The 72,089-nt window shown below is 38.2% G+C and overlaps 1 pseudogene; it reads left to right on the forward strand.

The window, feature by feature from the left end:
- Positions 1-42,451: 42,451 nt before the first annotated feature.
- On the forward strand, positions 42,452-44,466 carry LOC101422906 (ATP-dependent RNA helicase DDX18 pseudogene; annotated as a pseudogene).
- The last annotated feature ends 27,623 nt before the right edge of the window (positions 44,467-72,089 follow it).

Below are 72,089 nucleotides of genomic sequence, written 5' to 3' on the forward strand. Positions count from 1 at the left end.
CTAGGCACATTTATCTTATTTAATCTTAAAAACAAACTCAACTGTTTCTCCAGTGTTCAGAAAGATAAATAAATGAGCACAGATTGATTAAATGACATGACCATGATCTCCTTATTAATGAAGAAAATGAAGAAAAAATGCTTGATTATATTCATATCCCATAAAACTAAACCCCATGTCCTTTTTTGACCTTTAGCTTTGATATAGTAACTTTTTTGCTTTTGCTACAAATATTACATTACCATTATAGTCTATAAAATACATTAATTGTATTGTTCCATTTATCACCATATTCTTAACTTGTAGTGGAAGAACACTGTTATATTTATATTATTAACCACAATACTTATCTACCACCAAAATCACTATGTTAAACAGTCCCTAGATTATTCTCTAGCTGTCTTTCAATTAATATTAATCTCCCTAGATTATCACTTTCAGCCAAAATCACACTTATAAATCAGCAATGTTTTTTATATTCATTATACTTCTCAACATTCAGTCTCCTATCCTATACGCTATGGCTCAACTCCATAAATTTACTCATTCTATTTAATTTATATTGGTGAGACCATATAACATTCATCCTTTTGTGTCTGGCCTATTTTACTCAACACATCTTTAAGGTTCATCCATGTTGTCATGTCCTTCCTCAGTTCATTTCTTCTTACAGCTGAATAGTATTCCACTGTTTGTATATACCATATTTTGTGAACTATTCATCAGTTGATAGGCACTTAGGTTGTTTCCATCTTTTAATAGTTGTGAATAATAATAATGCCACTGTGAACATCAGTGTGCAAATATCTGTTCTTGTTCTTGCTTTCAGTTCTTGTGAATATATTCCTGGTGGCTGGATTGTTAGGTTTTATATTTGGCCTCCCAAGGAACTGCCAAACCATCTTCCAAAGAGGCACCATTTCATACTCCCACTAAGAGTGAAGAAGTGTTTCTGTTTCTCCACATCCTTTCCAGCACTGGTAGTTTTTCTTTTTCTTTTCTTTTTTTTTTTTTTTTTAAATAATGGTCATTCTGTAGGTCACAAAATGTTATCTCATTGTAGTTTTGATCAGCATTTCTCTAATAACCAGTGATGTTGAACATCTTTTCATGAGCTTTTTGACCATTTGCATTTCCTCTCTAGAAAAATGTCTATTCAAGTCTTTTTCCCAGTTTTTAATTGGGTTGCTTGTCTTTTTCTTGCTGAGTTGTGTGATCTCTTTATATAACATGGAAATAAACCCTTGTCAGATATGTGGTTTCTCAAGATTTTCTCCCATTAAGTAGACTGCCTTTTCACCATCTTAAAATTGTTTGAAACACAAAAGTGTTTTAAGTTTGAGGAAGTCCCATTTATCTATTCTTTTCATTGCTCATGATTTGAAGGTAAGGTGCGGCGGCTTGCTCGGTCGGTAGAGGTGGGGTCTGGCTGCGGACGAGGGGTCGGTCCAGCTCTGGACGAGGGGTCGGTCCCGCTTGGGATGAGGGGTTGGTCCGGCAGCAGACGAGGGATCGGTCTCACAGGGGTTGCGCGGTTCGGCTGACTGGGTCGCCCGGCGAAGCCGGCGATGAAGGGGTCGCCCGGAGAAGCAGGCAACGAACTGGGGACAAGGGAGGCCAGGCCCTTGTCGGGAGCTCTCAGGACTGGAGGGCGCACGGCAGAAGAACTACCGCGGAGACAAGGTAAACACACAAGTCCCCTTTATTGAGGGAGAGGCAACAGTTTTATAGGGGCTGGGGAAGGCTGATTGGTCGAAGCCACGCCCTGTTCTGATTGGTTGCCGGTGAAAGGTCAGTGGGAGGTACTGGACGGGGGAGGGGTGGTGGTTAGGGATTGGCTGTCGCTGTTGCTGGGGGAAGTGGCAGGGTTTAGTGATTGGTGGCTGCTGTTGCTGGGGTGGAGGGCAGACTTGAGTTTCCCACCCACGCCTGGCTGTTGCTGCTGTCGGAGGGAGGGAAAAGGGCAGACTGGATTTTTCCGTCCACGCCTGGCTGTTGCTGCTGTCGGGGGAGGGGAAAAGGGCAGACTGGAATTTTCCGCCCTGCGCCTGCGCAGGGAGAAAGAAGAAGAAGGGTGCCGCCCCACAGGCATCGTGTGGCACCATCCGGGAGGAGGGGCGGCCGCGGAAGCATGGCTGCCGAGAAGGGGAGACCCGAGGGCACTCTGCGCCCATGCCGAGCTCCCTTCAGGGGTGGCGGTGAGTCCGACCAGCCACCCTATTATGGGGGCAGCAGCTTGGCCTGTCGCGGCCGCTCCCCCGCCAGGCCAGCAAACCACACTTCAACCTGAGGGGTGATCGCAGTAAGGTCCAAGAAACTGTAAGATCTTGAATATGTTTCCTAAGTTTTCTTCTGGGAGTTTTATCATCCTAGTTTTTATATTTAGGTCCTTGATCCATTTTGAGTTAATTTTTGTATAAGGTGTAAAATAGGGGTACTCTTTCTTTCTTTTAGATATGGATATCAAGTTTTCCCAGCATCATATTTTGAATAGGCTTTTGGTGGGTTTGAGAGTCTTGTCAAAATCATTTCACCATAGATGTCAGGTTCAACTTCCAAACTCTCAATTTGATTCCATTGGTCAATCTGTCTTAATGCCAGTGCCATGCTGTTTTTACCACTGTAGCTAATTGATAAGCTCTAAAGTTGAGAAGTATGAGTCTTCCAATTTTGTGGTTCTTTTTAAAGATATTTTTGGCTCTTCTTTACCTTTCCAGATAAATTTGATAATTGTATTTTCCAATTCTATAAAGAAGGTTGTTGGAATTTTTATGGCTTTGTGTTAATTCGGTAGATCAGTTTGGGTAGAGTTCACATCTTAATGATACTTAGTCTTCCAAAGCATGAACTAGAATGTCTTTTCATTTATTTTGGTCTTCTTTAGTTTGTTTTAGCAATGTTTTATAGTTTTCTGAATACAGGTCCTTGATGTCATTGGTTAATTTTATTCCTAAATATTTTGTTCTTTTATTTGATGTTGTAAATGGTAATTTTTCCTGACCTCCTCCTGAGGTTGTTCATTACTAGTGTATAGAAATACTATTGATTTTTGTGTATTACTCTTGTATCCTACCATTTACTGAACTCATCTATTAGTTCTAGTAGTTCTGCTGTGAATTTTTCAGGATTTTCTAAGTATAGGATCATATCATCAGTGAATAGCAAATGTTTTAATTCCTCCTTTCCTATTTGGGTATCTTTTATTTCTTTATCTTGCCTAATTTTTCTAGCTAGACCTTCTAGCTCAATATTGAATTACAGTGGGTGTCTTTGTCTTGTTCTCAGTCTCAGCAGGAAAGCTTTCAGTCTTTCACTGTTGAGTATATTGTTAGCTTTGGGTTTTTCATATATGGCCTGTATTATATTGAGAAGGTTTCCTTCTATTCCTATATTTTAGAATGTTTTTATTAAGAAAGGATGTTGTATTTTGTCAAATGCCTTTTCTGCATCAATCGAGGTGATCATATGATTTTTCTTCTTTAATTTATTAATGTGGTATATTGTACTGATTTTCTTATGTTGAACCAACCTTGAATACCTGGTATAAAACCCACTTGATTGTGGTATATAATGTTTTTAATGTGCTTGTGGATTTGGTTATCAGGTATTTTTTGAGGATTTTTGCATCTATATTCATTAGGGAAATTTGTAGTTTTCTTTTTTTTGTAATATCTTTATTTGGTTTTAGTATTAGGGTGATGCTGGATTCATAGAATGAGACTGTTAGGATTACTTCCTGTTCAATATTTTTGGAAGACTTTGAGCAAGATTGTTATTAGATCTTTTTTAAGTGATTTGTAGAATTTATTTGTGAAGCCATCTGGTCCTGGAATTTTCATTTTGGGGAGGTTTTTGATGAATGTTTCAATTTCTTGTGATTGGTTTGTTGAGGTATTCTTTTTCTTCTAAGGTCAGTGTAGGTTGTTGGTGCCTTTCTAGAAATTTCTCCATTCCATCAATATTTGTTGGTATACAGTTCTTCATAGTATCCTCTTAAGAACTTTTATTTCTGCTGGGTCAGTGGTAATGTCCCCCTTCTCATTTTTTATTTAATGGCAACTTCTCTCTTTTTCCTGTGGTCTAGTTAAGGGTTTGTCAATTTTGTTGATTTTTCTCAAAGAGCCAACTTGTAGTTTTGTTGATTCTCTCCATTGTTGTTTTTTATTCTCCATTTCATTTATTTCTGCTCTAATCTTTATTATTCCTTTCTTTCTGCCTGCTTTGGGATTGGAAGCTGTTCTTTTTCTAGTTCTTCCAGGTGTGAAGTTAGATCTTTGATTTTAGTTTTTCTTTTTTAATGTAAGTAGTGGGCATTATAAATTTCACTCTCATCACTGCCTTTGCTGTATCCCATAAGGTTAGATATGTTGTGTTCTCATTTTCACTCATCTTGACACATTAACTAATTTCTCTTGCAAGTACTTCTTTGACTCACTGATTATTTAAATGTGTGTTATTTAATCTCCATATATTTGTGAATTTTCCCTTTTTTCTGCCTGTTAATTAATTTCCAATTTTATTCAATTATGTTAAGAGAAAGTGCTTTGTATAATTTCCATCTTTTTAAATTTATTGAAATATGACTTATGACTTATATATGGACTATCCCGGAGAAAGATCCATGAGCACGTGAGAAGAATGTATATCATGATATTTGAGGATATAATGTTCTATAAATGCCTGTTAGTTTTAGTTCATTTATCATATTTTTCAGGCTCTCTGTTTCCTAATCCATCCTCTGTCCATATGTTGTATCCAGTGCTGAGAGTGGTGTGTTAACATTTCCAACTATTATTGTAGACATATCTATTTCTCCCTTCAAATTTGCCAGTGTGAGCCTCATATATTTGGGGGTACCTGAGTTAGGTGTATATGTATTTATTATTGTTATTTCTTCTTGGTGACTTGCCCTTTTTATTAATATATTGTGACCTTCTTCATCTCTTATGACAGTTTTGCATTTAAAATCTATTTCATCAGATATTTTTTTAAACATTGGTTTTTTAAAAAATTTATTTCTCTCCCCTTCCCTCTCCCTGCCCCAGTTGTCTGTTCTCTGTGTCCATTTGCTGTGTGTTCTTCTGTGTTCACTTCTATTCTTGTCAGCAGCACTGGGAATTTGTGTCTCTTTTTGTTGCGTCATCTTGCTGTGTCTGCTCTCTATGTGTGTGGTGCCACTCCTGGGCAGGCTGAACTTTCTTTCATGCTGGGCAGCTCTCCTTATGGAGTGCACTCCTTGCATGTGGGGCTTCCCTATGCGCGGGACACCCCTCCATGGCACAGCACTCCTTGTGCACATCAGCACTGCACATGGGCCAACTCACCACATGGGTCAGGAGGCCCTGGGTTTGAACTGTGGACCTCTCATGTGGTAGGCAGATACTCTGTTGAGCCAAGTCTGCTTCCCTCATCAGATATTAATATCACTACTCCAGGTCCTTTTTGATTATTGCTTGTGTGGAATATCTTTTTCCAACCTTTCACTTTCAGCCTTATTGTAATCTTCATTTTTACACTCTTCTCCAAACCACCCACTCTTGTCTTTTCCTTTCAGGCTGTAACATACCCTTTAGTTTCTCTTGTAGAACTCATTTCTTGGTGACAAACTCTCTAGTTTTGCCAGATAAAGAATTCTTGGCTGGCAGTTTTTCTCTTTCAGTACCTTAAATATATTGTACTACTCCCTTTTTACCACCATGGTTTCTGATGAGAGATTGGCACTTATTCTTATTGAGGCTCCCTTGTCAGTAATATATTGTTTTTCTTTTCCTGTTCTTAGAATAATTTATCTCTGACATTTGACATTCTGAATAGTAGATGCCTTATAGTAGGTCTATTTGCATTTATTCTGTTTGGGTTACATTTTCCTTCTTGAATGTCCTTGAATGTTGATATTGTCCTTCTTGGACATTATAACTCCTAGTTTGTGTGTTTCATGCTGTCATTCAATTCCCTGAGACCCTGTTCAATTTTTTCCATTCTTTTCTCTTCTTCTGCCTTTTCAAGTTCAAATGCTCTGTCTTCCAATTCACTAATTCTATCCTTAATGAATTCAAGTCGGTTATTATGTGCCTCTAATATATTTTTAATCTTATCCATTGTGTCCTTCATTCCCATAAACTCTGTTACTTTTCTGTGTAGGCTTTCAAATTGTTCTTTATGTTCACCCAGTGATGTCTTAATATCCTTTATCTCTTTGGTCATATTTTTCTTCAACTCCTTAAATTAATTAAGATTTATGTGGACATCATTGATTGGTTGTCTTAAATCCTGTGTCTCATCTGGATTTTTGGTTTGTTCCTTTGGGTGAGCCATAGATTTCTTGTTCTTTTTTTTTTTTTCCTTGCTTTTTAAAAAAATTTCTCTTCCTCCCCCCCCGCTGCCCCAGTTGTTTGTTCTCTGTGTCCATTTGCTGTGTGTTCTTCTTTGTCTGCTTCTGTTGTTGACAGTGGCATGGGAATCTGTGTTTCTTTTTGTTGCATCATCTTGTTGCATTAGCTCTCTGTGTGTGACACCATTCCTGGGCAGACTGAACTTTCTTTCACGCTGGGTGGCTCTCCTTATGGGGCACACTCCTTGTGTGTGGGGCTCCCCTACACGGGGACACCCCTGCGTGGCACAGCACTCCTTGCACACATCAGCACTGTGCATGGACCAGCTCCACACGGGTCAAGGAGGCCCGGGGTTTGAACCTCAGACCTCCCATGTGGTAGACGGATGCCCTATCCACTGGGCCAAGTCTGCTTCCCACTTCCTGTTCTTAATACGGCTTTTTTTTAAGGCTTCTGATTGTGTCCCTGGCTTCATTCTATTGATCAATTTCTCAATTTCTCTCTCTTGCCAAGTGGTTTTATTTCATGGTTTTTTGATTTTTGGTTTTATTTTATTCTAAATCCTTAATATTGCCCTGTTTAAGTTATCCAAGCAGGGGCAGGGAGCTGCTAACTAGGCATAGACCAGACCTACAGGTCTGGGAAAGAAATGGGAGATAAACCTTGTCTTCCTTTACTGGCTGGGCAGCAGATGGTGCTCTTTGGCAAACCATTCCATGGAGATGAATCCTTCAGTTTCCACTGCCTAGATCTTCTGAGCCAGTGATTCAAAACTGGTATATGTTAAACTCACTGAAGAGAAACCACTCAGCTTTCCACCACACCTTCCCTCTTCCCAGGGAGGAATATGTCCTTTCCCCTCTCTGTTGGTTTTAACAAGGCCAAACCATGGGAGTGGGTGGTGTGTGATGTTCCTTGCCATGGGACCAGAAACTCATGGTTTTCCTTTTGGCGTCTTTGTCTCTCTGTCCCCAGTCCCTCCTGGATGAAGTGTTTGGCAGGACCCAAAGCCACTCTCAGATGACTTCTACACTTTCTCCCCTATTTTGTAAGATATCTGTATCCTGCTTGAGCTACTCTGATGCCATCTTCTCAGAACTTCCACATTTTCTTTTTCCTGTATTTCCTGAAATACTTTCAGATTCATGTTATTTATTCTTATAAGTATGATATAATTTAGTGGGTAAAGTAATCTGAGAAGTTTTCTTTGTGGGAAAACTTTAAATTAGAATTCATTTGGGGGGGATTATTCAAATTTTTTATTTTGGTAAGTTTTGTTTTACAAGGAAATTGTGTCCATGTCATATAAATTTAGAGATTTATTGACATAAAATATTTGATAATAACACCTTCTTTTTAATGTCTTTAATATCTCTAATGATGTAATCTTTTTATTTTTATTTATAATTTCTATGGCTTATCTCTTTTATTTAAGTCTTATAAGGATTTTATCATTTTATCAGCATTTTAAATGCCAATTTTTCGCTTTGTGGATTATATATATTTATGTTTGTTTTCTATGCCATTTCTTTCTGCTTTTATCATTTTTATTCTTTCTTTCACCTTGTTTTAGGGTTAATTTTCTTTCTTTTCCAACTTTTGAAGTTGGATACTCAGATGACTATTTTCAGTATTTTCTTTTCCTTCTTAAATTATGCAGTTTAAAATTTCCTTGAAGCATGACTACAACTGCATTACACAAGTTTGACATGTGCTTTTATTACCATTTGTTTCATTTAAAACATTTCATGAGAGGTTGTATTTTTTCTAATTAGCCTTTCTTTAATAATTGATCCCTAGCTTATTTTCAGTATGGTTATAGAACACACTCTACCCGTTCTGAAATTTGTTGAGACTTGCTTTACAGTCCAGCATATGATCCATTTTGGTAAATGTTCAAAATGTGCACTTAAAATGCATGTATAATCTGAAGTTCCTGGATAGTGTTCCCTATACGTAAATTTGGGTATTTTACTCATGTTATTCAAATCTCTATCTTTATAAATTTGTGTCTACTGTTTCATCAGTTACTGGGAGGCATGTTAAAATATCACACTACCATTTTATATTTTCCTATTGCTTTTCTCAGTTGTTCAACGAGTATTTTTTTAAATTTATTACGTGCATGCAAACTTAAACTTACTGTATTTTCCTGAGAGATTTAACCCTTTTTCATATGAAAGAGCTCTTGTTATCTCTAGTAATCTTCTTATAAGTATGCATACTGTGTCTCATAGCGTTACATCTGTACTAATGTTCTTTAGGTAGTGTTTATGTGTTGTACCTTTTTCACTTAGTTTCAAACTGTATATTTGAAGGTGTCTCTTGAAAACAGGATAGCTTATATTTGACATAGTGTATCCCTTAATTCAAGTATTTATTTAGTTTATATTTTATGTAATTACAGATATATTTGGTTTTAAATCTCCCATATTATTATGTACTTGCTTTCCATTTGTTTTGCTCCTTTTTCTTTTTTGCCCTTTTAGATTTATTACATATATATAGGTGTTTTCTTTTCCTCAATTATTAATGCAATAGTTACACATTTATCTTGGCTCATCCTATAGTGGTTAATTTGAAGAATAAAATTTATCTTTGACTTGTTAAAGTCTAAAACATGTTAATATTTCTACATCTTCCCATCAATAGAAGGTTAGATTACTTGAGCTTTAGTTACCCACTGCACACTCATGCACTATTGTTTTGTCATATATTTAAATTTTATCACTCTTTATCTACTCAGAAGAGCTTTTTATCATTGCAAAAGTACATTCATTAGTTTATTAGAATTTCTTTATCTGTTACAAAATTATCAGTATATTTTTAGAATAATTTATTAAAGTTTATCATTGATACATGAACATACATAAGCAATAAGTATAAAGTAAAAATTGCAAACTTTCCAAACAAATGTACATCATTATACAAGGTGCCCATACATCACCCCACCACCAATATCTTGCATTACTTTGAAACATTTGTTACAAACTATGAAATAACATCATCAAAATATTATTACTAACTATAGCCCATATCTTACATTTAGTGTGTTCTCCCTCCATGCTTTATTAATACCCTGTACAAGTATTATGCATTTGTATAGTTGAAGAGAGAATATTCTCATATTCATCCTGTTAACTACAGTCTATCTTTCGCCACTGGATTGCCTGTGATATACAGTCCCATGTTTTGTATAATCCATTCTAAGTGTACATACACTCAGTGGCTCTCATTGTCATATCAAAGTTGTGCTGTCATCACCTTAGTCAATTTTTAGAATGTTTTCATTACTCTATTTTTTAGAATGTTTTTATTACTCTAAAAGGAAATATACAGTACATTTGTATAATCCCCATAGTTATCTCTTAGAATTGATACAATATCTTCCTTGTCATTGCTGCAAAAATATTACAGTATTACTGTTAACTATCATCCATAAATTACATTAGTTGAAATTTTCCCATGTATCACCATATTCTTAACACTTTTAAAAGAACATATTTATAGTTACACTATGAACCACAATCGTCACCCACCACGAAAATCAGTTATACACACCCTTGATTATTCTCTAGTTTCCTTTCAGTTGACATTTATGTCTACAGACTACCCATTTCAGCCACAACCTCATTTGTAAATAGGCAGTGTTAGTTACACTCACTATTATGTCACCATCAACTCTATTCATTTCCAAACTTTTACAAAAAAACTTACTGAAAATTCTATGTACATTTAGCATCAGCTCCTATTCTCAACCCCCATTCTACTTCCTAGTAACCTATACTTTACAGTTTGCCTCTATGAGTTTACTTATTGTATTTATTTCATATTAGTAGGACCATACAATATTTGTCCTTTTGTGTCTGGCTTATTTCACTCAACATACTATCCTGAAGGCTCACCCATGTTGTCATGTGCATCTTGGTTTCATTTCTTCTTATAATTGAATAATATTCCATTTTATGTATATGCCACATATTATTTAGCCATTCATCACTTGATGGACACATTTTCTGTCTTGTATTTCACTAATTCTGTCCTCCAGCAATTCAAATCTGCTGTTATGTACATCCAATGTATTTTTAATCTCATCCACTGTGTCTTTCATTCCCATAAGCTCTGTTACTTTTCTTTGAAGTCTTTCAAATCGTTCTTTATGCTCACCCAGTGTTTTCTTTACATCTTTTATCTCTTCAATCATATTTTCTATCAACTCCTTGAATTGATTTAGGAGATTTGTTTGATTATTACTAATTTGTTATCTTAAATCCTGAAACTTATAAGGATTTTTAGTTTTTTCCTTTGTTTTTATCAGGAAAGGGTACTGTATTTTGTTGAATGTTTTTTCTGCATCTATAGAAATGATCATGTGATTTTTTCTTTCGATTTATTTTTGTGATGTATTATGTTCATTGATTTTCTTTTATTGAACCATCCTTGCATAAAAGGGATGAAACCCACTTTATAATGGTGTATAATTTGTTTGATGTGTTGTTGAATATGGTTTGCAAATATTTTGTTGAGGATTTTAGCATCTAGGTTCATTAGAGAGATTGGTCTATAGTTTTGATTTCTCATGGCATCTTTGTTTGGCTTTGGAATTAGGGTGATTTTGGCATCATATGATGAGTTAAGCACTGGTCTCTCTACTACTTTTTTTGAAAGAGTTTAGGCAGGACTTGTGTTAGTTCTTTCCAGAATGTTTAGTAGAATTAACATGTGAAGCCATCTGGTCCTGGGCTCTGCTTAGTTGGGAGTTTTTGATGACTAATTCTGTCTTGTTACTTGTGATTGATCTGTTGAATTCATCAGTTTCTTCTTTCAGCAGTGTAGGTTGCTTGTGTGTTTCTAGGAGTTTGTCCATTTCCTCTAAATTATCCATCTTGTTGGTATACAGTTTTTCAAAGTATTCTCTTATGATACTCTTTATTTTGGAGGGGTTAGTGGTGATATCCCCTTCCTCATCTTTTATTTTATGTGTTTGCATCTTCTCTCTTTCTTCTTTGTTAGTCTAGCTAAGGGTTTGTCAATTTTATTAATCTTCTTGAAGAACAAGCTTTTGGTTTTGCTTATTTTTTCCTAGTGCTTTCTTATTTTCAATTTCATTTAGCTCTGCTATAATATTTGTTATTCCCTTCTATCTCCTTCCTTTGGGGTTAGTTTGTTGTTCTTTTTCTAATTCCTCCAAGTGTCCAGTTCTTTGATTATAGCACTTTCTTCTTTTTTAATATAGGGATTTAAGGCTATGAATTTCCCTGTCAGTACGCTTTTTCTGCACCCCATAGGTTTTGATAAATTGTGTTGTCATTTTCATTTATTTCAAGGTAGTTACTGATTTCTTTTGCGATTTCCTACTTGGCCCACTGTTTGTCTAAGAGTATGTTGTTTAACTTCCATATCTTTGTGCCTAATCTAGTTGTCTGCCCCTTACTGATTTCAGCTTCATCCCACTGTGGTCAGAGAAATTACTTTGTATAATTTCATTCTTTCTGAATTCATTGAGAATTGTTCTGTGGCCTAACATGTGTTCTGTCCTGGAGAATGATTCCTGTGCAGTAAAGAAGAATGTATATCCTTCTGTGTTTGAGTGTAATGTTCTGTATATTGTGACGGTTTGCTCAGTTGGTAGAGGTGGGGTCTGGCTGCGGACGAGGGGTCGGTCCAGCTCAGGACGAGGGGTCGGTCCAGCTCAGGACGAGGGGTCGGTCCCACCTAGGACGAGGGATCGGTCCCGCTTGGGACGAGGGGTCGGTCCGGCAGCAGACGAGGGGTCGGTCTCACAGGGGTTGCGCGGTTCGGCTGACGGGGTCGCCCGGCGAAGCCGGCGACGAAGGGGTCGCCCGGAGAAGCAAGTGACGAACTGGGGACAAGGGAGGCCAGGCCCTTGTCGGGGGCTCTCAGGACTGGAGGGCGCACGGCAGAAGAACTACCGCGGAGACAAGGTAAACACGCAAGTCCACTTTATTGAGGGAGAGGCAACAGTTTTATAGGGGCTGGGGAAGGCTGATTGGTCGAAGCCACGCCCTGTTCTGATTGGTTGCCGGAGAAAGGTCAGTGGGCGGTACTGGATGGGGGAGGGGTGGTGATTAGGGATTGGCTGTTGCTGTTGCTGGGGGAAGTGGCAGGGTTTAGTGATTGGTGGCTGCTGTTGCTGGGGTAGAGGGCAGACTTGAGTTTCCCGCCCACGCCTGGCTGTTGCTGCTGTCGGGGGGAGGGAAAAGGGCAGACTGGATTTTTCCGCCCACGCCTGGCTGTTGCTGCTGTCGGGGGAGGGGAAAAGGGCAGACTGGAATTTTCCGCCCTGCGCCTGCGCAGGGAGAAAGAAGAAGAAGGGTGCCGCCCCACAAGGCATCGTGTGGCGCCATCCGGGAGGAGGGGCGGCCGCAGAAGCATGGCTGCCAAGAAGGGGAGACCCGAGGGCACTCTGCGCCCATGCCGAGCTTCCTTCAGGGGTGGCGGTGGGCCCGACCAACCACCCTATTACAGGGGCAGCGGTTTGGAATAGGCCTACCGCGGCCGCCGCCCCTCGCCAGGCCAGCAAACCACACTTCAGCCTGAGGGGTGACCGCAGTATATGACTATTAGGTCCAAATCCTCTAATGTATTATTCAAGGTCTTTGTTACTTTATTGATTCTCTGTTGAGATGTTCTGTCTAATGGTGATAATGGTGTATTAAAGTCCTCCACTATAATTGTAGAGGTATCTATTTCTCCACTTAGCTTTTCCAATGTTTGCCTCATGTATTTTGAGGCACCCTGGATAGGAGCATAAATGTTTATGATTGTTCTTTCTTCTTGATAGATTATCCCTTTTATTAATATATAGTGGCCTTCTTTATCTCTTACAATAGTTTTGCATTTAAAGTCTATTTTGTCTGATATTAGTATAGCTACTCGTGCCATTTTTTGGTTATTGTTTGCATGTCAGATTTTTTTCTAGCCACTTACTTTCAGTCTCCTTGCATCCCTGGGTCATGGTGGGTTACCTGAAGGCAGCATATAGATGGGTCATATTTCCTTATCAATTCTGCCAGTCTGTGTCTCTTGACTGAAGAGTTTAATCCATTAACAGTCAATGTTATTACTTTCAAGGAATTACTTACATTAGCCATATTTTCTTTAGGTTTATGTATGTCATATGTTGTTTTTATTTCTCTTTTTATCTTTTTAGTTGCTCTTACACTCTCCTCCAACACTCTCCTGTTTTTCCCCTTCAACCTGCAAAACTCCCTTTACTATTTCTTGGAGGGCAGGTTTCTTATTGACAAACTCTCTTAATTTTCGTTTATCTGTGAATATTTTTAACTCTCCATCATTTTTGAATGCCAGCTTTGCTGGATAGCGAATTCTTGGCTGGAATTTTTTTCCTTTATCATCTTAACTATGTGATACCACTGCCTTCTTGCCTCCATTGTTTCAGATGAGAAATCAGCACTTAATCTTATCAAGCATCCCTTGTATGTGAAGAATCTCTTTTCGCTTGCTGCTTTCAGTATTCTCTCTTTGTCTTGAACATTGGAAAATTTGACAAGTGTATGCCTTGGAGTGGGCCTGTTAATATTTATACTCTTTGGGATGTGCTGCACTTACTGGACATGTACATCCATGTCCCTCAATAGGGTTGGGAAATTTTCAGCCATTATTTCCTCCAACACACCTTCTGTCTCCTTTTCCTTCTCTTCCCATTCTGGGATGCTTATAATGAGTATGTTTGTGCCTTTTATGTTGGCATTCACATCCCTAATTTCCTGCTATACTTTTTCTATCTTTTTAACCTATCTGTTCTACTATCTGTCTGATTTCAGCTGTACTGTCTTCTACATCACTGAATCTTTCCTCTGCCTGTTCAAATCTGCTGTTATGTGTTTCCAGTGTATTTTTTTTTATTTCTTGCATTGTGCCATTCATCACCATCATATCTATTATCTTTCTATGTATGTTTACAATTTTTTCAGCATGTTCTCCCAGTGTTGTCTTAATAGCCATAATATATCCTTCACTTTATTAAGTTGACCCATGATATTTGTTTAGACATCTTTAGTTGCTCCATGTTCTGCATTTCCTTCTGTTTTTTAGCTTGTTTGTTGGACTGGGCTGTGTCTTCCTGTTTCCTAGTATGGCTTGTAAGTTTTTGTTGGTGTCTAGGCATCTGTTTATCTTGATGGGTTTATTCAGTTGGTTAGTTTCTCTTTCTACACTAGGGCTTTATTTTGTTGCTTTTTTTGTGTATGTGGTAAGGTCTTACTTTGACACTTCATTCCTCTTATTCTATTTCCTTGCTGTTTATGTTCCCTTGAAAAAAAATTAGGACCAGAGAAAAGGAAATAAAAAGAGAAAAAGAATCATAGTAATAATAATTGTAAAAGGTAGAATAGGAGCCACAGAAGACCTAGGATAATGAATAATTAACATGAGGAAAAAGTACAGAGGAATAAGAATTAAAAAGTGGATTAGAAACAATGAAAGAAGAAACAAAATAGAGAAAATTATGTAGCATGAATTAAAAGCCTACAATTATGAGAAGAGAGGAAAAGAAATGAGAAAAAGAAAAAAAATCCAAAAAGAAAGAAAACAGAGAAAAAAAAGAGAGAGAAATTAAAACAAGAAATATTGAAGACCAAACAAAAAGGGGTCGAATGAAAGAACAACAGAAAACAGAAAATAGAAAAATGAAGGAAAGAAAAGAAATAGCATAGGTAGAAAAAATCAGTAAAAGAAAAAAAGGGAAACAAAGAAAGGGGAAACACAAAATACAAGGAACAAGACAGCAGCAACTAATTTTAAAAAAGGAGAAAAAAAAAACAAGGAAAAACAACCTTCCCTCTTAGGCCCCTAAGGAGCTTCTCAGGCTGCCAGTATTCATCAATCAGTCACGCTGCAGCCTGCCTCTGCAGGTTTTGAACCAGGTTTTATTGAGTAAAATAAGGGGGAAAAAAGGAACCTTAAAAAAAAAAAGAGCGAGAGATCCAAAGAAAAGCTAATACAAAAAGAAATTCTATATGTTCCCTGTCATAAAGTATCAGCTTGATAACCCAGTGGATCATTTCTCTAAGAAGAGCCACTGGGAGTCAGACCAGGGACCTTGTATATGCAAGGCAGGAATTTCTCCACAGAGCTAAACTATTCCTAAAGTTATTTAGACTTTCAGAAACCAAGCAATACTGTATTCCTTCTTACAGCTGAGTAGTATTCCATTGTGTGATTTAGAGGTGGAGTGAACATTGCCATCCCAGGGCCCACAGGACGAAGGAATAAAATATGGATTAGAGTGGACTTACTGATATTCTACTATAGAAGTATCGTGACTCTAGCAATGAAAGAAATTGTATCATAATGTGAAAACAGTGGCCACGAGAGTTGCTGAGAGCAGGGAGAGGGAATAAGAGGTGTGATGTGGGGGCATTTTCAGGACTTGGAGTTGTCCTGAATTATATTGCAGGGACAGATGCAGGACATTATATATCCTGCCATAACCCACAGAATGGACTGGGGGAGAGTGTAAACTACAATGCAAACTATAATCCATGCAGTGCAGCAGTGCTCCAAAATGTATTCATCAATTGTAATGAATGTATCTCACTGATGAAAGAGGTTGTTGATGTGAGAGGAGTGGGGGGTGGGGTGGTGAGTGGGGTATATGGAAACCTCTTATATTTTTTGATGTAACAATTTGTGTAATCTATGTATCTTTTAAGAAAAAGACAATAAAAATTAGATTTTCAAAAAAAAAAAAAAAGAAAGCTATGAGCCCCCTTTCCCTCAGGTAGGTTAGATTCCTAGCAGTTAGTTTACCATAGCCCTGCTGATTAGGTGCCTGTCTGTCCCCACCCCCTCTCTAATCTAGTTCCCCCCTTTATCCAGGTGGCTGTGTATGACAGCCTGCCTGAGGAGATTCCCCTCCCGCCTCCCCATCCGAGATTCAAAGGGGGCTCAGATGGCCAAACTCACCACAAAGAAACCACTCTCCACCTTCCCAGACCCCTTTTCCTCCCAGGGAATGCCTCTCACACTATTCAGAACAGCAAGCCAGGGGCTCCACCCAGAGTAGGGACAGGGTGTATGTGCTGCTTCTAGCCACAGGGAGAGCAACTCACGGTTTTCCTTTGGCTTCTTTATCTTTCCATTACCCTTCTAGATGACTCAGAGCACCTTCCTGTTCTATCTATATCCAAAGCAGCCCCTTCAGATAGGTCTCTGCTCTCTTTCCGCTCTCTTGTGAGAGGTTCAGACTCTGCCTACCCACCTTGGTGCCATTTTCCTGGAACCTCTCTCTGGGAGTTCCTTTAATGTGAAGATTATTTGTTGGCATCACTTCCTCTGGAACAGCTTTATCCTTTTGGTTATCACCACTCTCCTGAATTATGTCAGCCACTTTTCTGGTTGTATATATAGAGTCCCTTGAACAGAGGCAGTGTCAACATTCTCACAGACAGTTATTTCTTTTATAATTTCATTTATATTCTAATTGAGTTTTGCTTTGAACATTATTACTTTTTTTAATCTTTGCTGCCCTTATATTTTGTTGCCCAATTCCCTCTTTGGATTATCCATTTTTTAAAAAATCGTTGTGTGGATTTATTATTAGGAAGCCAGGAAGAAACGCAGCTACACATTTTGCTGTCTGTATGTGAACTGAGTAACAGATATGCAGTGACCAATCACCAACAGACTCTGAAAGAAGTGATTTGTCATTGATCATTATGTGTTACTGTTATTTACATAGCCATCTGTAGATTTATACTTCAGGCAATTTTGCACATTTACTATACCATGGTAATTGAAATAGAAATTTGAATATTGTTTTTGGAGGACTGGTGTTATTTAAATCCATGGTAAGTGAAATGTGTATATATCAGGACCATGAAAAGCCAGGAATGTTTGCATAAGCATTCTCTACTTGGTAAAAAAAAACCCTCTTACTATGGGTGAAACTTGTGCTGGTGAAGTCACCATGAAGAGAGACTTTTTAAAAAGGATATTGACTGGGAATTTCATCAGACAATGAAACATTCAGTCTCTTAACTCTTCTGGCCAGCTAGTATCTCAGGGTTTCTGGGTCCTCTCTGCACAATGATGGATTCCTTTATTCAACAATCATTTAATGAGGCACTGAGTTTAGAGTGCAATACCAGCCACTTGGAATATGAAGCAATTCCAAAACCTCACAGGTTGCAAATGTGAAATGATGTGTATGTGTTAATGGAACCAAATGAGTTCACTTGACTGACTATGGACCAAGGCTAAAAGTGAACAAGGCGAATGGAAGATTGTGGCTAGAGTGAGCCCGGGCTATTGCAGGTGCCTATATCTCCAGAGGGAAAGAGAATGGTGTTGCTGGACATTAGCTGTGGTATCACTATGAAGATGATACTGAACTGCCCAAGTTTTATTGCTTTCTTCTGGCTCACTCACTACTTACAATCACCAAATTATTTTTAAATATTTTTGCTTAGGTAGAGTAGTGTTAGGGGATTTCATTTACATATGAAAGCCAAACACAATATGTCCCCTGATACGGCATTGTCAGGTTGACTATGTAACACAGAAGAAATAATGTGTAACTCAAGCTGTTACTAACACTGTTGACTCATTGATAGAAGAAAGCCATTTGATTTTCTTTAGCATTTTAGTTTCCTAGCTATTTAAGGATATTAATAAGAGAGCTTACCCACATCAAAGAGACTGGGCTTTATGAAGTATTGATTTTAATTTACTTTTTAAAAAGTCAGATAAAAAATGTTAAAGGCACAACTGCCTTCAAAAGAGGACAAGATCAACATGGAGACGAGTGCTCTTCCAATTGGTATCACAGATATTTGTAGAAATGGAATGATAGCAGTACCTTCCAATATGAGTCATATGCCTTGCTTGCCCCCATATGATGGCATCCAAATCCAGTGTCCATCTGGCTTCTGGCTCTTGGCACCATCTCTGCCACCAGTGACCCCACTTCTGTCTTTGGATTTGATGCTTCTCCATGGCCTCTCTGATGTTGACTCTTGGCTCTCCCTCAAGGACTCTGGCCTGGCTTTAGATGTGAAGCTATTTAGGGTGTCCCAAATATGAGGATTTCCTCAGGATCATCTTCCCTGGCTCAACTGGATCAGCAACAGACTGAGCTTCACTAGCCTCCAGGGACAGGGATTCAACTAAAACAAAAAGCATTGAAAATGGGGGCTTTCATCAAGGCTCTTTGAGACATTCTGAACTTATGCAGAACCATTTCCATTAACAGCTTTCAATTACTCTTTGGGGAAAATAGAATTTATAAGTCAAAATAAATGCTTGGAGCTTTAGGAAAAACACCAAAACACTAGGGTTACATGGCTGGCTGTTTCTCTGTTTTGCAGTGCTGCTGGAAGTCACTAAGTGTGTTAGAATATGCAGCTCCATGTTTCTCCCTCTATTGTAAAAAGCCTGGCACTAAAGACATATTCTATCAACCTTGATAAGTATTAGAAAAGTCTTCCCATTTCTGCTACTCAGAAGAAAATGCAAGCAACACAAACCTCAAAGAGTCAGGTTAAAGAGCTTTCATGATATTTGAGGCTGGTTTTCCAACAAGCATTCTTGCAGGCATGATTAAATTCTGCATGATTTTCAAGTATCATCTTGGAACTGAAAATATCTCATTGTTTTATTTAAATGTCTGGCATAAAATACTAATTATTTCAAATAAAATACAATGGGAATTGTTGATGTCAATTAGCAATACTATTTTAAGCACTTACTTTAAGCAAAAATTTGCACATTTATCATATTTATGAATGGAAGCATTTGGCTGATTGATTTTAATGGTTGAATCATGAGAGATACATATTTCAGAAAAGTGAAAACTGCTATTTCTTTTATTATTATCTGGTTAGTGTTCCAGTACAGCCATTTATTGTTTTACACATTAGTTAAGTGAGCTGTCAATACCTGTAGGCTAAAGCCAAGGTCAGTTCTTTGAATATGGGAATGAGATTCAAATTTGTTTTTAAGGTCAAATACATTGTGCTAAGAGACTGACCTGAAACTGGGGAAAGTCGGGTTAGGGAAGAATCCAAACCAATTGCAATATCCAAGCAGATGGGGTACTGGTGCTTGGCACTTCAGAGATGGCAGAGGTTCAGGCTATTGCATGCAGGGGTGGAGTCCAGTGGTATGTTCTGGGAAACCAGACTCTAGGAAACTAGGACTTAGGCCAAAAAAATGATGTTAGAGAGGTTACACGAACAGTGGAGACATCTAATCAGATAGGACTAGGGGACAGCGAAGGGAATCCAGTTCCTGAGGATTTGGAGGAAACAAAGGGCCAAGCCAAGTTTGATGCTATCTATGTTCCTGAGTTGAATACTAACACTGCCCCTCGAAAAAGTCTCAGAGAATGGGGAATCTGTAAATAGGGAATAAAAAAGTTCACTTTTCTGTGTTAAAGTGTTATAACTAAGGAAGTCAAGCAGACTATTGTAGTATCAGCCATGTCTAAGTTGCTGAGAGTGAAAGAGGGAATTTGAAGTTGGATTTGAAATGAGTCATGAGGGAAGAATTAATTGAATTTGTGGATTAGTTGGACGTAGAGATGTCTCTGAGCATTTGAAACTTTGGTGCTTGGGATCAGTTAATAGAGAAAGGATACGCTAACAGGAGAAGCTCTTTGGGTCAAAGAGGAAGATCCAATCTTAGGCATGCTGGATTTAAGGTAATTGTGGAAAAAAGTGGACCGTGTCAAGAAAAATACCACATGTCCCACCACTGTGAAGTTTCTTTTTTTTTTTTTTAACAAATTGATTTTATTGGTACATAATAATAAAGCATAAATCCATCCAAAGTATACAATCAATGGTATTTGGTGTAATCACATATTTGTGCATTAATCACTTCAGTCATTCTTAGAGCACTTTCATTATTCCAATAATAATAAACCAAAAGACAAAACTCATCACCTGGGAAGTGGCTGTGGCTCAACTGATTGGGCTCCCGTCTACCATATAGGAGGCCCTGGGTTCACTTCCCAGGGCCTCCTGGTGAAGGCAGGCTGGCCCGCGCCCACAGAGAGCTGATGGCCCATGCCCAGAGAGGCGACAGGCTGCATCTGTGCCCACGGAGAGCAGATGGCCTGTGCCTATGCCCACAGAGAGCTGATGGCCTATGCCCATGGAGAGCTGACAACCTGCGGAGAGCTGGCATAGCAATATGATGCAACAAAGCAAGGCAAGCAGACACAGAAGAAGGAAGCGAATGGACACACAGAGCAGACAGTGAGCAAGCCGCAAGGGGGGGAGGGAAAAATTTTTTTAAAAACTCATCACCTCTCCCTCCCTCTATGCTTCCCCTGCCATACATAGCTGCTATTGTTTTTCATTCTCTCTAATATATTTGTGTTTATATTTTATAAAAACAGTCTTATATATGTAATATCACCCATATTCATGTTTTACATAGTTTTACTATCTTATACAGTACCATGTTACAGTTTTTAGCTTTCCTTTTAGTAACATACATGATTTTAGACTTTCCCTTTCAACCACTGTCATACCCATACAATAGCTCTGCTAGTTACAGACACCATGATGTGCTTTAACCATTTCTATTCATTTCCAAAGACTTATAAACAGCCTTTTTTTTTTTAACCAATTCTGAATAGATTAAACCTCAGCTTTCTATTCTCCACCCTCTTTCTATTTTCTGGTGACCTATATTCTAGTTATTAACTCCATGAGTTTACATAATGTGTTTAGTTCATAATAGTGAAATCATACAGTATTTGTCCTTTTGTGCCTGGCTTCACTCAACATAATGTCCTCCAGGTTCATCCATGTTGTCATATACTTTACAACTTCATTTCTTCTTATAGCTGCATAATATTCCATCAGGTGCATATACCACAATTTGTTTCTCCACCCATCAGTTGATGAACAACTGGTTGTTTCCAAATTTTGGCAATCGTGAATAATGGTAATCATGAATAATGCTGCTATGAACATCAGTGTCCAGATTTCTGTTTGTGTCTCTGCTCTCAATTCTTCTGGGTATATATCTAGTAATGGTATTGCTGGGTCACGAGGCAAGTCAATATTCAACTTCCTTAAGAACTGCCAAACAGTCCTCCACAGTGGCTGTACCATTCTATATTCCTACCAACAGTGAATAAGCATTCTTATCTCTCTACATCCTCTCCAACATTTACAGTTTTCTGACTTTTTAATAGTGGCCAGTCTAATAAGTGTGAAATGATATCTCATTGTAGTTTCTATTTGCATTTCCCTAATTGCTAGTGATGTTGAACATTTTTTCATGTGTTTTTTTTTCGTCATTTGTATTTCTTCTTCAGACAGTTGTTTTTCAAGTCTTTTGCCCATTGTTTAATTAGGTAGTTCATCTTTTTATTGTTAAGTTGTATGATCTCTTTGTATATCATGGCTATTAATGTTCTTTTATTCCTTACATAACTATTTGTTGGCATCAATAATGTTTCTATTGTTTGCAATCCTGCATAAACAATTGAGATGATAATGGAGAACATAAAACATTAAACTTACAAAGAATATTTGGCCTTTTTAATAAGGCTAACTTATTTGAAATGAAAATTAAAAGACAATAAAGTATAGGCATACAGTTTTTTAGCTAGAAAACCAAATTCATTTAAAACTTTAAAATATGGAGGCTGCAGATTGTGGACTGTACAACTGCGGGGGGGGGGTTGTATTTATATCACAGTGTATATGAACAAAGCATCCTAGAATTGTGCATTACACAATCTAAGTAGCTATCCTCAGTGACATCAGATAAAGAAGTAAAAAACTAAAGTAGCATCTTTTAAAACTAAACAAATATAACCAATTAGAGTAAATGAAACAAAATACTCTATTCCTATCAAGCAAATTTAAGGGCTACAAACACTTAACCAAAAATGTATAAGAACTATATGATGAAAATTACATAACTTTTTTTAATCTTTCTTTTTTTTTTTAAAGATACATAGATCACATACAATGTTACATTAAAAAATATAAGAGGTTCCCATATACCCCACTACCTGCACCCCCAACTCCTCCCACATCAACAACCTCTTTCATTAGTGTGGTACATTCATTGCATTTGGTGAATACATTTTGGAGCACTGCTGCATTGCATGGATTATAGTTTACTTTGTAGTTCACACTCTCTCCCAGTCCAGTCAGTGGGTTATCGCAGGCTATATAATGTCCTGCACCTGTCCCTACAATATCATTCAGGACAGCTCCAAGTCCTGAAAATGCCCCCATATCACACCTCTTATTCCCTCTCCCTGCCTTTATTAGAAGGATTGGCTAAGTGGAGACACATGCTATTTTCCTACTTGGAAGCCTCAGTATTGTAAGATGGTAATTTTATCTTGTCAATCTAAATATGTAATCCAGTTCACATATAAATCCCAATAGCATATCATACTTTTTCCTGAACTTGACGGTAGGGATTCTAAAGTTTACCTTAAAAATAAACGTGTGAAAAGCAAAATTTTAAAAGGAATGTATTGAGCAGGTCTTAACATTGTGGTAGTACTTGATCTTACAGGTTTTATAATGTATTAGAAAAGTACAGTAACCAAAATTGGTATTGGCTTCTGGACTGATAGATAATTGAGTGGAGAAGACTTTAAAGTGCAAAAAGTGGGAAACGGACTTTGGCCCAGTGGTTAGGGCGTCCGTCTACCATATGGGAGGTCCGCGGTTCAAACCCCGGGCCTCCTTGACCCATGTGGAGCTGGCCATGCGCAGTGCTGATGTGCGCAAGGAGTGCCGTGCCACGCAAGGGTGTCCCCCGCGTGGGGGAGCCCCACGCACAAGGAGTGTGCCCGTAAGGAGAGCTGCCCAGCGTGAAAAGAAAGAGCAGCCTGCCCAGGAATGGCGCCGCCCACACTTCCCGTGCCGCTGACGACAACAGAAGCGGACAAAGAAACAAGACGCAGCAAATAGACACAGAGAACAGACAACCAGGGGAGGGGGGGGAATTAAATAAATAAATAAATCTTTAAAAAAAAATAAAATAAAATAAAGTGCAAAAAGTGATGTAATTTTAGTTACTAATTTATTATTCTATGAAGTTGGAATTTCAAATTAAGGTTAAAAGATTGGATTATCCATTAAATGATAGAGTCAATAGGTTAAATATGTAAGACAAATAATACATTTAGGTGGTCATTTGTTACCTTAGAGAAACTGCAGATATGTTAAAGACACAGAAAAAAGGGAAGCAATATAATGTACACTGAATATACTGTTGAATAGTTACATAATTTTGATATAAGGGAGGGATTTTGGTGGGGCAGTGTGCAATAAATGCCACAAAGAAAATTGTGACTTTAGTACCTAAGTATTAATAATATCTAATTGCTTAAAAATATAAAGTCAACTGGAAAAAATGAAGCATAATGTAATAGCCAAAAAGCCTTGCTCAATAAGAAGAGTTTCTTCTAATTAATAAGAAAAATATTGTTATTCTCATAACAATCCTCATATATGAAAGGTATGAAAAAGTCATATACAAAATGTGACAATAAAATACAAATATTTTAAAATTCCAAATCATGCTGATGATCAAAGAAATTAAAATTTACAAATACAGGTCAGCATAACCTTGATATTAAAACATGACATAGACATAAGAAAGGAATATTACAGCCCATTCTCTAATATGAAAATGCATGCACAAATTCTAAAAAAAGAATTTTAACATATCTAATCCAGTAATATAGAAGAGGGATAATGTACCATAAACAAGGTTTGTTCCTAGAGTGCAAAGGTAGTTTCATATCAAAAAATCAATCAGCGCAATTCAGTACATTAGCAGAAAAAGGGAGAGAAATCATATGATCATCTCAATGATTCAGAAAAACCCATTTGATAAAATTCAATACCCATTCATGATGCAAACCAGAAATAGGAGGGAACTCCATAATTTGGTAAAGAAAAAAAATTCTAAAACAAATATTGTAGTTGAGGCGAAGTATTGAAAGATTTCCTATAGAGATTAGGAATGAGACAAAGATGACTGCTCTTACCACTTCTATTCGAGATTACAAAGGAAGATTTAGTCAGTATAATAATTCAAGAAAAAAGAAATAAAAGACGTATGGATTAGAATGGTAGAAATAAAAGAAATAAAACTGAGAAAAACTCAGAAGCATCTATAGATAAACTAACAGATTTACAACATACAAAATATACAAACATCAATTATATTTCTATACAGTAGCAACAAACACATGGAAAATGATCATTTTAAAGACACTATTTACAATAACCTCAAATACATAGAAGTAACCCCCCCCAAAATATGTGCAGATCATCTGTACTAAAAACTAAAAAATAATTTTTCAAAAGAAAATAAGGAAGATCTAAATAAGTGGAAGGATATACCACGTTTATGGTTTGGGAAATGCAATGTTTTAAAGATGTCATTTCTCCTCAGTTTACTCTGTGGATTCAATGCAATCCAGTAAAAAACCTATCATTTTATTTATTTTTTGGAGAACTGGACAAATTGATTCTAAAAGTCAAATGGAACTCAAAGGGCCAAAAATAGCCAAGACAATCTTGAGGAAAAACAAAACTAGAGGATGTTCACCCCAGACATCAAGACAGATTATACAGTTGTACTGATGAAAACAATCTGATGTTGGTGCAAGGGTAGTCAAACTCATCAATGAAACAGAATAAGTAGTCCAGAAGCAATCCCATACATGTGAGGTAACGTGATTTATGATGAAGGTGACATTGTAGTGCAATAGGGAAAGAAGAGTTTAATAAATGGTGTTCAGTCCATTCATTACACATATTGGAAAAGGCATATCTATACTCTACCTCACAGTATATACAAAATCAACTGCAGATGGATTTCAGAAGTAAATGTAAAGTGAAAAACATTATCTTTTTAGGGGGCAATGTGGGAAAACAGCTTCATGATGTTTTATTCTGTAATAGGCAGAGGTTTTCCAAACAGGATATGAAAAAATTACCCTTTAAAGGATATAAAAATGACAAATTAGTGTATATTAGAATTAGGAATTTCTGTCCATTAAAAGACACAGAAAAGTGTTCTGCTATATTCTCTAATAGGATAGCAAGAGTCCCCTAAGTACAAGGACAGTGCCTAGTGAAGGAAGACAGACCATTATGCCAGGCCCTTGATATTGATGATTGTACTTATGAACCTTTTCTTGTGAAACTGAAACTTAGCCTATTATTATATATTACCTAAGAGTTACATCCTGAAAGCTCCCTTATTGCTCAAATGTGGCCTCTGTCTGAACCAAACTCAGCATATAAATGCACTACCTTCCCTCCTGTAGAACATGACTCCTGGGGATGAGCCTCCCTGGCACCAAGGGATTATTACCAAGTGCCAACTAGCAATGCTTCTGGGAAAAGACCTTGACCAAAAGGGGGAAATATTAAATACAAATGAGTTTTTATGGCTAAGAGATTCAAAGTGAATCAAGAGTTCATTCCAGAGGTGATGCTTATGCATGTCTTAGCAGGATCTCATTGACTGCCAACAGTAAACAGTGCCTCAAATAGTGGGGCTCTGAGGGCTCTAGAGACATCCAGACACTATAAGTAGGGCAGACAGCTCAGTAATTCGGCACCCTCTCAGTGGGCCTTACTTTGGAATTTATGCTCCCCAGTGTAACAGAGTTAGACTCATTTATATTTTCCCTACACATGGTTCTTCTCCCCCTTTTATTTGAACCTATAATTAGCATTTTACTTGATAATATATGTCCCAGCAACTTGAATCTTTGGTCCATCCATGTGTCAGTTGAGCCCTGAAACTCAGCAGAGTTGTAACACTTACTCTCCAGTTCACTGGATTCACCCAGGACAACTAACAAATTGATTATGATGGACAACACCCATCCCAAGGAATAGAGAGTGTCTGCAACTTCAAGCAAGATAGTTCCATCCATCTCCCCATGGGATCTAAGCCCCCTCTCAATTAGAAGCAGAGTGGGCATCACCATTCCCAAATCCTCAAGATTGGGAAATGAACAATGGGCTAAAGTAGACTTCTTCTTCTTCTTCTATAGACGTATTATTCTAGCAATGGAAGAACTTTTACCATTGATGTAGAGGCAGTGGACACCAGAGGTTCTGAGGGGAATGAGAGGGAAGATATAATTTGGGGGCATTTTTGGGACATTGAAATTGTCCTGCATGACACTGTGATGACGGATACAGGTCATTATATATTTTCTCTTAAATAATCTACAAAATTGCGTGGGATGGAGTGTTAACTATAATGTAAACTATAGTCCATGGTTAGTGGCAATGCTTCAATATGTGTTCATCAGTTGTAACAAATGTACCACACTAATGAAGGATGTTGTTAATGCGGGGAAGGGTGGGAGGGGGTGGGGCATATGGGAATCCCCTATATTTTTGATGTAACATTCATATAATCTAAAGCTTCTTTAAAAATAAAAAAAAATATTTTTAAGTGAAAATGCAAAGGCAATCCATAGACTGCCTCATACCCAACAGATACTTGCATCCAGAATGGAGTCTGTTATAAATTAATTAAAAACTAATTAATTTCAAAAGCTTGGAAAAAGAGTTGAACAGGCACATTAAAAAAGAGGAATCCAAATAGCCATTAAGTATATAAAAGAGGAGCCAAACCACTACTAGGCATCAGAAAGAAGAGGGTAGGGGACTAGCAACAGATTTTGCTTTCCTAGAAGCCTTTGCAAAAGAAGGCTACTATGTCTCATTGACCAGAACAGTATCACTTGGTCAACGCTAGCAGCAAAGAAGCTGAAAAGGAGTATCTCACTTCTTTAGCTTCTACTGTGGAACTGGCCATGGGGACGGAGCCTGGATATTGGTGTTGAATAGTGTCTGCCGCAGTCTGTGATAGAATCAAATGAAATGTTCTAGAGGTTTGCAAGTCTGGAGTTCAGCAGACAGCCAAGTCTGAAAATAAAAACTGAAGTTCATAATTGTGCATATTTTAAACACATAATTGTGTTTAAAAGCAATGGATATGGATGTTATCACTAAAGGAGAATGAGTTCAGCGTGTATAGAGTTGAGGGTACAATCTAGTTTAGACAAAAATTTAAGCCTCGACAGAGGAAATCACAAGGGATTTTGCAGAGTGGCTGGAAAAATTGAAGAGAGAATCGTGCTTGGGGAACAAGGGAGAAGTGGGTTTTAATGAGAAAGTTAAATGCTAATGCTGAATCAAAATAGGCAACTTCTGAAACAGTCCTCCTTAAACCCAAGATCACGCAAAAGTGCTAACTTAGGCTAAACAGAGACTGCTTAGTTGAAGGCATTTTTACTTCAGTGCTCTAAGTATTTTATGTCAAAATGTACGAAGCTTTGTTTGTTTGCTTGCTTGTTTATTTTGCTCAGCATGATTCAGAGGTATTTATTCAGATGACAGAACAAATTTCAGAATTTAACCCCTTCCACAGCTCTTATAATCTGTCTGGTCCTGGGCCCTAGGATTAATGGTACCTTGTAAGCCTCTAATGGTCAATCGTGCAATTCATTAAGCCAAATTGGAGACTTTCTAAATACGTAATCTCACTGCTGCTTTGTTCGCCTCATTGGAATGGGGACTGATATTAGCACAGTTCTCACTGTTTTCATTGAAGGTGATAATGTTCTCTTTCTCCCAAGTTTCCTAATAGTCATAAAGGGACTCTGGATGTGGACTAATGGCCTTGCCACTGCAGTGCCGAGCATAGTTGAGAAAAATTGGCCATTTGTCTTGTAGCATTCTCATCAATCCATGCCTGTACCCCTGGTGATAGTACTGATTTTCACATATACCCTAAACTGCCTAAACAGAAATGAAAATATAATTTGTTGGCCAAACAATTACTTTTAATGGGATTTTATGCCACCAGTGTCTTTTTTTTTTCTTTTAAAGTCCTGCATTGTTTGATTAAATGGACAAGTGGTGAGAACTGTAAAGCTAAATCCCAGCACAGAGAGAAATCTACTGGGACTTTTCCCTATCTTCAGGAAAACTATCTTTAAGAATAAGCTAATTTCTCTTTATGAGAATTTTCTACTTCGCCACGCTGTGCTTTAAGTTGTGTTGTATTTTAGGGTGAATTCTCTCAGTTATCAAAGTTGAAATCTTTCTTCTTCCAGTCATAAGATGATATACGCTTAGGGAATATAAGGTGGTTATTAAGAAACTGAGGATGGGCCATGGGCCAGTTGAGCCCTGAAATTCAGCTGAGTTGCAACACCTACTCTTCAGTTCTTTGGACTCACCCAGGACAACTAACAAGGGGGTGATAATGGGCAATACCCATTCTGAGGAACAGTGTCTGCAACTGCAAGCAAGAGAATTCCATCCATCTGCCCCATGGGATCTAAGCTCTTTCTCATTTAGAAGCAGAGTGGGCATCACCATCCCAAAATCCTCAAGATTGGGGAATGGACTAAAGTAGACTTAGTATTCTACTATAGACTTATTATTATTCTAGCAACGGAAGAACTCATATCATTGATGAAAAGGCAGTGGCCACCAGAGATCTGAGGGATGGGAGAGGTAAGAATAGGTGTAATTTGGGGGCATTTTCAGGACATTGGATTTGTCCTGCATGATACTGCAGTGACGGATATAGGTCATTGTATATTTTGTCATAACTTACAAAATTGTGTGGGACAAAGTGTAAACTATAATGTACCTGTAGTCCATGGTTAGTAGCAATGCTGCAATATGGGTTCACCAATTGTAACACATGTAACACACTAATGAAGGAGGGAGCGGGGCATATGGGAATCCCTTATATTTTTTAGGTAACCTTTATGTAATCTAAAGCTTCTTTAAAAAGAAAACTGAGAATTGAAATGGGGAATGGCCTTTATAAAAGCATATATAAATTACACAGTGTTCTAGAGAACCCTTGTCTTCAATCTCCATGCCGGCAAATTTAGTTCCTGGAGTCCCATTAGTAAAATACTGTAGTTTTATCATCTTTCTTATATTCTCTAGCCCCCAGGAACTTTCAGTTTTTTTTTAATACTGTTTTTAAATTCATCTTTGTGCTTTTTACCAAGCAAATTTTCTCACAATTAAGATTTCTCCTGCCACATACAGATTCTTCAGAAATTGCTACAAGCTGATGCCAGAAAGAAATAAGATTGAGTCTATCCAGTTCTTTATAAATTGTATTATGCCATGTGGCATTTGAATGACTGACTGAATTTTTGGATTTTAGTCTTAACGTTTTATCAACATGGAGACCTAGTCAACCACATCTTCCAGAGTCTTCATTTCCTGTCAGTTTACTCTTAGGGTGGCACAACTTAGGGAAGTAGCACGCCCCAGAAATTCTCCATCTTAGGACTTATCTTGTGACAGTATCCATTTCTGACTACTTATATAGCCATTTTATTAAGGTTTTTCACCCTCATTTCCTCTCATTTTATTAGTTTGTATTTATGTGTATTTAAATGGCATGTCATTTTTGAAAAATTCTCAGAAGGATTTGAACAAGAATTTTTTTCCTTCTCTCCCTTCTTTCTTCTTTCCTCCCTCCTCCCTCCCATCTTTCCTTATTTTTTCTATCCTTGGTAAAAGACCTATTACACGTCTCCTATAGTCATGGGGCTCAAAAGAAAAAGAAAAAAGAAAGCACAGCCATGGTCTGAAAGGCACATAAAGTCTATCTGATGAAATAAGTAAACCAAGCTGCCTCAGAGAGCTAGAGACTGAATGATAGGCTTAAAGGAAATTGGGGGTAAAGGACGGATGTAAGCTGACACCTACATGGATGAAATCTATGATAAGCCGGAGGTAGTTTTTTGGACAAGGAAGGGATAAAATGGGTGCATAGGGTTACCTTTAGGTGGGGCTTTGCGGGCTTGAGGGAGGCTAGGGATGGGAGGATGGGTAATATGCCCAAGAAATTTGGGGGAGGGTGGGGGAACATACAAACATAGGAGATTGTCAGATATTTGGTTGAGAGTATAATGCTGAGAAAACTCTTTCGAAAATATAATAAGGGAGGTTACCTGTTTAAGATGCTTAAAGGGGATAATCTGACGCAGGACAGGCTTCTAGGGAGTGTGTGAGTGCTCATTTTGTCATACTGCATTATATCATTGGATGGAGACCCATATAATGAGAGTGAAGGTAGACCCACATCCTGGGGAGGACTGATATTCTCCAATAGAGGGAACTGTATCTCTCGAGAGAAATGGTGCTCCCAGGGCATTAGGGCAGTTGAGCATGTCAAGCCCTCAACACTGCTCCAAGTATCTCTGAACATGGCTCTTCAAGAAATGAAGATTGACTGTCACTGTGGGCCCTGAGGGGAGGGGGAAAGAGGTATTGAATAGATGGAACCAATGTAACTGTGTGGGCAATAGAAATGTTCCACAAGAGTACGCAAGGATGGATATAAGACATGTAAAATTACACCAACAATATATAGGGGCTGATAGGCTAAAATGTAAATCATAATGTAAAACATAAGATAAACATAATATAAACCACAATGTAAACCCAAATGTTACCTTGTTTGAAAGCTATTGTCTCAATATCTGTACATCAGTTTCAGTAAATATAGTATGAATATGTAAAAAGATTATTGCTGTGGAAGGGAAAAGGGTTTTATGTTGGATATGTGGGAATACTCTATATTGTATATATGAATTACTGTGATCTAAAACTTTTGTGAAGACAAGCTTAATAATTAGGGGAAAAAAAGGACGTAGACACTGAGGAAAAGATGGAAGAAGTTGTCTTTCCAATTTGCATACAGGGCAACACTTATTGCAGTGATGGAAGGCAAAACATCAAAAACAAAGCTTTTGCATTTTTAAATTTTTTGATACCCCAATTTATTTATTTATTTATTTTTAAATATTTATAATTTCTCTCCCCGCCCCCCCCCAGCTTGTCTGTTCTCTGTGTCTATTTGCTGCATCTTTCTTCTTGTCTGCTTCTGTTGTTGTCAGTGGCACAGGAATCTGTGTTTCTTTTTGTTGTGTCATCTTGTTGTGTCAGCTCTCCGTGTGGGCGGCACCATTCTTAGGTAGGCTGCACGTTCTTTCCCACTGGGCGGCTCTCCTTATGGGGCGCATTCCTTACACGTGGGGATCCCCTACGCAGGGGACGCCCCTGCGTGGCACGGCACTCCTTTCGCGCATCAGCACTGAGCATGGGCCAGCTCCACATGGGTCAAGGAGGCCTGGGGTTTGAACCGTGGACATGGGCCAGCTCCACATGGGTCAAGGAGGCCTGGGGTTTGAACCGTGGACCTCCCATGTGGTAGACGGATGCCCTAACCACTGGGCCAAGTCCGTTTCCCCCCAATTTATTTTTACCTTAATTTTTCTAAATTAATATGTATTCTATATTTAACCTTTAAACTCATTACTATCTTTCATATTACTATTAATGGAACCTGACAATATATTGGGCTTCATTTTTTAAGAAGTTTTGGATCACAGAGAGGTTCAACAATGGCAGGGGAGGAATACTGGTGTGGGATGTTATTGACAGGGGACACATGGTTGCAGGGAGTTCTCCAGGGCATATATCGAGGGTACATAAAAATGTTTGGATATTTTCATAGTGGTTACAATTAAAAACACCAACTGTGGGAGTGCTGAGTTCCTAGCCAGGGGAGCTCTATCACAATCCCTAAAGGAACAGCAACAATCCCCCAAGTGCAACGGCAAAGATCAAGAAAGAAGGAAGGTCCAACAATGAGCCCTTGATGCTAAAGACTATACTTGTGAGCCTGTGCACCTGAAATAAGAACAAGGCCTAGAGCTGCAGGGTGCCTAGGAGTTATCTCCTGAGAGCCTCCATGTTGCTCAAATGTGGTCAGTCTTGAAGCCAAACTCAGCATGTGAATGCATTGCCTTCCCCCTACCGTGGGACTTGACTCCTGGGGATGAGCCTCCCTGGTGCCGAGGGATTACTACCAAGTACCAGCTGATGATGTAACTAGAAAATGACCTTGAATTAAAGGGTCAACTCAGACCAGCAGAATATCTCAGTCTACATATAATACCAGGAGTTAAAAATGCTTTTTGACCTGAATAAAAGGGGGGGGGGGAAATGGAAAGGACAAATGAGTTTATATGACTATGAGTCTCCAAAAAGAGCCGGGAGGTTATCAGAGGGGTTGCCCTTATGCACACCTCAGCAGAGTCCCAGAGACAGATAAAGTAGATATAATCTCAGGTATTGGTTCTTCTGAGGGCTACAGCGACCCACAGGTTCTATGGTCATGACAGATGGAGTTCAGTGCCGTGTCAGTTGGCCCTACTTTGGAGTTTGTGTTCCTGAGTGTGATGGAGCCAGATTCAGATGTGATCTTTGTTCACAAGCCTCTCCTGTTACTTTTACCGGATCTGTAGTTGGTTCTGGGGTTTAGTGTATACCCAGGGGACCTGAATCTCTGGACTGACCATGTAATAGCCAGGCCCTGAGCCTCAAAAGACTTGCACCTCCTACACTCTGGTTTATTGGACTTACCTCACTCAGCTAACATGGAGCTGAAGAAGGTCAACCACCACACCAGGGAGCCAAGACTGCCTACAAATGAAAGCAGGAGAATTGCATCCATCTGGAATCTAAGTCCTCTCTTGATATAGATGTGGAGTGGACACAACCATTCCAAGGTCCACAGGATGGAGGAATAGAGTATGGATTAGAATGGACTTACTGATATTCTATTCATGAACTATTGTGATTAGTAATCGAAGAAAATGTGGCATTGGTGTGGAGAAAGTGGCCATGGTGGCAGCTGGGGATAGGGAGTGGGAGGAAGAGATGTATGTGGGGGCATTTTTGGGACTTGGAGTTGCCCTGGGTGGTGCTGCAGGGACAGTTACTGGGCATTGTATGTCCTCCCATGACCCACTGGGTGGACTGTGGGAGAGTGTGGGCTATGCTGTGGACCATTGACCATGAGGTGCAGCAGTGCTCAGAGATGTATTCACCAAATGCAATGACTGTCTCATGATGATGGAGGAGGTTGTTGTTATGAGGGGAGGCGTGGGGTGAGGGGGGTGGGGGTATATGGGGACCTCCTATTTTTTTAATGTAACATTAAAAAAATAAAGACAAAAAAATAAAAATAAAGTCTATCTGCTTTCTTTTTCTTTTTATTTCTTTCCCCTTCCCCCCCCCCCAGTTGTCTTCTCTCTGTGTCCATCGCTGTGTGTTCTTCTGTGACCGCATCTATCCTTATCAGCGGCACCGAGAACCTGTGTCTCTTTCTGTTGCATCATCTTGCTTTGTCAGCTCTCCAATATCTGGCACCACTCCTAGGTGGGCTGCATTTTTTTTTGCACATGGAGCTCCCCTACGCGGGGGATACCACTGTGTGGCCCGGCACTCCTTGTGCGCATCAGCACTGCACATGGGCCAGCTCGACACAGGTCAAGGAGGCCCGGGGTTTGAACCCTGGATCTCCCATGTGGTAGGCAGATGCCCTATCCATTGGGCCAAGTCCGCTTTCTTGTACAGGTTCCTTAGGCTTACACAATAATGGCATTATGAAATCCACCTCTATATGTTTAGCAAATCTTTTGCATGGCAGAGATTTTAACAATTTAAAGAGGACCATATTCAAGTCCTTCAATGCTTTCCAAAACATTTTGGTAGGATACTTTTCGATCAGGGGTTCTAAATAAACGGTCCATGAGCTTGAACTGAAATTCAAAAAAAACACTCTTGTGGGGACATGTTGGTGCGGGTGTGAGGATCTATTTATTAAATAATATACAGAATAGTGTGGACTTAGTAAGGGGTCTGTGGTTCTCACTGACTGACAAAGGGGTCCATGGATGAAAAAAAGGCTAAGAACCCCTGATTTAGATGGAATTGGTATACATATTATAAATAATTGCCTTGTTGTTGTGGGAGGAGTGTGTGGGGGGGTGGGGAATGAGGGTATATGGGAACCTCATTTTTTTAATGTAACATTTTGGGTGACCTATGCATCTTTTAAAAAAAGATAATAAAAAAAGAAAATAAATAATTGCCATCTGAAGACCAGCCGTGTGGCTGAGTGAATTTTACTAGCTTGGCTTAATTTCCTTCATTAAATTTATTTTAAAATGAGCCATGTCTTAAGAATATACTTCAGGGAAGTAGATGTGGCTTAAGCAGTTGAGTGCCTGCCTCCCACATGGGAGGTCCTGGGTTCAGTTCCCTGTGCCTCCTAAAGAAAAAACAAAGAATTAGCAGTGAGTGAAAACAATGAATGGGCAAAAAAACGAGCAAAAGCAAAATGGGCAAAGAGCAAAACAGATGAGGGAGCCAACTCAGGGAAGCATATGTGGCTCAGTGGTTGAGCACCAGCCTCCTGCTTATGGGGTCCTGGGTTCAATCCCCAGTCTCAGTCCCTAAAAAAAAAATACACACACACACACTTCAATTCAGATTTTCACAGCCAGAATTGTCTTTGCCCTAGTCCTAATTAGTATGCTTTTCTGAATTTTTGTCTCATGATTACAAATATTACACTGTGGCTCCTTTATACTGTGTGCCTTGGCAAAGGAAAAGTAGAGAATGTACGAAGATTAAACATTTATCTAAAAGCATTATTTTTATTCATAGTCTAAATTCTTCTTCTATTAGTAGTTTATAAATGCATGAGGAGATTTGGTGGTGGTAATCCTGGGCTTATATTAAGATCTCACTTGTTGGGAAGCAGATTTGGCTCAACTGATAGAGCATCTGCCTACCGTGTGGGAGGTCCAGGGTTCAAACCCCGGGCCTCCTTGACCCGTGTGGAGCTGACCCACATGCAGTGCTGATGCGCGCAAGGAGTGCCCTGCCACGCAGGGGTGTCCCCTGTGTGGGGAAGCCCCACGCACAAGGAATGTGCCCCACATGAGCTGCCCCATGCAAAAAAAACACAGCCTGCCCAGGAGTGGTGCCAGACACACAGAGAGCTGACGCAGCAAGATGACGCAACAAAAAGAAACACAGATTCCTGTTGCCACTGACAAGAATACAAAGCGGACACAGAATACACACAGCAAACTGGTACAGAGAGCAGTCAATGGGGAGGGGGGCAGTGGAGAGAAATAAATACAAAAATAATAAAAAATCTTTAAAAAAAAACTAACTTGTCAAAATAAATTTGGGGGGAAGTAGATGTGGCTCAAGCAGTTGAGTGCCTGCTTACCACATGGGAGGTCCCAGGTTCAGCTCCCGGTTCCTCCTAAAGAAGACGAACAAGACATCAAGCTGGCATGGCAAGCTGATGCAACGAGATGACACAATGAGGGGACACAACAAGAAAAACACAGTGAGAGACACATCAAGCAGGGAGCAGAGGTGGCTCAAGCAATTGGGCGCCTCCCTCCTACATGGGAGGTTTTGGTTCTCAGTGCCTCCTAAAAGAAGACAAGCAGACACAGAGAGCACACAAACGAACAGACATAGCAGATAGCAAGCACAAACAATAAGATGGTAGGGAAGATGACTAAATAATAAAATCTTTAAAAATAAATGAATTTTTGTAGCTACATCTCTGCTTTAGTGAGATAAGAGTTGAGTGACGTAGACAAGCCAATCGGTTCATTTTATAAAGTCAAATGGTTTTCCTCTTTGCACAATTTAGTTTTGCTGCCAGTTGTATTTATTTTTCCTTCAGAATTCTGAAATGGCAACTAAATGCTTTACTGGGTTTAAGAGCTTTTTATTTCCAGGATGGCTGCTGGGCTGTCAAACTGGAAAGAGAACTATCATTTGGCAAGATAAGTCCCTGCATGGGTTTCGGGAGTTAAAAAGTTCCATTCTCACTTTGCTCCAGGCAATACTGCAAACATAATAGATTTTTTTTCACCCTTTTAAGGTGCTGCTCTTCCTTTAAAAAAAAAAATGCTGCTAATGTCTTAATAGGTTCATTTCGTCCCAGGAAGGGCTCTTTTATTGTCAGAGAATATAGTCCCAGGGCAGGTGGTCTTGGCTGGACCAGAAGAGTCAACCAGTGGGAGGCATGCCCACCGCCCTCTCCCTCTGTCTTACTGCCAGATTGCTGCTTGGAAATCGAGATCTTCACCTGCCATGGTCCGTTTAGGGCAGGGGTTCTTAGCCCTTTTTGTTCCATGGACCCCTTTTCCAGTCAGATGAAATGAATACTGTTTTATTTATTGCAAACATTCATAAGTGAAGGAAATGCTAGATTTCAGAGAAAATAAAGATAATAAGTTGATTTTTTTTTCCAATTTAAGCTCACCGACCCTCTGAACTCTTTTGGGTTAAGAACCCCTGGTTTAGATTCTTCCCTAGAGTCATTAGACTGAAGCTCACAGAGCTACTCAGAAGTCGGTAGAAGTGGAATGTCTTTCTTCTTCTTTTCTTCCCTTTTTTCTCTTCTTTTTCTTTCTATCTGCACATTCTCTGGATTTCCTCACATAGCAGTATAAATGACAGTGAAAGGAAAACATATATTTTACTTCATGTCTTACACTGAGACTCAAAACTTGTTTCCACTTCTTTATTTCAAGATTTTCAATTTCCTTTTTCTTTTCTTTAATTTTGTTTAGGCTTCTATTTTCCTGTCAATATTCCAGGTAATGTTGAGATGCTTCCTTTTCAAGTCACAAGTATCTCAATACAATAGACTGTTTTAGATTCCATTAACCAAAAACCTAGGTTATTATTTCAGATAAATTATTTTGATACTAGAAAATTATGTGATTAAATGGAGGGAGGTTATATTTAGAAATGACTTCTAGGTACCATTCATAACCTTATCAATTTCAAACATGAAAATGCTTTTTAGGGAAACGGACTTTGGCCCAGTGGTTAGGGCGTCCGTCTACCACATGGGAGGTCCGCGGTTCAAACCCCGGGCCTCCTTGACCCGTGTGGAGCTGGCCATGCGCAGCGCTGATGCGCGCAAGGAGTGACCTGCCACACAGGGGTGTCCCCCGCGTGGGGGAGCCCCACGCGCAAGGAGTGCGCCCGTGAGGAAAGCCGCCCAGCGTGAAAAGAAAGTGCAGCCTGCCCAGGAATGGCGCCGCCCACACTTCCCGTGCCGCTGACGACAACAGAAGCGGACAAAGAAACAAGACGCAGCAAATAGACACCAAGAACAGACAACCAGGGGAGGGGGGGAAATTAAATAAATAAATAAATCTTAAAAAAAAAAAAAAAAAAAGAAAATGCTTTTTATACTAGAAATAACCTTTTATATCTTCTTCTTTAATAATAATGATTGTTTTTAAATCAGTGATATATAATAAAAATTAAATGTGTATAAAAGTAACCAAAAAAATAAAAGAGTTAAAACATGAAAAAGCAAAAAGAAGAAATTTAAACTTGACTTGAATAAATTTTCAACCATAAAGATAATTGTTTAAAATAAAACTCTTGATTATCCCTTTTTATTTGAATGACTTTAAGCTTTAAATAAGTGATACATACTCAAAATTAAATATAAAAGTACAAAAAAATTAAATCTTACCCAAAATTCAAAGACAAAAATTTACTTAATAAATTTTTTCATTCCAAATATATCTTAATTAATAGATACAGAGAAAAGAATTCCTAGAATGATAGAAACAAAGTGCTTACAAAAATAAGAATGTAATATATATGCTGATTACAAATAAAATTATTAATTTTATTTGAATTCAACAGGAGAAGAAAGAAGTAAAGGAAAAGCAATCGCTAAGCTAAACTTCACTCCTCACAGGTAACGGCTTTTGACTTTCTGTTTTCAGTACTTCAGTAGGTTCCAAACTTGTTTCCACTTGCCTGAATGTCAAGATTTTCAATTTCCTTTTTCTTTTCTTTAAACCTCTAAAGGAATTACTTGCTTATCTCTCCTTTTTGTGATTTACAGCCTTTAAGGAAAGAGGAGGATAAGTTACCTTATGCTATGTATCATTCATTCCAACTCTTCCTATTCTAGATTTGTGTTTTCTAAAAATTTGTTTTTTATTATTCATATTGCTCTTAATAATTTGCATAAGCACACATTTTTGTCTTTATCAACATCTGAAAGTATCCTGAATCCCCACCGTGTAAGATGCAGAACTTAGTCTCCTCCACTTTTCTCTAGCTCTACTTCCCTTCTTCACCTCTTAATTTCTTTTTTTTTTTAAAGATTTATTTATTTATTTAATTTCCCCCCTCCCCTGGTTGTCTGTTCTTGGTGTCTATTTGCTGCGTCTTGTTTCTTTGTCCGCTTCTGTTGTCGTCAGCGGCACGGGAAGTGTGGGCGGCGCCATTCCTGGGCAGGCTGCTCTTTCTTTTCACGCTGGGCGGCTCTCCTTACGGGTGCACTCCTTGCACGTGGGGCTCCCCCACGCGGGGGACACCCCTGTGTGGCAGGTCACTCCTTGCGCGCATCAGCGCTGCGCATGGCCAGCTCCACACGGGTCAAGGAGGCCCGGGGTTTGAACCGCGGACCTCCCATGTGGTAGACGGACGCCCTAACCACTGGGCCAAAGTCCGTTTCCCATTAATTTCTATCAATTATTCCATCAGTTTTATATTATCAAGGTATAGAAAGTGCATTTTGATTAAGTGGTTCATGCTCTAGGTTGATTCTGATTTTTAAAAAAATCAAAACTCATAAAGGACATTTGCAAAATCAGGGAGCTTGGCTTCTGGGGTCAATCTGATTATGGTCATTCCAGCCAGTTGGGGGGTGAGGGGGCGAGAACAGAGCACACATGGAGGTCCTTTGGTCCAGGCACCCATCACTTCTGCCCACATTTCCTTGGAAGAGCTTGGCGCTGTGCTCATATCTGACTGCAAGAAGGACTTGCAGGGATGAGTGATGATCTGAAAGACATGGTTTACAACTCACTGTTGCTGTGTGCGAGTCTATGTGTAGGATAATTCCTAGAGGGGAAGTTGTGGGGTAAAGCACTATATGCATTTCTGAATTAGACAGGCATTGCCAGATTGCCCTCCATGGGGGCTGTGCCGATTGACATTCCTACTCACAGTATATGAGAATACCTGTTTTGCCATACCTTCAAAACACAGAGTGTTACCGGATTTTATATTTATGCAAATTTGAAAGATGAAGAATGGTATCTCAGTGTAAATATAATTTGCATTTCTTTCATTTTAAGTGAAGTGGCACCTCTTTTTATATTTTAATAATCATTTGAATTTTTTCCCTGTGAACTCCTGGTTCATAATTTCTGCCTACTTTTCTTTGAAGCTGTTTGTCTTTTTGCTTAGTTATAGGAGCTCTTTGTCTATGGGAAAGGTTGAAGTCAGTGAGTAATATGGTACATTTTCCAGCAGTGAACTAGAAACATATTTTTGCTTTAAACAAAGGCAAGCCTGTTTTAAGGCCGCAGTTATCTTTTACTGGAGATATAATTTTTCCTGTTGTATTAGTTGTATATTAAATTTTGGATGAGGCTCACATGCAGGAGGTGAAAAGTCTGCATTTATACACGGAACTTGCCTGACGTGGGAGGAACTAGCCTCACTTTTAATCCTGTTTCACCTCTAATTGTTCTTTTTTAAAAGGGATACCTTTATGTTTGAAATGAAGACAAAACAAACTGCAATTTCTTTAAAGAGTTTCCCACTTTCTATTAAGGAGAATCTAAAGCTGGCATGGGAACAGGAATATTTGAAATAGCTTCAAACACTGACAAAACTGATGCTTTACCAAAATTCAGAAACATAATATTCATTAGGGTCCAACAGGAGGCAGAAGTGGTATCTAATCATTACTAGAAAAGAATTGGTAAACCACAGTGTGTGAACGCTCCATACTAGGCATGCCATTTTTCAATTCATTTATTGTACAGTTATAAATGGATGTTATCTGAAAAATAGCCCAAAATTTGTAAAGATTTAAAAAAATACATTGAGTGGGGGAAGAAGTGATATGTAGTGTAGAGTTAATTAAAAATTGACATGTCTACAAAAGTAATTCCAGTATCTTCAATTTCATTAATCTTAATGTAGTTGAACATTCAGTTTTATGTAAATTATTCTTTATGCTGTATATGTTACAAATAAATAGGCAGTATGATTTTATTTGAAACCATTATCTAGCCTTCATCAGCAATTTAGAACTTTAAAGGTCTGTGCACATTAATAAAAGTACAGGAGATTTTTAAAAATCTGAGTAAAGTTCTAGACATTATTGCTATTGATTTGACACCAGTAAGTGTTTCCAGTTAATATGAAATAGTAATGAAATCATAGACACAAGGAAATATTATTGAAATGAATGATAATTATAATTAGTATTTTAAGAATAAAACATCTAGTCCACGATCAAATGACTACATTAAATGGGTAAGTCAGAATTAACAGATATGAAAGAATGTAGATATTGAATTTAATCCAGGTTTTAGGAAGCAGGAAGATTTTTACATTTTATAAAAAAAATTTTTCCTTAGGTTTTAACAAAAAATCGTGATGATGTATTAACATTCAACATGAAGGAAAGTTATCTAGGGAGAGATTTAACAATTATGAAATTAATCATAAAGAAGACTATATAATAGAAATCACATTTAATGTGTCATCATTCAATGTCTTCATATCCTATTTTCTTTGACTAAACTTCTATTTCCCATCCCTTCAGAATCAGGTCTATTGAGCTGGATTTTATTTGCTCTTTCATCATTAGGGGAAATGAATTGGCCATTGATTTCTGTTTCTAGTTGCTTAAGTGATAAGGTAAGCAGTAAAAAGACTATGACTATAAAAATCTCAAATGGGGTCTCACAGGCTGCAGATATTATGAATCTTTTTTATTTTTTTGTATTTGAAAGACAAAACTGATATGGAGGGTGAAAAACCTGAGCATAGTATATATGCAGTATATTAGCATCACCTAGGTAGATGTGGAATTATTTTAAAATAACTTTCACTATTTCATTTTTTTTAAAGATTTATTTTATTTATTTCTCTTCCCTACCCCATTGTCTGCTCTTGGTGTCCATTCGCTGTGTGTTCTTCTGTGTCCACTTGCATTCTTGTCATGCGGCACCAGGAAACTGTGTCCCTTTTTTTGGTTGTTGTCGTTGCACCATCTTGCCACGTCACCTCTTCATGTGTGCAGCCCACCCAGGGCGGCTCTCTTTGCGGGGTGCACTCCTTGCGCGTGGGGCTCCCCTACACGGGGGGCGCCCCTGTGTGGCACTGCACTCCTTGCGTGCGGCAGCACTGCGCATGGGCCAGCTCACCACACATGTCAGGATGGTAGATGGGCGCTCTATCAGTTGAGCCACATCCACTTCCCCACTATTACATTTTATTAAGCTCACTTTCATAAAGTTGCTTAGGAAATGCACAAAAATTTTACAAAGAAGATTCAAATTATTAGTCCTACTGAAATCAATTCCAAACATGTGCTAAAGACATTGAACTTGTTCTGGGGTTTTTGATTCTGTGATTGCATTCCACTGTGTGGTGGCATTTCCAAGGACAGCGTCAAATTCCTAAGACCTGAATTAGTCCCACACTCTTTGGTTTTTTCCTTGTCTGTGCTGGATTAGAAATGATGTCAGCATATTTTTAAGAAAGCCCATTGCTGACTTGGGAAAGAAATTTTATAGTTTCTGATGGTACTATGTTTGAAGAGCTCTCATAGGTTGTCTCACAGTCTGCCATATGGTTTAGTTATTTTGAATTTTCTCATCCCCAGTACTAAGTTATAAATTCATTAATAAGGGTACTGTGTTTTAAATGATTTTTATCACCTACCAAGAATGGTGCAATGGTCTCTCTATAATTGAAGTTCAAGTAGGATTCTCTTGGGTTGCATCGTTCTAGACACATTTTTTTTTTTGTTCTAGACACATTAAGCTGGCTGATTGTATTGTGGAGACATTTCCTTGTTGGCTTGTAATTTTTGTTAGAGTTCTAATTGCTAGTACATTTGCTATGGTGTTCACAAACCTCAGGTGTTCATCATTATTTGTGAAAGAGACATTTTCACAATTTTATTTTTGTTTTATGAACTTTCTTTTCCTGCCCTGCCTGAAATGAGATATTAAGGTTAAAATACACAAAAGCTGAAAACAATGTGGGTTTTGCATATATTTATAATTGGGGTAGACTAAGGAGTCTTTATTTCTGCAAACTGGATAATTAATTTCAGAGCAAACATGTCATTAGCTCCTGGATCAAAATATTCCATAGGGAGTAATGTCAGCCAGGCTAGCAGAGGAACCCGCTGCAGTGCCATGGCGCAGGTGCTCTGCCGCCATCAAGTCTCACCTACTGATGAAACTCCTGTGCAAGAATGTCAAGAAGCTGAAATTGTGGCCGCGAAGCCTAAAGCTGTAGAGGCCTCAGACGTGAGCCTATCAGAGAATCAAAATGAAGATGCGTCTGGAGAAACTGTGGAAGCTGGAAACGTTAAAAGTTTCCTAAAACGGTCAATGAATGTGGGCTTGTCAGAAGCTCAAAATGGAGATGTGTTTAAAGAAACAGTGAAAAAATGTAGAAATTCTAAAAATCCCCAAAGAAATCCATCACATTAAGCCATGGGGAAACAGCAACATGGTCACCCAGTTCAGACACCCAATTCAGAATGAAGAAAGAAAAAGAGAAAACTCGTGGATAATGCTGGGTCTGATTTAAAAATGAAGACAAAAAAGTAAAAACTGAAGACCTGAAGACAAAGGCACTGAAGCCCCTGAAGAAACAAGAGTGTGGAGAAGCCAGATGATGAAGATGGCAATGAGGTGCCCAACTGCCCCTGGGAGTGACAGGAGCTTTTGAGGATACTCATCTTGTCAATGAAAGCACTCTGAAGGCCAGAAAAGAAACGGGCTCTATGAACATGACTGAAATTCAACATAAAAGTATCAGACCACTTCTAGAAGGCATTGATCTTTTAGCAGCTACAAAAAACCAGAGTTGGTAAAACCCTGGCACTTCTCATCCCTCCTGTTGAACTCATCGTTAAGTTAAAACTCAATCCCAGGAATGGAACAGGAGTCCTAATTCGTGCCCAGGAATGGCATAGGAGTTCTCCTAGGAAACTGGCCATGCAGGCTTCTGGTGTGCCTAAGAAGCTACTGGCTCACTACATCCGCACCTATGGGTTGCTAATAGTATCAACATCATTGCAGCCACCCCAGGTGGACTCCTGGACCATTTGCTGAATATTCCAGGATTTATATATATTATTGATGAGGCTGAGCATATCTTGGATGATGGGTTTGAAGAAGAATTAAAGCAAATTATTAAATTTCTGCCAAGAGACAGCTAGACCATGCTCTTTTCTGCCAAACTTGAAAAGTTGGAAGACCAGGCAAGATTTTCTCTGAAAGAGGAGTCAGTGTTTGTTGGGGTTGGTGATGATAAAACTAACACAAAGTGGATGGTCTTGAGCCGGGATAAGCTATTTGTATCTCTGAAAGGAGATTCCTTCTGCTCTTGACATTCCTTAAGAAGAGCAGAAAGAAGAAAACGATGGTGTTCTTTTCGTCCTGTAAATCTGTGAGATCCTACTACGAGTTGCCGAACTACTTTGATTTGCCTGTCTTGGCCATTTATGGAAAGCAGAAGCAAAAATAAGTGAAGAACCGCTTCTCTGCAATGCAGATTTGGGGATAGCGTGTACAGACGTGGCAGCTTGAGGGCTGGGTATTCCTGAAGTTGACTGGCTTGTGCAGTGTGACCCTCCAGATGACCGTAAGGAAATATATTCATGTGGGTAGACAAGCCAGAGGCCTAAATGGAAAAGGACATGCCTTGCTCATTTTGTGCCCAGAAGAATTGGGTTTCCTTCATTACTTGAAGCTAAATCCCAGGTTCCATTAGGTGAATTTGAGATTTGCTGGTCCAAAATTTCTGACATTCAGAATCAGCTTGAAAAGTTGATTGAGAAGAACTACTTCCTTTGTAAGTCAGCCCAGGGAATACATAAGTCATACTTTCGAGCCTATGATCCCATTCTCTGAAACAAATCTATAATGGTAATAACTTCAATTTATCTCAGGTTGCTCTGCCATTTGGTTTCAAGGTGCCTTGGCTTGTTGATCTGAACATGAACAGCATCGATGGCAAAAATAGAAAGAGTGGAAGAGGTGGTGGATTTGGCTACCAGGAAAGCCAAAAAAATCAAGAAGTCCTAAATCTTCTAAAACATTCACAATAAATCATCTGACAGCAGGCAGTTCTTTCATGAAAAGACACATCTTTCATCCTGAATAGCTCTGTCCTGAAATATTTTTTTCCCTGCTCTTACAAAGGAACTTATTTCTAAGATTTAGACTAATCTAGTAAGAATATTAATTAACTTGGGTTGTAAGCACTGAACACTCTTTTTTTCTCCCAGCAAATCTCTTTCTTATTTTTTGCATATAAAATAGTTGAATTGTTCTTGGTTGTTCAAGGGCAAAACCAGGGATATTTTGGTCTTCCTTGTTATGATACAGTATTTGATTTTAAATCCTTTTCCCCAAAATTCATGTCATCTTTGTTAATTGAATTCTTTCTGAACCTTTCTTTCCTGGTGCCTGGAAATTTTTGTGGCTTATATTGGTATACCAACTCAATGTAGAAGGCTAGTGAGAAGGTAAACTGGAGAAGTGGTGGTAATGCAGAAAATAGTCTTAGTTTATTTTTTATTTTGGTTGTTTCATGGACTTTATTTTTTATTTTTTTGAGGTACTGGGGGCTGGGGATTGAACCCAGGACCTCATATGTGGGAAGCCAGCGCTCAACCACTGAGCCACATCGGCTCCCCTGAGTTGGTTCTTTTGCTTGTTGTTTGTTTTTCTGAGTTTTTTTTTTTCAGGAGGCACTGGGTGCTAAACCCAGGACCTCCCATGTGGGAGGCAGGAGCTCAACTACCCCAGCCATATCTGATCCCTGTTTCATGGACTTTAACTGTAGTTCTTGATCCTTCCTGGAAATGCTACACTATAAAAGGGCAGAGAGCTTTGGGAAATAGCTTAGAAACACCTTAGGTTAGGGTGGTATCACTTTTACACACTGCTGATAGATTTTAAAATGAGTTTTTTTTTTTAAGAACAAGAAATATGGTTTATTTTGTCACTGCTATTTGAATAAAGCTCTCCTCACAGTCTAAACATCTGAACATTCGGGGAGAAAATCTGGACTTTTTTAGCCTCGTTTATACCAATATCAGTGTAATCGTCTCTATATTTGGCAGTTTAGCAAAGACCCTTTTTAAAACACACACACACACACAGAATGGGACACTTCTCATTCACATTTGTTAATTTCAAGGTAGTTTGTATTTTGGTATACCCTTTTGACTCTCAAGAGTATTTAAACAGCAAGACCAACTATCAATATACTCATAGCAAGGCCATCAAATAGTCATTTTTTAGTGAATATTAATGTTAGTGTGGTTGTGAGAAAAATTACTTCTTCCAGAATCCATGAAACAAAAACAGATTTGCAGTGAAAACTGAAAATGAAAGGAAGCCAGAAAAAACACACAAAGCTGGTGGTGCAGTCAGGTGGTTTTTCTGTTGTAGGGCACTTAATGTCAGTATAGTAATTCTATTTTGTCACAATTCAAAACCAAAGTTGCTGGCGTCATTTTGTTATTGTGCCAGTTATCATTCATAGAGTGACATGAAATGTAAGTACGCTGAGAATGTCAACTATAGGGTGAAAAGTCTAAGTAGCGTTCCAATAGAAAAAGTAAAAAATGATATTCCGCATCTGGGCTAGACCATGGGTACCAGGCTGGTGCTGTCCTCCTGGGGTTTAGATCTTGGCTGCTGGGCTCCTAACTCCAGGCATTTATTAACTTTCTCTCTATAGTAGCTTTTGTTGTTTGTTTCAGAAGTAATCATGTTTCAGAAAATACACAAAAATGAAGAATTGCTTAACAGAGCAAAATACCGTTGGTATTTTGATAGATGGCCATCTAGTTTTTTCTATGCATGATGTTTTAGTTTGCTAAAAGTTTCTGAAAGCAATATAACAGAAATGCATTCACTTTTATAATGGGGATTTATTAATTTATAAATTTACAGTTCCAAGGCTGAGAAAAATGTCCAAATCAAGGCATCAGACGATGCTCTCCCCAGAAGACTGCCTGCTGGCGATCCTGGACTCCTGTCAAATGGGAAGGTACATGGTGGCGTGTCCCTTCTCTTCTGGGTCTCGCTGCTTTCAGCTTCCTGGTTTCTGTGGCTTCCTCTCAGCTTTTTTGAGCTTCTTTTTGTGCTCCTGTGTTCTGTTGGTTTCTGCTTTGAGCTTCCAGGACTTTCTTTCTCAGCTTCTGTGTGGTTCTCTCTGTTCCTCTCTATATTCATCCCATTTATAAAGGACTCCAGTAAGAGGATTAAGACCTATCCTGAGTCCTGCCCTACTGAAGTAATCTAATAAAATGGCCCAAACTGAAGTAACCTACTAAAAGGGTCCCGCCTCCAATAGCGTCACACCCAGAGGAATGGATTAGCTCTACGGACATGATTTTCTAGGGTCCATCCACCATCAAATCATGCCACATTCTTACAGTGTTTAATTTTTTAAACAAAAGTGATGTTATCCTCTACTCATTACTTTGCCATAACCAGCTTATTTCATAACACATTTATTTTCACATGTCATTAAATAATTGCATCAAAAAATATTTGATCGGCTTCTCATCACTTTCAAGGGGAAAAAAAACAAAATATTACTTGGCTTGGCATGTCAGTCTCTTCATTCTCTGGCTCTTGCCTACCTGATCAACTTGATTTTCCATAACTGCTTTTCTTTTTTTTTTGTCTTTATTTATTTATTTTTTGATGTTACATTAAAAAAAATATGAGGTCCCCATATAGCCCCCACCCCCCTCACCCCACTCCTCCCATAACAACAACTTCTTTCATCATCGTGGCACATTCATTTCACTTGGTGACTACATTTTGGAGCACTGCTGCACCACATGGATGATGGTTTATATTGTATTTTACACTCTCCCCCAGTCCACCCAGTAGGCCATGGCAGGACATACAATGTCCAGCATCTGTCCCTGCAGTACCACCCAGGACAACTCCAAGTCCTGAAAATGCCCCACCTCACATCTCTTCTTCTTACTCCCTACCCCCAGCAGCCACCGTGGCCACTTTCTCCACATTAATGCTACATATACTTCCATTACTAATCACAATAGTTCCAGAATAGAATATCAGTAGGTCCACTCTAATCCATACTCTATTCATGTCATTTTCCCTGCACTTCATTGTGTCTAGAGTGCATTCCCTAACTTACTATCTTTAATACATTCTTATTTGAATCCTTAAATCCTTAGTCTAAAGTTTTCTTTCCTGTGAGGAGTTCCTTGGTTTCTCTAGGCAACCCCAGGCTTCCTTCCCCTTTTCTCCCACTGTACATGTAATGACAGTGATCACCATATTCTATGACAATGGTTTATAAGCCTGTTTCTGTACCACCTCTTGGTCCCTTTGAGTGCAGGGTCTACCTTTTCTCCTCATATTCTCAGCCCTTATATCGTACTTGAAATAGAGAAAAATATTTGTTGACTAACAGATTAAACTGACTAAATATCTCTCAATCTTCTCAGCAGTGCTTTTCTGTTTTGCCACTGATAAATTGAGGCTTAGAGGAATTAAATTATTAGTAAGTGGCAGAGTTAGGATTTAATGTCAAGATTGTCTGATTGCAAAGTAAAGTAATTGCTTCTTCCTTGTATTGGACTGCTTCTCCATTGGTTGACTACATTTCTACTTAACCATAAATATTCCTGAAGTCATTACTGAGCTTAGCTTCAGGAGTTCTTGATCTTTGCCTGACCAAATCTGTAATAGGATGGAAACACATGGAGTCAATAGACCAGTTCCCTCTTAAGTTTTCAATCATTTTCCATATCTCCATACTACTAGCCAGAGCTAGGAATCTATCATCCCTCTTGGGTCCTATGGGGACTATGGGTAGGGGAAACATCTCTTAAGCTAGCCACCCCCTTACAACATAGTGCTTTTCCACCATTACATTTAAATTTTCTAGAGTAATGGGTTATTGCCTCAGTAAAAACATAATCACTTTGTCAGATGCAATTTGAGGAATTTCTTAACATATTTTTAACGATAAATATAGCTCAGATAAAGCAGATATTGAGGTGTTTTATTGGTCTTGAGCCTGTATCACTAAAGAATGTGCTCAGTCCTTTCAAATCTCAATCAGTTAAGAAAGTACTCAATTTCCTCACTGATAGGAAAGAAGAGACTGTTGATGGTAAGCAAAAATTGGGCCTTCAGATAAAAAACAAGACCTGCAAGTCCTCTGTTCTCTAAGGCTTGAGAGTCTATGGACGAGACATCTACAGATATCAGCAGCAGAAGGACCACTACAAGAATGTATACTGCTCTGGTTAAGAAAAAGCACAGTTACCCAAAACACATCTAGTAATGCTTCAGCCTGGGAAAGGTCGGCATGCAGTGATTTCCTGTCCTTCTCTAAACTCCCACAGGGAATTTACCATAAAAAAACAGATGGGCAACACAGCTTTCATGTTGATATGCAGCTGCTGTATCTGCCATTAATCCTATTACCATAGAATATTGGATCCCTCAGAGTAAAGTTCAAAAGTTGTTCAAAATACACGAAGCAAAGAAAATGGGCTGGTTTTAAGTATCAAAGGGACAGAGAGAATTTAAATGAAAATGTCAAGTTGTGTCAAAATGTGAGAAAAGACAGTAGAACAAACCTGCCCACATATATGCACATACACAGGCATAATTGAGGGCGCACCGTAAGTTGTAGAAGGTTTGAAAGGAAATGAACTTAATTTAACTTGGTTTACTAGAACCATTCAAGTAGTAGGGATTTCTATCAATTCCAAAATTCCAATCTATAACTGTTTTTTTTTTTTAGGATTTATTTTTTATTTATTTCTCTCCCTTCCCCCGCCCCCTCCCCGAGTTGTCTGCTCTCTGTGTCCATTTGTTGTGTGTTCTTCTGTGACTGCTTCTATCCTTATCAGCGGCACTGGGAACCTGTGTTTCTTTTTGTTGCGTCATCTTGTTGTGTCAGCTCTCCATGTGTGCGGCACGATTCCTGGGCAGGCTACACTTTTTTTGCTTTGGGCAGCTCTCCTTACGAGGCACACTCCTTGCACGTAGGGCTCCCCTACATGGCGGACACCTCTGCATGGCAGGGCTCTCCTTGCGAGCATCAGCACTGTACATGGACCAGCTCCACATGGGTCAAGGGGGCCCGGGGTTTGAACCGCGGACCTCCCATGTGGTAGACGGACGCCCTATCCATTGGGCCAAGTCTGCTTCCCTCCATAACTGTTATTATGTGACTCCTATCAGAAGAAAACCCCTTTCTTCTCTGTGACATAGCGCCCACAAAGTTAATAAGTAGGATTTAGTTTGGAAATAAAACTTCCAGATAACGTTTACTTCAAAAATATTGTTTTTAAACTTTAATAAACAAATCTCATACACATAATCAAATTATGACCATTTTAGGGCTCCTCAGGTGGTTCCCATGTACAACAAAAAGATGAAAAACACTTATTTTATATTTACTTTATAATTTCTGCATATAGTAATCTAGCACCTCACTCTGGAATTTGACAGTTATTGGGTATTTGTGTCTCAGTTTAAACTTCAATTTTACCATCTTCTCATATAACGAATCTAATTTAGACTTTATTTTTTCTTCTCAAATCTTCTTCAGAGAAGAGGAGAATAAAAAGCAGAAAAGAAACATATTCTCAAATTTTGCAGGCTGAATCTAAAATACTGTGTACCAGATTGAGTAAAGTATTATTTGTTTGAAATCTGAACTTTTTGCTCCAGATTCTGAAATAAAATGAAGAATGAAAATAATGTCAGAGGCAGAATTGGAATTTGAACCCATAGTTTATACAATGTGACATTATATTACACAAAATTAAACTAATAAATTTACTTCATACATTTATCAGTGTTTGATGGAAGGGATACATCAGAAAAAACTATGAAAGAATGGACGTGAAAATATAGTTAGACTTAATGGAACTGAAATGGGGAGCTTAAAACCCTCAGAAAGAAATACTTATACTCAAAGTACACTGTTTCTCTCATCAATTTATGGCCACATGTTCCTGCCTTCACTTAATATAAGGAATGGGTGTAAATTCATGTCAGAGAAGTTAACTTTTCAGGAGATGCTAGAAAATAGAATGATCTAGAGGCACTTGCTACTCAGATGGTGTGTTGATTTTTCTTATGTTCATTCTTATCAATGGATCTAGCTGTGTTAGTGCTCTTTCTAAAAGGTTCTCTTAAACCTTAGAATACCTAAAAAAAAGTTTAGGGCAAATCCTCCAAATAAGATGTTGATATAAAGGATCTACATCTTCATGATACAGTGTCTGAGGAGGATAATTTATATCCTCTATGTCAATGAATAATTTATTATTATTCAAGATGACTCATAAAAATAAGATTGAATTACTTATTGTGTTCAATTGGCCTTATTAAGGCTCTGCATGAGGAAAATGAAAATGTGTGAGTCAGAGTCTGGGCTAGGAATCTTTGATTTTTTTCCTGGCTCTGCAGTATGTGAACTATGTATACGTAATGTGTAGAACTGTCCTATAAAATTAAAGTCATTTTGTCCTTACAATCCATGCCATTTCCTCATCACTATCATAAATGAGCAGATGATATTTAAAAAATAAATTTTTTTCTCCAAGACAAGAGTATTTTGAGTAGTTATAGAACAGGTATGCTGTGCTTTGAGAAAGGGCTTATACAATCTTGAAATTATCAATAAGAATGTACACACAATTATATGATACGATACAAGTAGGGTCAAGTTGACATCAATATTTCAGTCATGTTGATAATTATAACATTATATATTGTTTTTCCTCACTTGACAAAATAGAGGTATGTGCAAAAAAATTTGATTCAATATTTTAAATAAGCTGAATTATATTTAAAATGTATTTGCTATTTTAAAATCAGAGAACCTAGAGAACTGACAACCAGGTCTTAGCTGCGGTGGTCTCTGCCCATCTCTCCACACACTGATCTGTGATTCTACCTCTTGTTTGCTCTACACCAATCTTTCTCACTTTCTTACTGGCCTTTTGATTTCTGTCAGTGCTCTAAAATCTATTCTGCCTCAAGGCGTTTATACACGCTTCCTCACCGGAAACATTCTCCTCTTCCTCCCCTCACTTTTCTCACTTTCATCTCATAGAATAGAGTCACTTCCTTTCGACAAATATCCTCTGATTCCAAGATATGGTTTATTTCTGTTTTATGTTCTCCCTGCTCCATGAGCTTCCCTTTGTACACCTGTCATGAGTGGAAGAGTCACGTGATTACTTGTTAACATCTTTTCAGCCGTAGTGAAGGCTCCATGAAGACAGGGATGGTGGTACACACAGCCTTTATAAATGACAATATAATTGTTCTCTAACTGGTTTCAGTCCACTCCCCACACCCCCTGCTAAATATAAGATAAGGTCCTTTCCCTTTCTTGTTCACTGCTGTATCCTAAGTCCCTTTGTGGAAGATCTGGCTCATGATAACCACTAGGTATGGTTGTTGAATGAATGTATGAATGTAACATGTTAACTTTTAGTGAAGTGAATGGTTATCTCTTATCTGTTCTGTCAAGTTTTTTTTAAGGTTAACATTGTTTTTCAGAATTTTTGCTTTTAAGGCTTGCATATTAGGTGTATTGAAGAGAGAGATACTTGGAATTCAACTTTCAATCTTGAAATATCTTTTGTAAAATTAAGAATGAGTAGCATAATGTATAAGGAATCCTTCATTTATTTATGAATAGTAATTATAACACAACAGCTAAATAGCTATGGCTGTGAATATATCTGTTTAAGAACTAGAAGAATTAGGAAGTCAGATTTTGAGAGGTAGTACAACCCTTTGGTTTCATCTAGCAAAATCAAGACATCTTATAACTAAATGCTTACAAATAATGTGATTTGCCTATGGTCTTAAAGATAACTAGTGGTAGAAGAAAATTTTAACTCTCATGTCCCAACATCATTTTCTCTTCCACAATACTCCAATGCGTTCCTACATTTTAAGCATCATATATTGAATGATCATGAGGCCAAGCTGAATTTGTTCATTTCTCTTAAAATGTAGCCAGGACTGGAATAAATGCTTTCAGAAAGCAAACATAGCTCATAGAAACAAAACATGACCAAAGGGTCTTACATCAATTTTTAAATGATGTGGTATCCACACATGCCAAACTCCTTTTGTTTTTTAATCTCAAAATGGTTAATTTTCATTTCTCTTGCTGCTACCTTACACATCTTTATGAGTGACTGGCCTGGTGGGTCTGAAAATGGCCAGATCTCTGGCTGGATCTATCTTCTGTGAAAGAACCAGGACTCTGCCTTTCCAATTCTGGTTCCCAGGATCTAGTGGAACCATGTGAGTTTTTTATACTCTGCTTCACTGGGGCCACGGCGGAGGGCCATTTTGAATCATGTGCTATTCTCTTTAGCACTTGGGATTCAGGGTGTCCTCTGGTACATGACAGTAATATTCAAACACAATTAGAAGTCACATAAGTCAAGTTGGAAACAACTCAGGTTGAATTTTTCTACAGGTTTACCATGATAGGTTTGTTGAAGGTCCATTGCCAATTGAATTTTGCCCATTGAGAGGGATTCACAGTAGCCATTCATAACCATGCTTGATGGCTGCCAAAATCAGAACATTTGAGGAGGTTTAGAAAATGCTGACATAATTGGAGAATTTAGTAAAAAGTGTTTTGGAACCAAATACCTCAAAATCTCTTTTACATGGATGACCACTTAATATGTTTTCACACATTTGCCCGTGATATTTTTTTCCCCTCTGGAAATGGTGCAGACAGAAAGCACAGGAACTCTGTACTGCTGAGGACAGAGAACAAAAGCTTTAGCAAGATTTGGTTGGGCACCAGGTCAGAGAATCTAAAGATGCCCAATATCACTGTCACTAAAGCAAATCTAAGGTATTGGGATAATGCCATGATTGGAAGGAAAATGCAAACGGTGTTCTAAGAGAACTATTGATTCTTTGATTTCAGGCTACTCATTTGTTTAAGACTAAATGTGCAAGCACAAAACGCCAAATCACCTTGGAGTTGCTGCCTCGGCAGAGGCATGACAGCTAATAGAGACAGGCTTGCATTTTCCCCTGAAGTCTTCTATCTTCCTTTAGTGTCATTGAACAAGGGCTGCTAAAGTGTCAGAGAAAATATTTATTGCTCTTCCATATGTCACTGCCCTCCTGCCAGTGACATGTATACTCATCAGTCAAACGGAAACTACCCACCATGTTTGATTTACTGCGGTTGAAGGAAATCTGTTTGTGGGTTCCTATAACATAAACCATTTTGCTAGAGATTAATGCTCTGATTTGCATGCAGCTCATGGGAGTTGTATCATTAGTTTTCATGATGTATCAGGACTAAATGTAAGAAACGTAACTCTGTTTTTGCTCTGTGGGGTCCTGCTCTTTTTCTTTCCCCTCCCTAACCTTTTCATTAACTTTCCCCTTGTTGTTCAGTAAGGCATTATTCACTTTGTGCCTTCTCAGAACCCAGAACCGGGGAGAAGATTAAGTGATTAAGTTTGAGCAGTATGGAAACCATGAATAAAGTCCCTTTTTGGAACACCTGGCAAATGACTTGAATAGCAACACATTTCCAGTCTTGGCAATGGACCTTTAATAAACCTACCACAGTAAACCTGTAGAAAAATGAGACTTGAGTTTTCTCACTGGCATCTATGTTCTAGTTATTGTTCTGTGAAGGCAGTGGGGTAGGAGGACTTTCAGAGTTGCTCAATTATAAGAAAGTTTTCTAAACACATTATAATTCTACTGTATGTACTTCAAAATATATCCGTATTAAGTGGCATTTTGTGAGTAAAAATTTTCCATAGGTGCAGAATTGAATCTACTTTGACTAGCCACACCTGAATGCTACATTGATCTGTGATGATGGCAAGATTGATGACTAAGGACAGCTCAGTTTATTCAGGTGAGGCTTCAGAAGTGGAAAGGAATTGGTTGCAATATTTCTTCTATATCCCGACTTCCTTGAGAAAACTCCCGAAGCATATGGAATTCTTTTACTAGTCTTCCTGCAAAGACTATATTATTCCAAGTAAAATTTTAAAAATATTGTAATGCACAAAAATGGAATCTTTTGACTTTTCAGAAATTAGCCAATAAATGATAAAGATTCCACAAAGTTTAAACTTGGGCAAGTGAGTGATGCAGATCTTGAACTTGCATCTGTAACAGATATTCTAAATACTTAGACATAAGAGGGGACATGAGCAATCTGAAAGTCTTGGGTGGCCTAAGAATATTTTGCTGCCCATCCTGACACAGATGTATATTACACCTAAGATTGGGACTGGAAAGAACTGGCATATCATATGCCTAAAGAGCCACATGCTGGACGTGCTGTCTGCTAAGGCTCCTTAAGTGTCATTCATGTTTTCTTTACCAGAATTCTTTACTTCTTACACGTGCCACCTTAAGGATGCTCAGTTGAAGACTTCATACTTGAAGTCTCTACTTAAGACTAATTAGGTCCTTAGGGTATTCTGTGATTGTAGAATTTTCTGAGTCATCCTTACTATATCCTGTCCTGTCTCAGGCAGTCATATATTGGCTTTCAGCCAGCATATATCTGTAGTTACATTTGAATAACAAGCAGTGTAAGAGTAATTGGATGCTTATTCTATTGAGTAGAACACAAAAGGGGTGTGACTTCCAGCCCCACCCTTTTCATCTGTGTGACTTTGAATGAGGTACTTAATCTTTGTAAGCCTCTGTTTCCTTTCCAAATGCAGGTTTAATATAATGTCCGAACTACTTAGCAAAATGTGTGGCAGACAGAAAATGCTAAATCAACATTATCTATTATTATTGGTATGGAAAATATTTAGCCCTCTTGAAATTACCTGATGGCAGGCCATAACTGCTTTTCAAGGCTTCTCTGAACTGTAGAATGGAGGTGAGAAATGAGAAAATTGAAGGCAAGATGCAGGGAATATTTACTTGAAGTAAAGAGGTTACATTTCAAATTTGTTGTAAAAAAAATTTACCTTCTCTATGTAAGAAAGAAGGCCTAGGGAATATATACTCTGAAGACTGAGGCATAGAATAGAATACTGGGCATGTGGAACTATACTACTGCAGGGTAGAAATGGAGGGTCATTTTGATTGACAAACTTAAGACCTGAGCCAGCTACCATCTTGCTGGTAAAACTACCACGACTAGTGCTAGTAGTTTTTTTTTTTTAATGGAATGTACAGTGGTGTGTAGGTGTATGTATCTTGGGAGTGAGAACTATATCATTCTGCTGTTTATTATTATCAGTGTTATTGGGCTTCTCTGACATTAGTTCTGCTAATATTTCATTACAAATGAAGCGGCTAATACCACTTTACCATTGCTACTTCTAAAAGGGAAATGCACTCTTTTAAATGTTCCAGTTTATGACAATGTATATTCATAACAAAGAAAAGGAAAGCTGATATTGATAAAAATTTCCCCGTGTTTTACTGGATAGGGAAAATGATTTTATATTAGCTAAGTTATACATTCCTGAGTGCATGCAGTCGGTTTCTAAAACTTTCTGTGTATATTATCTTTTCAATCATAGTAATTATGGAGGCAATGCGTATATATTTCATTTATGGTGGCAACTTTTATCAGGTTATCATAGATTCTTATTTATTCCATTTATTTTACTTTCTTCTCTCTCATTTTGCTTTCTTCACAGTTGTGAAATAAATATTTGTACAACAGTGATAGTGTGTCACCTCTCATAGATGGTTTACCAGGAAACAAATCAAAAATGCCCCTGGAAAAATCACAGAATAGCATAACAAGATAACAAGCATTTTAATATAAGCAGCAGGAATTCCTTTTTGACTCTGCTAATCTTTTTTGAGAACTTCCATTAAATAATTTCAATATATATGGAAACTAACCTTCAACCTACAAATTTTATGATTAAGGCTGTAATCTTTTTTTTTTAAGGCTGTAATCTTAAAGTAATCTTTCTGTATCATGTCTATTTTCTAACCAGCATACATACAAATACACACATGCACATGTCCAAGGATTATATCCCATTTTACCATCTTTGTATGTGCACCAATTATTCCTCTTATGGTTTTTTGAGAGATTGAACTAGTATGGTTAAACAGGCATCTTTGAACTAAACCACTCCGTTGGTCATAAATTAAAATCTGTAGCCATTCCAAGTCTAAAGATTTTAATTGATGTCTTTATGTCTTAGCAACTTCCATGCTTAGTTTCTTATGATTCCAAGGGTATGTTCAATTCCCTTGTGAACCAATTAAATCCAATTCTCTTATAGCTTCTGACTGTATTGGGTATATCCTTTAGCACAGAGGGGGATTGTGTGTAAGAGTAAAACTGGATTGGGGTACATGTGTCCTTACTGTAGTAGAGATGGACAGGGGAACACCTGTCTTTACTGTTTGAACAACTCAGAGAGCACTGCCTAGAGATGGTGTGCCAGCAGTGACATCTTTGCAGTGGAAGGGATGTAGAGTTAGAACTAGATCATTATTTGGCCTAAATATAAACCCAGATGAATACAACTACTTCCATAGTGATGATATTTATAAGGAAAGGAAATTCCTAACTTTATGAGCCTCCTCCCTCTTAGATTCACTATCGAACACATTGGCGCTCTCAAGACCTTGTAAGCACTTAGAAATTTCTTTTTGAATAAAATAAAAATTAAAAAATCTTTCCCACCTCTGGCTTATAGCTTAGGCCTGTATGATTTAAAAGACCGTAAAGGTTTTATTTTTGTTTTTTTTTTAAAAGATTTATTTTCTCTCCTTTTATTTTTTTAAAAAGATTTATTTATTTATTTTAAAACGATTTATTTTATATATAAGTACATTTGCTGCGTGTTCTTCTTTGTCCACTTCTGTTGTTGTCAGCGGCACGAGAATCTGTGGTTCTTTTTGTTGCGTCATCTTGTTGTGTCAGCTCTCCATGTGTGCAGCACCATTCCTGGGCAGGCTGCACTTTCTCTCGTGCTGGGTGGCTCTCCTTACGGGGCGCACTCCTTGCGCGTGGGGCTCCCCTACGCGGGGGACACCCCTGCGTGGCAGGGCACTCCTTGCGCGCATCAGCACTGCGCATGGGCCAGCTCCACACGGGTCAAGGAGGCCCGGGGTTTGAACCGCGGACCTCCCATGTGGTAGACGGACGCCCTAACCACTGGGCCAAGTCTGCTTCCCTGTAAAGGTTTTTTACTCCATCTTTTTTGGCTCCAGGAAGAAATGCTTTCAAGGCAACCAAGGTAAATATATATTACTGATTTAAATGTCTTCATGAAAGGATGTTGTTCTCTCTCCCAGGATTGTACCAAGAGCCTGTGGGGAAGTGAATTTTATGCATTTCCCACATGTGTCTTCCTCATAACTCTTCTTTCTTTCTGCTTATAGAACCCCAGCATATGATTAGAGATTCCTATTTGATTCTCATTTCCCCCATTTCAAACTCATTTTGATACCTAGTCAAGTCTTAAAGAATTCTGTCTTTAATTATTTCCAGAATCCCTGGTTTCTATCGGTCATTGTTAATAGATGTACTGTTTGTCAAGCTTTGGCTCTATTTACTTCTCTCCTTTATTCTAACCTCACAAAAATGAGATTTTACCACTTCAGTCAATAGTAAAGATCACTAAAAAACTACTTTTGCTGTATTTCTGGTTTGATGTTAATTTATACAAACTTTCCTGTGTGCTGCCTTTTGTATTGAAGTAATTTATGCTTTCCCCAAATACACTGATTCATCTATTCATCAAAAAAGATAGGCATCTTCATAAACATACTTTATCTACCATGTAACTAATATCCAAGGCAGATATAGACACATGCATGAGCACATTTTCACACACACCATCTAAAATCTTATATAACATGAACCTGGGAGGAATAACTCTTGTCTGAGCTATAGAATCTGACATCAAGTGGACTTTAAATTGATATATATTGATAATACTTTAAAATCCCCAAAAGTGATAAAGATTTTTTCTCATGAAAGATAGTGCATTATCTTCCTAAATTGAAAGAATTAACTTCTCCATGGGCAGTCAATGACATTTGGACCAGTTTCTTAAAGGATTCTAGGATTAAATCTTACAAGTAGATTTATTTCGCTCTCAATAAACCAAATAAGAATGTGCTATTCAGGCTCTCAGCTTTCAGTTTTATGGGCCTACTAGGCAATTATTAATGGATTAGGAAAAAGGCATAGCTAAATAAAATAAATTCTTCAAATGTTACCACTGCTTTTCCAGAAAGATAGCAAGTATATTCAATGGCACTCCAGAGATGGGTAAATGAGCTGAAAGGCTAAAAGGGACAGGATGATACACAGGCAAGTAAACTTTTTCAAATGCGAAAGCAAGTTAAAAGGGGCTCAAAATAAAAAAGGAGTCAAAACTGAGAAAGGAGGAACAAATAGGATCAGATAAAATTTCACATTACATTATTAAAGGCAAGTTAATGTATTTCGCATGGGAAACTTAATTTGTTCCTTTTTTTCAAGAGACTACCATATACTGTGATCATAACCAATCTTTAAATTTTCAACAGAATTATAATTCTCTTTTACATGAGAAAGTCTTATTTTATATTTAAGCTCAATAAAATATCTCAGGGGAAAACTCCTTTAACATAAAAAAGTAATTGTCTTTAAAATACATAAATTAATTCTGTACTTTAAGCATAGTGAAGAACCCAGGCAAGGAAAGGTGGAAAGAGAGGAAGTAATCTGAAAGTGTGGCACCTAGACCATTTATTTGATGATGATGTTGAAATCCAGGTACTCTAAAAAAGTCTGGGTTCTTTTGGGGATGTGAACCACTGCATTTTGCATGATGCTTAGTGTTAATACCTAATTCTCCTCCAGTACATCTTCAGAGAACTTTGCTCCAAACTCTAAGAGAGATCCACATTCTTCCCTTGGGACCTGCATAAAACAGCTATCAAGTTCTCAGAGAAAGAAAGGGCTCAAAAGTTGGTCTCTGAACTAGAGGTGATTATGGCAGTTACAGCTGCTTTAGTGGCTGTACTGGGAAAACTCTAACAGTTTCAGAGATGAAAACAAAGCCCCCAAGGAACTCGGATTTCTCAGATTATATATATATTTCCCCTTCTCTTTTAAAATTGATTACAGAGGTATTCCACTTTCAGCTAAAAAGCAGCAACAGGGACAGATTTACTCTTCTGCCTGAAACAATAAAAAGGCCAAAATAAATGAAACTGTATATATCAAGCAGTAAAGAACAGAGATCTCTGAAAGATGAGAAACAAATGATGTGAGTCATATAATTGACCCAGGTTAATGCCTCCAGAAAGTTCCCAGACCGCAGTGCAGGGAAGGTATAACAGTTTGAAGTTATTTTATGAATCCGAAAAGAAAAAGATTATATTCTTGAACTAATTCATTCCTGTGGGTGTGGGGCCCTTTTGTTTGGACTACGTCGGTGAGGCATGACTCTGGTTGGGTCTCTGCCCTCTTACTGGAGCTTTATATAAACGGAAACACACAGAGAGACACACACAGAGAAAAGAAGCCACCATTTTTTACCCTGCCATGTGAGAGAGGACTCAAGGATCTCTAGCAGCCAAAGCTTAAGCATGAAGCCCACAGGAGCGTGGGCCCATGGAGCAGCTCAAAGCTAAAGAGACAAGCCATGTATGCCTGATAGCCACAACTGAACTCAAAAGAAAGCAGAGCATCTGAGACTGAGAGAGGAGGCCCAGAAGGAGACAAACCCTATGCCTGGTTGCCCACAGCCAAACTCCAGGAGACAGTAGATTCTGGAGGGCAAGGCAGAGCTTGGTGGCCCACTTTGCCACTTGGCAGGACACCAGGATCATTCATAGCTAACTATGGTGAGGAAGCATCTCTGATGGTGCCTTGATTTGGACATTTCACAGTCTCAGAATTATAAGCTTTTACCCCAAATAAAATTCCCGTTACAAAAGCCAACCCATTTCTGGTACTTTGCATCAGCATCCCTGTGGCAAGCTAAGACAGAAGGGGAACTCAGGTGGATTTACTAAGGTGAGGAGAAGATGCTGAGAGTCCTGGGAAACCAAGGCGAGTACAGATTGCAGGACAGAGCACCAGAGAGGAGAGAGCTTCACAGAGAACTCCAACGATCTGCAGAGGATCACCCTCAAGTCTTCAGCTGCACACTGATCTGTACATGCATGTGTATAGGCAAGATGTGTCAAGGTCTACCAGGGTGAGAATGTGATGCTTAATTTTATATGTCAACTTGGCTAGGTTATGGTGTCAAGTTGTTTGGTCAAACATGGTCTGGATGGTGCTGTGGAGGCATTTTGTAGATTTTCTACATCTGGCTGGCTTTAAGTAAGGGAGATTACCCTCCATAGTATGGGTGGGCCTCATTCAATCAGTGGAAGGCCTCAGAGGGAAGAACTGAGGGTTACAGAAAAGAAATTCTGCCTTAAGACTATACCCTCTACATACTTCTCTCTGAATTTCCAGTCTCCTGGCTACCCCTAAAAAAATTTGGGCTCAAGTCTTCAACATAGCTTTACAGGAATTTCCAATCTCTGGTCTGCCCTATGAAATCTAGATTTGCCATCCCCCACAATCATATGAGCCAATTTGTTAATATAAATTTCTTTATATATACATATACTGTTGGTTCTGTTTATCTAGAGAGCACTGACCGATACACAGGGGAAAGAGCAACCTAAAATAGAGATAAAACTGCCTGATTGACACAGAGGACTAGAAATAGTACTTATTCCTATAAGCCAGACTGGAAAACTTCCTGATTTATGGGGCATTAGGCAAAGCACACTGAAAAGTTTGGCCATAGCAGTGTAGAATAATTAGCTCTAGACAGAGTATTTCTATGGTCTTGCCAAACAAGTCTTAAAAGGAAGATCCAAAAGAATCAAATTGCTTTCAAGGAACTTAACTGCATCCCAGAACAAAACTCAGGAATATTTAGAGGAATTCAAAAATATCCATCACCCAACAATGTCTTAAATATAATAAAAATTTACCAGACATAGAAAAAAAGCAGGAAAACAGGGCCCATCTTGAGGTAAAACCATTGAAACTGACCCAGAACTGATATGTATATATTTGCCTATGAGAAATGAAAGCATATGCCCACGCAAAGACTTGTACTCACATGTTCATAATAGCTTTATTTGCAGTATCCCCAAACTGGAAACAACCAGTGTCCATCAGCAGGTGAATGGATAAATAAATTATGCTGTAGCCATACAAAGAATGCTACCCAGCAATGAAAAAGAATAAACAATACATCATGGATCAATTTCAAAACCATTATGCTGAGTGAAAGATGCCAGGTAAATGGACTGTATGAGTCCATTTATATGAAATTATAGAAAATACTAATCTAAAGAAAGTATATCAGTGCTTCTATAGAGATGGGGAAGGGGTGGAAAGGGGTATAAAAGAAAGAAAAAAGAAAAAAAGTACACTTTTGAGGTTGATATATTCATTATCTTTATTTTAGTCATGGTTTCATGGTATATCCAGCATGTCAAAACTTATCAAATTGCATACTTTATGTACAGTTTATTATATCAATTATACTTTAATAAAGCTGTTTTAAAAAATAAAGCAGGGCTTGAAAAAGCATTAACATATATTTTTTGTAGAAAATTAGAAAATGCGGTTAAATAAAAATCAATGATTATTTTTAACCTTTGTGATTATCATGCCCTTGACTGACTTTCCTTGAGCTGTTATGCCATGAGAAAATAAAGGTTTAATGAATATTTTAGTTAAGACCTTTTGGTTGCAAGGAACCTAATTCATCTGGAACTAGTTTGGAAAAAAGAAACAACCATGAAATTAACAAGTGCATGGGGAATGGGGCTATAATGGTTAAGATCATGTGTCAACTTGGCTAGGTTATGCTATCCAGTTGTTTGGTTAAGCAGGCACTGTCCTGATTGTTACTGGGAGGGTATTTCATGGCTTTAATTCATTAGTAAATTGATTGCAACTATGGCTGATTACATCTACAATTAATAAAGGAGATTGCCTGCAGCATGCGAGACATCTCATCCCATCATTTGAAGGCCTAAAGGGAGAACTGACAATTTCATCAGTCAGAGAGATGAATTTCTCTTTACTTCAGCCAACCAGCTTTTTCTAGAGAATTCATTGAAACCTTCCTCAAGGTTCCCAGCTTGCAGCCTACCCTAAGGAATTCCATGGTCATATGAGCTAATTCCTGTAATAAACCTCATGATATTTACATATATTATGTTTACATATATGTGTATCTGTATATGTATATATTGTCAGTTCTGTTTCCTTGGAGAACCCTAACACGGGCTTATCAGGATACAGAAAATCTCTGCATCCTGATAAGCTCCTTATAAGGAGTAAGAATTATAAAGGGGAGCCTTCCCTTATAAGGAGGAGACCATGAAGAGTGCGGTAGGGGTGGATGATAAGCCAATCTAAGAGGGTCTTCTGGAGAAAGTCACCACTGTGGGTGACAGGGGTTAATTTTCCATGACCCTCTGAAGAGCTCTGAAGAGCTCTTTGGAATGCATTTCAGAATTATGTACCCAAAGGAAAAGGGGAATGGTCTTTAACTCCACTACCTCCCATCCCCCATTGGTCAAGGGTAGCCCCGTGGGATGTTGACTCCCTTGTGCATCCGGGCTGTGCCAAATCATTAAAGCAGCACCTGCACAGAAAGCAAGAGGCCCAGCTGCACTGCAGTTGATACCTGAGTGAAGCGGACTTTGGTAGTAACTTCTAGAGTTAAAGTTGGGCCTAGCAGATGTGAGAAGTGCCTGAAGAGAAGAGATGCACAATACACTTCCCAAAGACCTTCCGATTTTATTAATCATTCCACACCTCCAGCTTAAGTTTTTATGATAATTCTTTTAAAATCTTATTCTGTTGGGAAGTGGATGTGTTTCAAGTGTTTGGGCTCCCATCTACCATATGGGAGGCTCCGGGTTCGATTCCTTGGGTCTCCTGGTGAAGGTAAGCTGTCCTGTGCTGTGGAGAGCTCACGGCCTGCGCCATGGGGAGCTGGCACAGCAAGATGATGTAACAAAGGGAAGCAAGCAGACACAGAAGAATGTGCAGCGAGTGGACAAAGAGCAGACAGCGAGCACAAGTGGCGGGGGGCGGGGTAGGGAATAAAAATCTTTTAAAAAATCTTATTTGGGTAACATCTGCTTTTTTTCTTTATACATTTGTTCCTTTGCCTTTAAGTTTATTTTGTGGATGTTTCTCTAGCTTCTTCAGTTAATGTTAATAGGTTCTTTAATTTTCACTCTTAAAAGAATTTTCTAATATATATAAGGATATATATTTCCCTCTACTATTTGGTACCTCCCACAATTTTGGATACATAATATTTTTGGTTGTCATTTAGTTCTAAATTATTCTGATTCTTGTGAATAAATGAGATGTATGTTATCAACATTTCTAGATATATAATTTCTGGCTACCATTTTGATTGATTTCTACTGTGTGGTATTTGTCTAGACCCTGTTTTCTTTTTGCAGTCTGTTATTTAGTGCATTTTTATAAATAGCCACATATGATTTAAAAGAACATATATGGCTTGATTGTAGATAGAGTTCTGTAACTATGTGTACAGTCAAGCTTGTTAGTGCTGTAATTCAAGTTCTCTATAGGCTTTCTTGTTTTTTGTGCCCTGATCAAATAGTTTCTGACAAGGATGTGTTAAAGTCTGCCATAATTATTTTGAATTTTCTAAATTGTGCATTTAGTTTAATGAATTTATGCTCTACATATTTAAAAATGACTTTTGTTTAGTGACTAAGGGCACATGGCTCTTTTACCTTCTTGATAAAGTGCTCTTTTTGTCAATGTGAAATAATACTCCCTGCTATATTGGTTTGTTGTTTTTTTTGCCTGATAATATATCTACGACATTATTTTTTTTTCATTTTAATCATCTCGGTGTATCTTTTTCTATTACCTTATTTTTAACTTTCCAAAGTTGTTTTTCTGCCCATTTGTTGTAAATCCATTATGAGGGTCTCTTAAGAGGGGATTTTGAGCCTTTCACTTATATACTATATTTTGAATTTAATTCTGCCAGTCTGTGTAATGTTTTCTGCATAATATACTTTCCATTTTTTCTCCTTCCTCCCTTTTCAGACTTTTGTGGATTTATTGAATTTGTTTGTCTTTACCTCCTGTATTCAAAAGTTATCTATTCTAATTTGTATTGTTCTGCAGATTGCACTTAACTTTTCAGCACAAATATTTAACTTCTTGTGATTTTCTAATAAATATATGGTTATGACTCTCCAAAAAACAAAACAAAAACTCAGCATGTTCATTATTATCCACTCCCTCCTCTTGTCATTTCAAATTCTAATACTGTCATTATTTGGAATTTTAGTTCTAAGTTTTTATAAGCATATTTTATGAGATGCATAGATTTAACAATGAGTTCCTGAATTTTTTCTACTAGTGCTTTTTACACTCCTTCCTTAGTTTCATTTTCCCTTTTGATGGAACACATTTTCTATTAGTGCTTTCAGAGTACGTTCATGAATGTTAACATTTCCAAGTTCTTGTATACATGAAAATGTTTTTATTTCCCACTCACGTTTAAATGATATGTACAAATGTATGTTCAAAGATTTTCTCTTCTCCTATGATTTTAAGCTATTCTACACAGTTTTTTTTTTTTTTAAATTTCTGATGTTGCTGATTAGAAGCCTGATGCCAAATTTATTATTTTTTGTTGATCTGGCTTTTCCCTGTGTCCTTGAAATTACACTCTTATGTGCCTCAGAATAAGGTAAACGTCCTTCCGTGCCCTGTATTTTTCAGTTGTCTCAGTCTAAAGAATAGTCAATGCTTTTAGCTTGGAGAACTTCTTAAGCCTTATATTTTAAGTCTTGCTTCTTTCTCTATTATCTTTTTGGAACTCCTATTATATGGATGTTTAAATTTCTAGATTCATCCTTCATTCCACTTAACATTTTTTTCTGTACTTTTAAATACTTTCTCTCTCTAGTCTGTACTTTGGAAGGATTCTCAGTCTCATTTTTTCAGAGTTCAAATTTGATTCTGTATATATATTGACGTTTTATTTCAAAAATTGTTCATTTAACTCCCTAATTTTCTAAGTGGTTCACTGGATATTATTGTGAATTCTCATTTTAACATACTTGCATATGGATGGGACCATTGATCTAGCTCTGAGCAATAAGCTGGACTGGCTTATTAATTTGTCTTTACTGTTCTCCATACTATTTCTCCTTGTCCAACAACCAGCCAGAAGCACAGCCAATAGATGGTAGGAGACTGGGTCCCTGACTCATCCCTTGGAGCAGAGCCTCCTAACCAGGAACATTCACATTGGACTCTGCATGAGACAGAAGTGCATTTGATAGGGTCAGCCACCGAGGTTTTGGAGTTATTTCTTCAAGCAGCTAGTTTTTGTTAACTTATTTTATACAACAGTATCTAATATCATGCTGACATTTGAAAACAGTTAAAATTAAAAATCGAATGTTGCCATATTTCCATCTTGTTTCTTTTCTCCACGTGGTTTCAGACTTTGCTGTCAAGAATGATGTAAAATTAGTTTATCTGTGCCTTCACCATACTTATTGCATAATTCAGCACCCAATATAATTCACCGCTCATTGCAAGTTTACAATAGCCGCTTGAAAAATAAAATTAACTTTATTCTGTATCTCAAATATAGATTGCTAGGCTTATGTAAAAGCACTATTTCAGTAAATTTTCTCCATTTGAGAATTTAAGAGCTTCTTCCCTGCTCTGGGTTGAATTATGTGTCCCCCAAAAAGATATATTCACCTCCTAACCCCTAGTCCTGTGAATGCAATCGTATTTGGAAGTGGAATCTTTAAAGTTGTGATTAGTTAAGATGAGACCAAACTGGGTAAGGGTTGGGCTCTAATACAATGTAGCTGGTGTCCTTATAAGAAGAGGGAAATTTGGATACAGAGACACCCAGGCACAGGGGAGAATGTCACGTGACAACAGAAACAGAGATTGGAGCACTGTAGCTGCAAGCCAAGGACCACCACGAGAAACTAGGAAGAGGCAAGGAAGGATTCTCCCTGACAGGTTTTGCAGGGAGGATGGCCCTGCTGACACCTTGACTTTGGACTTCTGCTCTCCAGAACTGTGAGACAATTTCTGTTGTGTTAAGCCACCTCGTTTGCGGTACTTGGGTACAGCAGCCCTAGGAAACTAATATGTGCCATAGAGTACATTTTGCACAATATTCCAAGATTACTTTACAACCTGATTTGATTAACCATAGTCTCTTGAATTGTCCATAGGATTAAATTTCTTTTTTAAAATACGTTTTTTTTATTGAAGTATATCATTCATACATGAACATCCATAAACAATAAGTGTTTAGTAAAAGTCGTGAATTTACAAAACAAACATGCATAAAATCATACAGGGTTTCCCATACATCACCCCTCCACCAACACCTTGCTTTGTTGTGATACATTTGTTACAAACTATGCAAGAGCATTGTCAAAATATTACTACAATGATAATCCATATCTTACATTTGGTGTATTTTTTCCCTCTAACTCACCCCATTTTTTAAACAAATCAATTTTATTGATACATATTAATAAAACATACACTTTATCCAAAGTGTACAATCAGTGGTATTTGGTATAATCACATAGTTGTGCATTCATCACTTCAATCATTATTATTAAAGCATTTTCATTATTTCAATAATTTAAAAAACAGACAAACAAGGAAATTCCTCCCCTCTCAATCTGTTTCCCCTGCTGTACATAGCTACTATTTCTGCCTATTCTTGCACAATTATTTATTTGTTTATTAAGCAGTCTTATTAAGATATATTCACATACCATGTGCTCTATCCAAAGTGTATACTCAATGACTTTTTTTTACTTATTTTTTCTTTATTTTTTAATGTTACGTTAAAAAATATGAGGTCCCCATTTACCCCCCACCCCCTCACCCCACTCTGCCCCCCATAACAACAACCTCCTCCATCATCATATACTCAATGATTTTTTTTAGCTGTTAAAAAAACCTTTATTGTAAAAGAAAAAAGAAAAATAGATGGAAAGAAATTACACATCTTAAAAGAGAGTATAAGGCCAGGTTAGATTTAATATAATCAATTATAGCATAGCAACAAAAATTTGTAAATATAAATAATAATTCTAATATAATAGAAATTAATTATAGCATAATTATAATTTTATATTACAGCTCTAACTATTAGACTTAATAATCTGAAACAATGAAATGAATTACTGATTTATTTATTTATTTATTTATTTATTTTTTAAAGATTTATTTATTTATTTAATTTCCCTCCCTCCCCCCTCCCCTGGTTGTCTGTTCTTGGTGTCCATTTGCTGCGTCTTGTTTCTTTATCCGCTTCTGTTGGTGTCAGTGGCACGGGAAGTGTGGGCGGCGCCATTCCTGGGCAGGCTGCACTTTCTTTTCACGCTGGGCGGCTCTCCTTATGGGCGCACTCCTTGCGCGTGGGGCTCCCCCACGCGGGGGACACCCTTGCGTGGCACGGCACTACCTGCGCGCATCAGCGCTGCGCATGGCCAGCTCCACACGGGTCAAGGAGGCCCGGGGTTTGAACCGCGGACCTCCCATATGGTAGACGGACGCCCTAACCACTGGGCCAAAGTCCGCTTCCCTGGTTTAGTTATTTAATTTCCATTTAGACCATAATTCTTTCTGGATAATCAAATTCCTATTTGGGAATTCTTCACATCTTATTGGAATGAATTACCTCAAATAACAATATGCCAACTCATAATTTTATGAGGCAGAAAAACTCAAAATCTTTTTCAATAGTTGTCATGCTAAATATTGATCCAGATGGATTTTTAAAAAATTAATGAGTATGCATAAGAAAGGGTTAAAGGAAAATGAAGTATCCAAAAATCTATCTCTTTTCCAGTCCTCCTCAATTAAAAGCAAATGTTCATTTTGTATGAAAGAAAACATTGATCACAGGAACAATTTGCTTAGTTGCAATGAGTAATTATTGTTCATATATTGTAATATTGTTATTTTACATTTATTAGGTCTACTCCAGTTCTGTTTTGGTAACTATTTGCATGGAATACCTTTTTACAACCTTTTACTTTTAACCTGGTTTTGTCCTTATGTCTGAGGTGGGTCTCTTGTAGACAACATATAGATGGCTCCCATGGCTGTGACCACCTTCAAGATGGCTAGAAAGTCAGTTTCCCATGAATCAGTGTAGGAGAGAACCACTTATGGGGGTATCCAAAATAGCTAACGTTTACTGAATGTACTCTATGTACGTTATTATACTTAACTTTCAGAGCTATCCCATGAGGCACCTACTTTTAATATTGCCATTTTCCAGATGAGGAAACTGAACCCTAAAAATGTTAAATGACTAAGTTGTGATTAGTCAGTGCAAGAGCCAGAACATAAAATCATGTCTGTTTTACTGTGAGCAACATGCCCTTATTTGCTACAACAGTCCACCTCCTAACAATAAATATTTACCAATAATATTAATGTTTTCCTGACTCATGTAATTCTAGATTTCCAGGAATCACTGCTACTCTTAAAGGGGACTTGAAATAACTGGTACCCAGCCCCCAGGGTTGGGTCAGAAACCAGGGACCTCAGGTCACCTTCACACTGGCTATGAAACCCATCTTTATCTCAAACCAGAGACTCAAGAGAATACATCCCACCAAGAGGGTCAGTCCTGTGCCAAATACATCTTCTTATAATTGCTCTTCTGCTTCATTCATGTGTCCAAATCTCTTGCTTATACTCTTAACACAATATTGTGGAAACAGTGTGAGTTTTGCTGGCTATAGAACCTAGGGTTGATTCTATGCTCCAACACATATTAGCTATGTGATCTTGGAAGTTACTTTACCTCCCAGAGTTGCTTTATTTTTCATTTGTAAATGAAAGCAATAATGATAATAATTATTATTGTTAAAATTGACATTCGTTGGATATGTGTTATATTGCTGCCACGGTGCTAGGTGCTTTAGCATGAATTATATTATTTAATTACCCCATTATCTCCATGAACTAGGTGCTATTATTCTTTGTATATTTTACACGATAATTTATATATATAATAATTAATTATATATTATATATTTAATTTCCCCACAATTAAACAGTTAATAACTGACTGAAGATTCAAGCCTGGAATTCTCTGACTTCATAGCCATAGTCATCACCTCTAAAGAGTATTTTTATTAACATGAAAACTATCAACATGTTCACTTATGTCTATTCATTTCCCCCAGTAATTGGATTTTTACTCGTTCACCCTTACACGAGTCCTAAGCTTAAAACCCAGCCTTGTGTCCTACTCTAGAGTGTTGCTTTCTTTCCATGAGTACTGTTCATTTGCAGGGTCCCTCCAACATGTATAAAGGTTTTTTGGGTCTTCCTTCGCTGGGTTTGAATGTCCAAATATTGCCTGCCTTGAATGTCTCTATTATCCACCCCCATCTGCCTGATTATTGTATGCTCTGTTGTCTTCCAAAGGTCATTTCTGTTATTAAACTTATCCATCCAAATAATCATTGGTTAAATGCCAACAACTCACAAATCAGGCATATATCCTGCTCTCAATGAGCTTGCACACTAGTACAGGATCAACGGCACACCTGGGAATAACTCTAACACAGTATAGGAAGTGAATTATGCTTTAAAAGAGGCATAAAACTATGATTTGTGAGTGCTCAGAGAAAGAAGATTAAGAACCAGCTGATCTCTGAGTGCCTAAGATATAGGAGATAGTCTCTCATGTCTTATTTAAATTTCTCAGTGAGAGAGGCATTGATATGCCTATTTTCCAAATAAACAAACTGAGGCACAGAGCGATGAAGTAATTTGCCCTAGAATATTGTGCAGCTTGGACACAGTGATCAGCTGGTCTGAACAGAACCTCTTATGCATGGACATGTCTAATCTCCATACCCTGGTGTATTAGTTAGCCAAAGGGGTACTGATGTAAAATATCAGAAATGGGTTGGTTTTTATAAAGGGTATGATTTTGGGGTAGGAGCTTACAGATACCAGGCCATAAAGCGTAAGTTACTTCCCTCACCAAAGTCTATTTTCACGTGTTGGAGCAAGATGGCTGCCGAGGTCTGTGAGGGTTCAGGCTTCCTGGATTCCTCTCTCTGTTTTCTCCACAGGTCAGCTGTAGACTATGAAGCTCTCTAGGCTTTGCCTCTCTCCGCAAGGTCAGCTGTAGACTATCAGGCGAACAGCTCTGTCTCTCTCCCTGGGGATCCAGCTTAAGACTTCAGCATCAAACTCCAACATTAAAAGCCCCTAACTCTGTCCTTTGCCATAGCTTTTATCTGTGAGTCCCCACCCTTTGGTGCTGTACTGGCACAACAGGTTTATATAATTAATCAAGCCTATGAATCCAACATAATCTAATAAGCACAGAGGAAAAGATCAGTTTACAAACATAATCCAATATTTCTTTTTGGAATTCATCAGTAATATCAAAGTGCTACACTTGGTCCTCTCCCATTCTGCCATTTGGTCAAAGCTATTCTAGACTTCCCCTGGAATTCAGATTCTCAAGTTTCACTGCTCTTTTCCTATCTCCCCCTACTGATTTCTAATTGGAAAAGGAGGACAGGGAAAAGGCAATGGGAGAGAGTAAGCAAATAATTTAAAAATAGGTATCCCTAGATATATGAAATCCCACTTACAGTGTGTATTGCTCAGGACTGGCTCATGATAAAACTGATAAGTAAGGGAAGTTTACTTGGAGTTGACCTGACACCTGAATTTGCACGTTAGCCCCAGTTATAGTGTTTTACAGTGTTTTCTGTGTCCCCACCTCTTTTTCTAGAATATCCATGCTAGCCTGACATTAGAAAAATTTCTAAGTGAGGTTGGCTTCCTGCTCACACATACCAACAGTATATGACTACCTCCTACCAGCATTAAAGCAGATTCACTCAGAATTGAATCTTGAGGGCTGAGTACAATATGTAAGCATCTTATAGTAGGTTAGCAAAAATCCTTTTTAAGCTGTACTTACTGATTGTCTGTTCTTCACCTTAGTTGTATTGCCCCACTTGGGCCCTGTTCTAATTCCTATCATTCTTGTGGCTGCCTTCCCTGTATCTTCTTTTGTTTTTCCCCTTCCACCACTGCACATCTCCAAGTTGCTGATCTTTCTCTTGGACTGTAGATACCTAATTTGTTCCCTCTTCCTTTCAACTACACATACAAGGGCCATTAATCTTAGGATGTTCACTTGGTGTCCTTAGGCTATCTTAGTTTTCTGACAAACCACAAGTCTATGAGGAAATTAGAGCTTTCTTAAAGGAATTATTCCAGGTCTTGAGGGTTGAAGAGATTTCTGATTGTTCTTGAGAGTGTGAGCAGTGAATGAATTAAAAGTCTTATAAATATACATCCATATCCACGAGTATGGGAGACAACATAGCATGGTGGCTAAGTAGGTGGACTGTTTTTTCCACATAAAAATTTATTTTTAAAGAAGTTTTAGATTATATAAAAGTTGCATTGAAAATATAGGGGATTCCCTTATACCCCACCCCCTTCCCCTCTCACATTTTCCCCTATTAATAACATCATATATTAGTGTGGTACATTTGTTACAATTAATGAACAAATAGGGACTTTACTGTCATTCTGCCTGGGGTCAGATCTTGGCCTCAAGCATTTGTTAGTGTGTGTTCTTAAGCATATTACTTAACATCAC

Source organism: Dasypus novemcinctus, chromosome X, assembly GCF_030445035.2.
Source record: "Dasypus novemcinctus isolate mDasNov1 chromosome X, mDasNov1.1.hap2, whole genome shotgun sequence".
NCBI lineage: Eukaryota > Metazoa > Chordata > Mammalia > Cingulata > Dasypodidae > Dasypus > Dasypus novemcinctus.